At 38.9% G+C, this 71,003-nt stretch overlaps 4 protein-coding genes across 4 annotated transcripts in view; 3 read left to right on the top strand and 1 right to left on the bottom strand.

Annotated features, from left to right (window-relative positions):
- Window positions 1–11,834, top strand: part of LOC101156110 (sodium/hydrogen exchanger 6) — a 16,048-nt gene extending 4,214 nt beyond the window's left edge. Inside the window, exons 6-16 of the mRNA XM_004076239.4 lie at window positions 132–237; window positions 1,175–1,316; window positions 1,406–1,511; window positions 2,905–2,993; window positions 5,214–5,327; window positions 6,097–6,208; window positions 8,259–8,412; window positions 8,495–8,525; window positions 8,613–8,701; window positions 8,933–9,038; window positions 9,819–11,834. Of these exons, the coding sequence (XP_004076287.1) occupies window positions 132–237; window positions 1,175–1,316; window positions 1,406–1,511; window positions 2,905–2,993; window positions 5,214–5,327; window positions 6,097–6,208; window positions 8,259–8,412; window positions 8,495–8,525; window positions 8,613–8,701; window positions 8,933–9,038; window positions 9,819–10,136 (1,367 nt within the window). The 3' untranslated portion in view covers window positions 10,137–11,834. The remainder of the gene's footprint in view (window positions 1–131; window positions 238–1,174; window positions 1,317–1,405; window positions 1,512–2,904; window positions 2,994–5,213; window positions 5,328–6,096; window positions 6,209–8,258; window positions 8,413–8,494; window positions 8,526–8,612; window positions 8,702–8,932; window positions 9,039–9,818) is intronic.
- A 1,711-nt stretch (window positions 11,835–13,545) lies between these two features.
- Window positions 13,546–29,533, top strand: LOC101155872 (four and a half LIM domains protein 1). The gene is made up of 6 exons (XM_004076238.4): window positions 13,546–13,691; window positions 27,031–27,210; window positions 27,304–27,478; window positions 27,610–27,779; window positions 28,097–28,283; window positions 29,076–29,533. Exons 1-6 carry the CDS (start codon window positions 13,569–13,571, stop codon window positions 29,228–29,230), a joined length of 990 nt encoding a protein of 329 aa, XP_004076286.2. The 5' UTR covers window positions 13,546–13,568; the 3' UTR covers window positions 29,231–29,533.
- A 2,823-nt stretch (window positions 29,534–32,356) lies between these two features.
- adgrg4b (adhesion G protein-coupled receptor G4b) lies at window positions 32,357–49,353 on the top strand. Its single transcript, XM_011483205.4, has 32 exons — window positions 32,357–32,470; window positions 32,647–32,732; window positions 33,244–33,368; window positions 33,449–33,689; window positions 33,795–34,082; window positions 35,314–35,411; window positions 35,652–35,713; window positions 35,865–35,916; window positions 36,078–36,106; window positions 37,715–37,869; window positions 37,942–38,190; window positions 38,268–38,341; window positions 38,484–38,551; window positions 38,660–38,702; window positions 40,531–40,553; window positions 40,723–40,868; window positions 40,957–41,086; window positions 42,543–42,643; window positions 42,735–42,939; window positions 43,011–43,176; window positions 43,822–43,968; window positions 44,072–44,197; window positions 44,280–44,325; window positions 44,444–44,547; window positions 44,737–44,858; window positions 45,074–45,342; window positions 45,438–45,546; window positions 45,868–45,946; window positions 46,048–46,249; window positions 47,808–47,909; window positions 48,004–48,168; window positions 48,637–49,353. Exons 2-32 carry the CDS (start codon window positions 32,654–32,656, stop codon window positions 48,723–48,725), a joined length of 3,894 nt encoding a protein of 1,297 aa, XP_011481507.1. The 5' UTR covers window positions 32,357–32,470; window positions 32,647–32,653; the 3' UTR covers window positions 48,726–49,353.
- A 443-nt stretch (window positions 49,354–49,796) lies between these two features.
- adad2 (adenosine deaminase domain containing 2) lies at window positions 49,797–57,704 on the bottom strand. The gene is made up of 11 exons (XM_020708695.3): window positions 57,558–57,704; window positions 56,657–56,825; window positions 56,005–56,146; window positions 55,716–55,863; window positions 54,530–54,658; window positions 53,949–54,099; window positions 53,553–53,723; window positions 53,060–53,271; window positions 52,285–52,516; window positions 50,157–50,289; window positions 49,797–50,049 (listed from the first exon to the last, which is right to left on the bottom strand). Exons 1-11 carry the CDS (start codon window positions 57,697–57,699, stop codon window positions 49,939–49,941), a joined length of 1,740 nt encoding a protein of 579 aa, XP_020564354.2. The 5' UTR covers window positions 57,700–57,704; the 3' UTR covers window positions 49,797–49,938.
- Window positions 57,705–71,003: the final 13,299 nt, after the last annotated feature.

Raw genomic sequence — 71,003 nt, 5'->3', positions numbered from 1 at the left:
CCATAAATTTTGAACTGTTCTTCACAATCCACGGAAGCATTGTTTTCTGACATTTAGGAGCATAATTACCGATTTTCTTTCATTTTGGGCCTGTCTGTGACTTCTGATTTGCTTTTTCTTCCTTACCTCAGTGACGGTGTTGGCCATCTTCAATGATCTAAAGGTTGACGTGGACTTGTACGCCCTGTTGTTTGGGGAGAGTGTTCTCAATGATGCCGTGGCCATTGTCCTGTCCTCGTAAGTCTTCAGTTCTACATACATTAAAAACGAACAAAAAGAAATCAGATTATCAAATTTGCAACTAAAGCTTCACATACGCAAAATGTTCAGTCTGTGTTAAGTTGCTTACTTTTGCTTCAGATCGAGCCATTTTGCTAAAGTGCAATTATGAAGAAGCCGTTTGCTCCTCTAGGATTCAGTTATTGAATCAACATTTGAATTATTCATCACCTAATGGGTGTGACGAGCTAACTCATATCGGCTTGTTTTGTGTACTGCTCATGAATGCGTCTCACCGACATCCCTCCTTGTCATTTCACTGCTTGCCCTCCTTCACCCGTCTGTGTCATTCATGGCTCGCCTGTACGTACGTACGTATGTATGTGTGGATGCATGTATGTAGGGTTCTCCTTCGCTTGGAAAAGCAGGGCAGGCAGGGGGGTGGCGCTGGTCCCTCCTCTGGAGAGGAGAGCTCAGTTTGGCCTCAGGGGGTTGAGGAGTTGTCGGGAGAGAACCTGACATTCACTCCTCGGTGGGTGGGAGGAGAATCAGAACAGTCTGGATTTGTGCTAGAACCTCTCATCTGATCCAGACCTTTTCTATAGATCCCAGCTTTGGATGAGTTCTAGTTTCCTCTAAATCTCTTATCCTTCCCTGCATCATCTGTAGTGTTCATTTTTTACCTTTAGACCCTTAATAAGATTGAAAATCATCCCTTTATGAGAAGTTTACTAAATGTAAATGTAACAAAGTGCATGCATGACTTTCCCCCTCATAATGACCCTGTTATGTAGATCTCCAGCTCAGATGGTTTCAGTTCAGTTTTTGCCACTTTGAACTGACAAGTTTTCTTTTTTTTTTCTCTCTTGTGAGCATGAACCCTTTCTCCTCCTGAATTTGTATTTAAAGCCTTTCTGATCTTCACGTGTTTGCGTGTCCTCCACCTGCCCTCCAGATCCATTGTGGCGTATCAGCCTGCAGGAGACAACAGCCACAGCTTTGAGGCCATGGCCATGCTCAAGTCTTTCGGCGTCTTTCTCGGTGTCTTCAGTGGATCTTTTGCTCTTGGAGTGTCCACTGGAGTCATGACTGCATTCATATCCTTTCATTTTGCTGATTCAACAGGATTTTTAGAAAATACCAAAAAATGTTTTTTTTTTTTTTCCTTAACTTGATTCTTTCTCACGTGACGAAGTTCACCAAGCTGAGAGACTTCCCTTTGCTGGAGACGGCTCTCTTTTTCCTGATGTCCTGGAGTACGTTTCTGCTGGCTGAGGCCTGCGGTTTCACAGGTACTCCTTCACAAAACACGCATGCAGACCCATTATCTTCAGTCGTCTGTGGGATTACCAGACCTTGAATCAGTTTTCATTTCACAAAATGCTGACAAGTAATAGAAAGCAATTTGTGCAGAAGTGTAGAAAGTTGCACAGCTGCTTAGAAGATGAGTAGCACTGTTTGATCACTAGATGATCAGATTTTGGTTTGTCCTTGCTCACACTTCTAGGTATCCGTCTTTCTCTGATCATTTTGTGAGAATTTGTGTTTGTTTTCGATCCAAATCAGCACCAAAATAAGGAAACAAACATTGATAGACAGTCAATATGACATTTCTTTACACGCAGACAAAAAAGACAAAAACAGAAAGGGTGGTGCCAGTTGGAGAGCATCAACTTTATGGGTTTTATTAATTTTAAGGGCGCCTTACATTAAAGGCTCAAAGACAATAAAAACAATTAAAGATGAAGAGTAGTGACATAAAAATGTAAAAACACCAGATAAAAATGGACAGTGAAGATGGCTGCCGAATGCTCCAGAACATGAGCAGCGTTCTGGACCAGTTGGGAGACGTGAAAGGGAAGAGTTACAGTAAGATATAATAAAAGCATGGATTACTGTTTCAAAATGACTTTCAGATAACAATGGTTTCACCTTTACCAACTGCCTCATCTAAAATACGCTGGATTTTACCACTTAGCTAATTTGACCGTCAAGTTTAAAATCACTGTCCATCTTATAGACTGTTTTAAATGTGCAGCCAAGGGACCCAACTCCACAGAGGAGGGGTCACAGGAGCTACTTGGACTAAACACCATCACTTTAGTTTTTTTCTCAATAAAACTTAAATAGCTTAGGGCCATCCGGTCTTTGATGTCTTGTAAACAAGACAGTAGTGGTATAACAGAGCAACCTTTCTTTATCAGTAAATAAATCTGACTATCATTGACAGAAACTCAGGATCAGGACGGAGCTCAGAGGAAGGAGGTACAAAGAGAATAAAAGTGGTCCTACAATAGAGCCCTGTGGAACCTCAAGCAACATTGGTGCAGGATCCGGGATCCAGACATGCTCACACACATAGTCCTGTCAGCCAAATAGGATGAAAGCCAGTTGAGTGCAGCACCGGAAACCCCAAACAAACCTTCCAACCTGGGCAGTAAGAGATTGTGATCCATAGAATCAAATAAGTCTGACATTTGATGAAATGCACACTCAAATTAACAAAAACATAAGAGTGGTGTCAACTGGAGAGCATCAACGTGAGTGAGGGATTAACTCTGGTGTATCACAAGCTTCACATTTGTGCTGTTCCTCGAACAATTGATTCTATGAATTCCTGCTGGTGTCGTGCTCTCAGAGGCCAGTTTGGTTTCCAGAAGCTGAATGGACTTTGTGCTTTTCCAGGTGTTGTAGCGGTTCTGTTTTGTGGGATCACTCAGGCTCATTACACATATAACAATCTGTCACCGGAATCCCAAGAAAGAACTAAACAGGTAAGACTCAAAAACAAAGCTCTTAAAATGACTTCCATCGTTTCGAAGTCCCTGATAATGAATGGTTAGGTTTTATTTCTGTTGGTAGAGCAGTAGTAACTGAGAATATGAACTTTTCAAAAGTGCTTCTGCTGAAGAACCCCTAAAAAAGAGATTAGGTGGCTTTAAAAGCACTGCTCGAAAAAATAAAGGGAACACCTTGATAACTCAGTGTTACTCCAAGTCAGACACACTTCTGTGTAAACAAACTGTCAAATTAGGAAGGAACATTGACAAGTGGAATAGACAACAGGTGGAAATAAAAGGCGACCAAAAAGACACATCCAATGAAGGAGTGGTTCCGCAAGTGGTGAACGTAGACAACTTCTCCGTCTCTATGTTTTCTGGATGATGTTTTGGTGACTTTTGAATTCCTAAGTGTTGTCACTATGAGACAGCGTCTACAACCCACAAAGGTGGCCAGGTAGTGCGACTCATCCAGGACAGCACATCAATGCTAGCTGTGGCAAGAAGGTTTGTTGTGTGTTTCAGCGTAGTGTCCAGAGCATGAAGGTGCTACCAGGAGACAGGGCCAGTACATCAGGAGATGGTGGGCAACAACCTTGAGTTAGGACCACTACCTCCTTCTTTGTACAATGAGAAACAGTAGGACTGCCAGAGCCCTGCAAAATAACCTCCAGCAGGCCAGAAATGTTCCCATTTGCTCAAACTGTTAGAAACAGACTCCATGAGGGTGGTATGAGGGTCTGACGTCCACAGGTGGGGGTTGTGCTTAAAGCCCAACACAGTGCAAGACGACTGGCATTTGCTAGAGAACACCAAAATTGGTAAATTTGCCACTGGTGCACTATGCTCTTCACAGATGAAAGCAGGTTCACACGGAGCACGTGACAGAGTCTGGAGACGCTGTGGAGAAAGTTCTCCTGCCTGCAACATCGTCCAACATGACTGGTTTGTCAGTGTGTCAGTAATGGTTTGGGGTGGTATTTCTTTGTAGGGCGGCACAGCTCTCCACGTGCTCACCAGAGATAGCCTAACTGCCATTAGTTACCGAGATGAGATTCTCCGACCTCTTGCAAGACCGTATGCTGTTGCGATTGGCCCTGGATTTCTAATGTAAGACAATGCTAAACCTCATATGGCTGGAGAGTTTCAGCAGTTTCTGCTAGACAAAGGTATTGATCGGATGGACTGGCCCGCCCGTTCCCCAGACCTGAATTCAACTGAGCACATCTGGGACATCACGTCTCTGTCCTCGTCAGGCGTTGTAGGGAAGTGGTATCGGCGTGTGGGGGCCACACACACTACTCAGCCTCATTTTGACTTGTTTGAAAGACAGCAAATCCAAGTGGGATCAGCCTGTAGTGTGTTGTCCTCTTTAATTTTAAGTATGATTCCACATCTGGACCTCCATGGGCTAATCAATTATATTTTATTGATACATTTCGTGATGTGTTGTCAGCACAAACAACTATAGATAGATATAAACTTTATTAATTTTATTAATAAAGTAAAAATAATTAACTATGTAAAGATTGAAGTGTTTAAAAAGCAAATTTCATTGGTTCAGGTATAGGATGTGTTTTCGTAGTCTTCCCTTTTTTTCTTTGAGCACTTTTTCAATGAAAATACTCAGAAGACAGGATGTTTCAGTGACTTCTTAGAAATCCTCAAGTGAGCGACACTTGTGGTTTAAGAGCTGACGGATACTGCGAGTGTGTGGTGTACAAACATATCTGTCATCTGGATTCTGTGGAACCAGCTCTCCAGGATGCAAATCTGTCCATCAGCATGATTTTTTCCCCCCTCTATTTAACAAAAAGGTCAAATGGGAGAGTGGAGCCTTTAGTTCTGAACCATTGGACAGAATAAACCAAAAATGAAAAGTTTTTATAGACAAAACAAGGGTTACATGTCCCGTGTTCTTGAAGAGGTGCTTAAGTTATAAAAAAAAGGAATTCAGTTCAGTTTTATTGAAACAACACACGTATCAAAACTAGTAGTTTGTTCACTTTTGATTTGAAGCTAGAAGCAAAAAAGAATTTATTGCAGTCAACATTAACATGTTTGAAAAATTGTTTTTACAGTTCAAAAAGGAAGCATCCTCTCATATTGACTCTATATTCATTGTAATGTATTTACTGGGCTTGCTCAGAAACAGTATGTTTTTTTAAAATATTTAATTAAATTACACTCATGTTTTTGTTTCTTTTCCATCAGCTTTTTGAGCTGCTCAACTTCCTGGCAGAGAACTTCATCTTCTCCTACATGGGCCTGACTCTCTTTTCCTTCCAGTCACACGTCTTCAATCCGTTGTTCATCATCGGAGCTTTTGTATCCTTCCCTCTGTAGATGAACCAAACAAAACAGCCCTTTATTCCTCTTTGAGGCTCAGAAAACACAAAGCATTTACTTTTATGCACATGCACCGCTTAAATCTTTACTATAAATAGGGCTGCACGATATGAGGAAAACTCGCTATATGCGATATTGGTGTTTAATATTGCGATAACGATATAATTTGCGGTATATAAACAAATAGCAAAACAACCAAAAACAAAATTTCCATTTCACTGCAACAGTTTAAAAATTCTACTCCTAATGACCCTTGTCAAGGAGGCAAACACCAAACATAAAAGGGCTCATCTGATTAATCAACAACGTAAACGGGTCCTTTTGATTGTTTGAATGCATAAAAGAATTTATTTCATTTGTTCATATATGTCAAGCTGCCATGAGTTTGTTTTAGCACATTTAAGGAAACCATTTATTGCGATTTTCGCCGTCTTCTGCGGTATGCATATTGCACAGCTTGATGTCGCGATAACGATTAATTTGCGGTATATTGTGCAGGCCTAACTATAAACAACAATTAATATAAAATGCTTCTCATAAAATAGGATCTGAATGTCATTACCAGCACTATTGCCTGCTTGATTAAAGAAAAAGCAGATATAAATGTAGAGCTTGTTCAAAAGTAAGAAAGTGATCTTAGTCAGCTGTGACTTGGAGTTTCTGAACCATCATTTTTTCATTCCAGTCTTTGTGCACAGCCCTGACTGCTGCAGTTGTTGTGTCCTTGACCCGCATGCTGTGTTTGCAGGTGGCAGTGTTTGTGGGCAGAGCTGCAAACATCTACCCCTTGTCCTTACTCCTCAACCTGGGCCGCAGAAACAAGATAGGGTTGAACTTCCAGCATGTCATGATGTTTGCAGGTACGAAGTCTGTATATAAAGTTCTGTCTGACTGGGATTCAGATTTAGATGAAACTTTAGAACCATTTCAGGGGGAACTGGGAATTTAGTACAATAGAATCCCACCTGAAGGAAGTAGTCTTGTATTGGAGATGACTCTGCTCCAAATGATAAAAAAATGAGTATTTCCCATCGTAATAAACACAGGTTAGACTTATATATTTGTTTTGGAGAAAACCCAAAGTAAAGATAAGTGCAAGAGGGTAAATATTTTCCTGTTACACAAAAAGAAAAAACCCTGAAGAAAAGGATTTTTAAGTATGATTAGAAACAGAAATTTGTGTTGGTTTTGTCACTATCCAACATAAAGAGTTCTGATCAATAAAAAAACTACGGACTTGAGGATGTATAGCAGTCTTTTAACCTTTTTTGAGCTATGGTACACTTTTTCCTTGACAAAAATCCCACAGCACACCAGCATAAAAAAAACTAAGAAATTAGAGAGATAGAGAGAGGGATGAGAAACTCCGTAACCTTACAAAAAACAAATAAAAACAATAAATTATTCTTCCTAAACAATTATTGTTTTTTAAATGTATTTATATTTTTGTGTAAAATCTTTATTTTAGCCTTTCATACTGCCACATACTTAAAAAACTCACCAAAATTAGGGGTGAAAATAAATCAAAATCTCTTAGGGGGCTCAAAAATAAAATGTCTAAATCCACTAACAAAACTCAAAAAACGTGTCGGGGATATCTACGGAAGCCTTACTTTGAGACTTTTCTTGTGACATCGAGATAACGAAGAATATTCTATGCAGTGTCCCTCTCTCTTTCCCACACTGAGACGTAGGCTAATCTGTTACAAGTCCCTTTATTTGGTGGTTACTGTAGGCTCTAACCAACACTGAACAGGTTTCACCAGCAACTCTCAACAACAGAAACGTTCCTCAAAGTTTTTATTTTTTGATTTATAAGTAGGACTACACTCATCAAACGCCTTAATCATGTGCATTAGTCATGCACCAGCCCCCCTCCCTTTATTCCCCTAACCCCCCCACAACAGGTTGAATGACAGAACCCAGGGCTTCTAACGTCCCTGCGTTCACTGAGCTCCGGACATTACTGGTAGCCCAACTTAGTCCGCTGCAATGCGGGACTTGGGCTTTTACAATCATAAAAAACTTGTTTTCTCGTAACAATGAGATCATCTCGAGAAAGCAAGACAAAAAAAAAGTAGGGTAGGTCCTTTTCAGCTTCGGTAGATATCCAAAGAAAGTTTTTAAATTATTATGGGGTGGCCACAGGACCAGCTGGCCATCTTGTGACAAAGTAGGAAATTTGGCGATTTTCACATTTCCTCACAATATGGGAAATGAAAACTTTTGTCAGAGCGATCTTCATGAATTTTCCCACATGTGACCAGGTTGAGTCCCTAACCACAACTGAAGTTTCGTCGACCTTTGACTTTGAGAAAAAGTAGCTGTCTTAAATTAACCCTTGTGCAATCCTAGGCACTTTAACGTTGGGAGTTGGGTCATCTTGACCCACTAGACAGTGCTCTGAACCCTTTTTTCTTCAATGATTTGTGATCTTCACTGGTGTCCATGGATTACATGAAATCTTTCCACCTTTGTCATAGGGAGAACACGTCAATGTAAGGGTGGGGTCATAGGATAGCACAAGGGTTATAAAAAAAAAAAAAAACAACCCTAAATTTCCTGAAAATTGCTTAACCCCAGGCTATCAAAAAATACAATGGGTCCTATAGAGATAAAACCAACAGAAAAGCTGCCATTAAAAACAAGTCATTGAAGGCAGGTCAAAAGGGGGGGGGGGGGGGGGGGGGTAGCGCCAATCCCAGGTTAAATTTGCTTTAAAATGCAAAAACAATGAATTAACACAAACATAAAACATTGAAGACATCCTACTGATGTATGTCGTGTAAACGTACACTAAGTACAAATGAAGCTATGAATAACTGAACATTATTAGGTTTGCCTTCATTCGTTTGGTCCCACAGTGTGACTCTCCCCGACTTTTTATTTTATTTTCTTTCTTTTATGCAGGGCTACGCGGGGCCATGACGTTTGCTCTGTCCATCCGGGACACGGCCACCTACGCCCGTCAAATGATGTTTTCCACCACTCTGCTGATTGTTTTCTTCACTGTGTGGATCTGTGGAGGCGGCACCACGCCCATGCTGTCTTTTATGAGCATACGGTGAGTCTGAACAGCCGTGAGCATCTTCTGCATCTCGTTCCTCAAAACTAACTGGGATTTTCTGATCTTTTTTTAATTTAAGAGTGGGGGTGGACTCTGATCAAGAGCACACAGTAAGTTACTGTTGGAATTGAAATTGCTGACTTGAGTAGAATTGTACTTTGATTGGAAGGATTATCCTGACTCTCCCTGTTTGGCAGAGCTCAGCCGCCGAGGATGGGTCACTGAGGAGATGCACTAAACATGAGAGTGCCTGGCCCTTCAGGATCTGGTATAACTTTGACCACAAGTATCCTTTGAATCATGGATTAAACAAATTCTCTATGCTGAGGTTGTTTTACCACCAGAGGGCACTCTTCCCAAACTCCATCGCCTTCATGGTTTCTTCTATCTTAACAGATTTTTTCGTCTAAGTCACAAACTGTGCTGCTGTATTTATCCCAAAAATAAAATCCGGTTTCATTGTGTGTGTTTTTTTTAAATCGTACTCATATGACCTTGACAGAAGCTCGCTCTCTAGCTATCTGAAGCCCCTGCTGACCCACAGCGGCCCGCCGCTCACGGCCACACTGCCAGCGTGCTGTGGACCGCTGGCTCGATGCCTCACCAGCCCACAGGCCTACGAGGTTTGGGCGAAGAACAAAACCTACACATTTATAAAAATTCACTGGGCAAAAAATCCAGATGTTAAAGAACTGATGTTTGTGTAAAACTGCTGTTTAGTTTTAAAAGACCCACTCAGATGAAAATGGTGTTTTTGGTGCTTTTAGCGGGTAGCATTTTTCTGATGATGGAGGATAAAGACAATTGAGCCAAAAATTTGGGGCTTAATTTGCAAAGTATTTTTGAATTTAAATCCTTGCGAATCTGAAGCAGACGAAAAAAATCCATTTGAGAGAAGAAAAAAAAGATTATATTTGTTATGTAGAAAATACAATGGGCTGGCCACAAGCTCCGTTCTGATGCGTTCACTTGTCTAGATGCGTGTACGTCTTAATTTTTCCTGTCTGAGCTGGCATCTGACTCAAAATGTTCGGCTGGACAGCTCCAATATTTTCCCAGCATTTTTGTTGCACCACTAATGTTAGTTTAGGGTGTAAGCTAGTGGGAGAGCATGGAAACCAGACGACTCAGTTAGAGGCGATGGGAAGGGGGGTGGAGTGGGTTTGCATTGCGGCAACAGTCCTGCCCACAACTCAGAGATGAAATTCTAATCAACTAATGCTGCTCTGCAGAAACTATGTCCTAGAAATTGACCATTTATTTGATTGAATTTTGGTTAAAAAACAGCATAATCATAATTAAAGGACCACTGGGAACACTTTGAAAATAGATCAAACAATAATTGGAGTGCGTCTATAGCCCTCAACCTCTTTTAGGCTGATTATTCCCTCTTTATTTTCCAGAATGAAGGGCAGCTTCATGATGATGATTCAGACTTCATCATGAACGACGCCAGCGTAAGTTCCATGTACGCTGACGTCACCGTGAGCACAGACGCCTCCGGCTCTCACACCGTCAACCACAAGCACTCCTTCTCCTCCGGTGGAGGCCGGTTCAACGAAGGTATGGATCAGGAGCTGGCCCTGACGGATCAGGACGTGACGATCCGCGGCACGCGGCTCGTCCTGCCAGTGGAGGACTCGGCTGAGCCGCCAAGCACAGTCACTCTCCCGCCGCCACCCTCCCCGCCGCACTCCGAGCCCCGCCGACACAGACTGTAGGAAGGGTTGTGTCCGCCGCTTCAGAAATCCCAAACGATCAACTCTGATGGAAAAAGGTTTTGATCAAGGTTTCTATTTCATAATTTTAAGTCTGTTCTTTATGGGACCATTTTTATTTGTCACTTTAAGTCTCAGCACTGGTGTCGGGCATTGAGGGATCTGTCACAAGTGTCTGCTGAAGCTGTGGGGCCTAAACTTAGCACGTCTCTAGCTATAATGGAGGAAACTCAGTTTGGGATCATCAGAGGTGGGGTTGGGTGGATGAGGGGCGTGTCTTCAGCGGTGGAAGTAGCATGCACTTCAGCGTCCCGACAGGTCTGAGCGCCTCATCCACACGGCTGCAGCTCATGTTAACACTGAAATTATTTATTTTTAACGATTGATTAAGTTATTTATTTGTTGTGGTGAACAAAGGTACTACAACTTTTCTTTCGTGGTACTTTCACCGAATGAATGTTATGGAGGAGACAGCTGTTTGTTTCCTTCTGAAACTGTAGCAGACGCTTGGACTTTGTCCTGTAGACCAGAGCTTCCCTGTGAATGTGGGGGTTTTGTTTTATCGGATGTGAGAGGTCGACCTGGCCTGATTTAAATGGAGTTTATAGGGCTAAAGTTTGTTTTTACCATAGTTTGGTTCAACTTTCTTTAAAAACAACAACCAAACGAACAAAAAGGTGACTTTTTCTCTGTCTTTGTGATGTTGGGTCATCTAAAATAGCGGAGTGTTTGCTGAACTGTCTGGAATCCAAGTGCCTACTGAGGAACTCTGTTTAGTGTTAAAGAAGTGAACATCTGTCCTGTTTTCCTCTGCTTGGTTGTAGTAAAGGGAGTTGGGTTATTCCTTTTCATTGAAACCGCATATTTTCAGTCTGAATGGACAATCATTTACCCTCCTGTGGTTTAACAAGCAGTTCATTGATTTTTCTGATTAAAAATGTAAAAAAAAATTCTAGATAAATCCACTGAAAGACACCCAAAAGAAAATACAAAAACTAATGGATAATAAGCATTTTCTGAACACTACTACTTATTATTTTCAGTTTTGTATTTTTGAAGAAAAGATGCAGTATATGTAAATAAGTGAAGAATGGATTTGTGAAAGGTACCAGGACAGAGGAGGACGTTTCAGACTTTTTACCTGATGGTTTGTGCACTTTTACACTTCATTTTATCAGCTCTGACTGTTAAGTTTTTATGTAATGTCTCCTTTATTAACAACAACATCATTTCTTTCTGTATTTGCCTGAAGTGTAACACTACACTTTTAGGTTGTTCATATTGTTTTTTTTGAAAATAGTTGGTCATATTTGTTGTTCAAATGGAAATGTTTCCACAAATTGCTTCAGCAGGAAATCTTTTCTGTCCATTTTTAAACAAACTGGTCCAGCGATGCACATCTCTGTGTTCTGACGTCCAGTTCGAAGTTGAAGTGTACTTAAGAACATAAACACACTTATACAAACAGAAAAAAAATGATTACACACACACACACAGAAAAAGATGTGAAAATGTTTTGATCAACTGTTTAATGTTTCTGCCATTTTTTTGTGAGCTGTTCACCGTCGTAGTTCCAGGTTTATAATTTGGACAGAAATCAAGTCTCTTGTGGTTTTTCAAGTGTGTTACTGAAGTTGTGCCGTCAGTTTTAACCCTTTGGAAAATGTGATAAAAGGAAATAAACTACCGTTCAAAATTTTAGTTTGACTTTTCCATATTATATAAACAATTATGATGTGTGTGAGATAGAATTCTAGGTTAGTGAGGCTCTATAATCAGATTTTACTCAATCTTATATTGACCCTTGTGTTATCTTAGATGACCCCACCCTTACTTTGACGTGTTCTCCCTACCATGACAAAGGTGGATAAAGGTGGAAAGATTTTATGTAATCATGGACACCAGTGAAGATCACAAATCATTGAAGAAAATAAAGATGACCCCACCCCCAGCTTAACGTGCCTTGGATAGCACAAGGGTTCCACAAATACCAAAGCAGAAGCAGAGACCACACAAGGACAGAAGACAAACTCTTTAGAATTAAAGAATTGTCAGACGACAATAGAGCATAGAAGGATTAGTAATCCAGTGACCTGTCACACTCAGACCTGCTCTGTTGCTGTTTAAATCTGTATTTGTGCTCTTTGACTCCTTCGTCACAGAATTCCTGTTCTCCTGCTCAAATCTTTCCATTTTCAGTAACTTGCTTTCCAAACTTTCTTGCTGGGTGATTTAATTCAGTCAGAACTCACCAGCCAACAGGACGACAGACTTCTCTAAGCAATCAGTCTAACTTTTAGCCTGAGGTCAATCTGTGCATATTCTGCTTTCAGTTTCAGAGATGTGTGAACCCAAAAAGAGCTACAAGCATTGTTGACGTGGGTGAAGTAAACTCCTGTTCACAAGCCCTGGCTACGTCATTTTCCACATACCAATAAGGGACGGTAGGAGGTTACCAACCACTCATGTCTGTGGTTCTATGTTCCTAATGCATGAAATAATCTAACATTACTTGAGGTCTGTCAGAGCTGGGAAAAGTGTGAGAAATCCTACATGAAGTAGCCCAAACATAATATTCAGTTTAGTTTTACATCAGTTGACACAGAAAAACTCAAACTCAACATACCAAACAGTACGATCCCATTTAGCTATGCAGTTTCATGCAGGAAACTATTTTCATTTTTAGAAACAGACACACACAAACCTGGAAACTTCTATTTAAAGCAGAGCAAATAGAGGATGGCTATTTTGAGAAGAGTAAACTTTAAAGTGTTTGGATCAGATGAGCATAGTTTAGAGTAGTTATGCTGCACAACCAGATGTGCAAGTATGGAAAAATAACAAAACTTCCCAAATGACACACTCAAACGCTACAGCCTGTCAGACGAGAAAAGTCAGAAAATTGTAGGGCATGCAAGATCAGCAGTGGCAAAGAATTGTCTACTTAAAAATAAATAAAGTTATAAAAAATATTTATAACAAAATACACGTGATGCTTTTTGGTGGGACTAAAAAAAAAATCTTTATTTCTTGCCATAAAGTGTTCTACCAGTAGAGGGAGCTAGTGCACCCTGAAGTTCTACACAATTCATTTTTAATTAATTTCAACTTTTTGTGATAGGATTAAGTAAATCTTTATACTTATGCCACTAATGTCTTTTTAAATTTTAGTGGGGGGAATGGAGGGTTTACCATTACATTTTTCATATATATTTCTCAAACTAAATTTCTGTAGTTTCGGGATACATTGCTGTGTTGGATTAGATTAAAAAAATAAATGAAAAAGGGCATAAAGAACTGGAAACGCAGACTCAATTTATACCAGCATAAAGGCAGTGTAAGACTGATACGTTTAAGCCTCTTTGCTTTAATTTGAAATCTCTCTACACTCTGGAGGACGTCTCTTATTTTGAAGGAAAACCTGACTGTCCCAGAATGAGGGCCCGTCTGTCTGGCTTGGTTGAGCTCTTCAGATGGTTGTACTTTAAAGTTGTGTGGGTGAAGCTTCTGGCTCCACAGCGCCACAGGTTCAGCTGTGCAGACATCACTCTGACTGCGGTAAGCAGATTTCTTGAAAATTATCCGTGAAAGCTTTATTATTCAGACCTGGCAACTTGTTTTTAAAAAAGTTAACAAAGTAAAAAAAAATTATTATCCTTTACATTTTGAGAAAGATTTAGAAGAAAAGTTTTAGAAGAAAATGACTTTTTTTAGGTGGTACAACTAAATGCAGCAGTAAAAAAAATGCAGTTGCCTAATTTTAGTCTCGTTTTGCAGGTTTTGAGTTCATGTACTTCATTTTTAAATCTGGAAAGGACACTAAAGCATGAGGCTTTCTGGTGTGTGGGCGGCATACATACTGACTTGTGAAAGCTTGAGCTGCTGCTCAAATCTGGTTCCAGTTAGAGAGTTTCTTGTTTTTTTTCCCCATGTTCTGATTTAACTAACAAGGTAAAGAAATGCTTTACGGGGGGTTGTTTGAAATCCCTGTTCTATTATTTCTCTTTATCTTCCTATGTTTTATTTCCTGCTTTATTTGTGTGTGTTTTTTCCATTTCCTAAAAACTACACGTCTTCTCCAAAACTCATTAAAAAAGATCTGACTTACCACAGTAATTCTTACATGATAAAACATTTAAGGGAAAACTTCAAGGTAACTATTATACTCAGCCGCAAAGTCTGGCACTTCAGTGATGCTGCCTGCAGCTATAAGTTGAAGTGGATTTGTTAAAGCAATCACCATGATCTCAGTGCAATAAAATATAGAAAGTCTCAAACTTTTAAGCAGCTTGGCTGAAAGAAACTGCCTGTTATTTGACCAGAACAGAGCGCAGACACTGGCAGACACTCTGGCAGCTTCTGATGGAGGTTTTAGCGGACTTAAGGCGCAACTTTTCTGGCAACGTGAAAAGTTTATGGGGGAAAGCTTTGGCTTTTATCCTGCAGCTACAGTATTTATACCTCTTGGGATGTGTTGAAATACATCATTTCTTGATAAACAGATGGAAGAAAAAAAAAACGGTAGCTGTCAGACTCATTTAAAGGGTTTAAATAAAAGTAGCTCAGATTTTTTTGAGATTGTGAAAGTGATGAAAAAACTCTGGAAATAGAAAACTGTTGATCGGAAACAGGTTTTAAGATTTCTAGGTTTAATATTGATGGAAGAACTAACAGAGTTGCCATATGGGAATAAGAAAAGTCTAAAAATGTCGACTATAAAAGTTTGTTTTGCAAAATGTTTTGGGGAATTCAATTAGTTTAGACTGATCCAATCCACTATCCATAAGTGATAGTTATTAGAAATAATGCATATTTAATAAAGCATTTTCTTCAATATCAAACTTTTTTTTTAGATTTAGGCTTGTCTAAGAAATAAAAAATCTTCCCCCACTCTGATGAAAATTGAGTTTTGGTTGTTTTTACCATTGCGTATTTAATTTTATAGACACAATGAACCTCTTTGAATCATGTTTTTACCATGTTCTTCAATTTTCTGAGGATGGAGGAGATTGATAAAGAAAATTAAGCTTAAAATAGCACTTCTGAGTATTTCTTTCCTCAAATCGTTGTGAATCAGGAGCAGATGGAAAATAGTGTTTGAAAAAAAGTTTATTTGTGACGTAGACAATACGCAGGGCGGGCCAAAAGCTCCCTGCTACGAGCTCTCAGCTACGGAAAGGGGAAGGGGGGCCGGGGTTGCTTCATTTCAACAGTCCCACCAACAACTCAGAAGCAAATTTCTAATGAACTACTGCAGAAACTGTCTTGTTTTTTTTGCTTTCGCTAAATATTTTATAAAAATAATTAAAAGACTACTATGAAGACATTTAAAATAGATCAAAAGATGATCAGAGTGGGTCTTTAAAGAGAAAAGCCTGCAGCGGGTATTAAGGAGTCATTAGGACTTAACAAAAACCCCACTTAAGAAAAAGAAATGAATAAAAAAGAATCTATTTTAACAGCTTGCAAACCCTCATTAGTTCTTTCAGCAAAACCCCTGATTGCAGTTTGAAAATTGGAAAACATCCTTCCTGAAATTCCTTTGTCAGCTTTTTGCTGGAAAAACAGCTGAATAAGTGCATGAACAGATGAATGAAACACAAGATAAAACTAAAACGTGTCCAGTACAGAATCCATCCTTCTAAAGCAATCACATCTGCCCTGTTGCAGCAGAGCAGCTCAGGTTCTTTGACTTTGATTCGAATCTGCTGTCTCAGCTTTGCCTCGCTGTGTGGAACGTCCTCTAAAGCCAAAGCAAACATTTTTTGAATCTGCACAAAGATTTAGCTGAACTCTCGACCGCGTTTGAAACCCTTGCATGTTTGTTTCTTTGGAAAACACGGCTGGCTGTTGGCGCTCTCAGGGTGGGGCTGGTTGGAAAAGATGCTGATCTAAATCTGAAAGCTCTGCCCTAAAGGTTTGGAATAGAAGATCCAATTGCACTGCCAAAAACTGAGCGTTCTTTCTGTTTTGGCAGCTCAGTGCTCACATTGGCACATATTAACATTTTTCATTGTTTCCAAGAAAACAGAAGTCATGTGGCTCTATTCTTTTAGGAAAAGTTAAAACATAAATTTAGATCAGACATGTTTTAGCATGTAGTTACACATTTTAGGCTTTGAATTCTGAATTAAAAGCAACTCTGCTTTCTGAGGTGGATTTACATGTACTGAAGTAACAAGTTACATTTAGCTGTCTGGTTTCATGTTAGTCGTGTAAACAGGAAAACTAGTTTCTCTAATAATCCCAGAAGATTAGAAACCCGGTTTCTGAAGTAGATTGCCAGGAAAAACAGATTTCTCAGAGTACATTATTAAAGGATTCTGACTCTTAACTGTCAAAAAAGAGAAACTGGATTAACGGTGGGCAGTGGCGGTTCTACCCTGAATTACTCCCCGGGCGAGACCCTCCTCTGGCGCCCCCCCCCCCCAAATAAGGTCACTTTGTCCATTTATTGTAACTGAAAATACAGTGGGAAATATTTAATCAAACACAAATAAATAATCTAAAATAAATATTATAAACTACAAATCACACTAATAACACACTAGAATAAATGTAACTGCAGCACTAAGAACAGAAAACACTAACTAAACCTGATGCAAGCTTGTCAATAACGTCATCATATGAAATCTGCTCCCCCCCTGAATGATTGATACTAACAACAGCAGGTTAGTGAGTTGCTCCTGAGACATTGGTGATCTCAGGTATGACTTGATCAACTGGAGTTTAGAAAAGCTAACAGCAGCAGCAGCAGCAGCAGCAGCAGCAGCAGCAGCAGCAGCAGCAGCAGCAGCAGCAGCAGCAGCAGCAGCAGCAGCAGCAGCAGCAGCAGCAGCAGCAGCAGCAGCAGCAGCAGCAGCAGCAGCAGCAGCAGCATGCTACCATCACAGCTCATTTAACATTATGAACTAATATACAACAATAAAACACAACAAAAACTTTGTGTTACAGCAGAGCAGACAGACACACAAATCATAACTAATGTTACAAGTTAAGGCAGAGCAAACATTTAAGAATAAATATCTTAAAAATGACGTTATTTGCAATATTTGGGCCTACTTCAGTTTTGGTCATGATAGACCAAACAAGAGATTTTTCCTCTGCAACGTTGTTGTTGTTGTAGGGCAGGTAGCATTCGAATTTAGAAAACGTGCATCTAGCTATGCGATAATACCCTTTTCTTTGTCTCTTTTCTCCTCTTCTTCTCTTTTCTTTCTAAATTGGGCACCAGCTTTGACCTTTTTTCTCCATATTTCAGATGTTTTTTCATTTAGCATTAATGTCCTGACATAGGTATCAAGTCTGTCGACTAAACCAACTGTCATCTAAGTGAAGAATTTTTTTTGTTTTTCCATTTTTTATTTGGGCATTTCACACCAAAATAACCAAAAAAAGCATGATTTTTTTATACCTTTTTTATACCCGCAGCCCCCCCCCCCCCAATTCGCTACATGGCGGCGCAATTTTTATTTTTATTTTTTCATCAAGCACTGAGCCGCGGCCCGCGACCGTTGCCCCCCTGGAAGAAGATCCAGCAAGGTTTGCGCATGCGTTTTGCGCTCCGTGCTCACCTCTCAGCCTGCACCCTTCACCCCGCGCCCCCTCCCTTCTCCTTCTCACACACATTTGCGTCTACTTCTCAAAGACAGGAGGGAGCGCAGCTGCGGGGCGGGGGCGCCACCACGTTTCAGGCTGTTACAAACTCTGTGATATAAGTAAACCAATAGTGGTGCATAAAGTATTTTACAAGAGCTGAGCCGCTGGCGCCGCCCCTCCGTCATTTTTCCGCCCCGGGCGATCGCCCGTATGGCCCGTGCCTAAAACCGCTACTGACGGTGGGAGGCTTTTCCTGTCACACTGTGGAGTTGATGGTGTGATTCAGAAATGAGGTAACTCAAGGTCTATTCTCACCGCACAAGCTGGTTAGGAGAATTAGTGGACCAAACTCTCCTGTCCACTTTATAGTAAAGGTCTCGGTTCACTTTAGGGTCAAACAAAGCAGAAGTGGAGCAAAAGGAGTTTGGAAATAAACAGCTCACAGCACAAAACGGAAGAAGTAGACCTTCTGAAAAAGTTGTGAAATATCTAGTAGAATGCCTAACAGAGTGGAAGTATTGGTTACTTATTCACTATAGTGAGAGGATGAGTGGGATTGGCAGGTTTTTATTCTTTCCTGCTTTTTCCCCCGTCTTGGCCAGACGGTATTGCTCTTAAGTGCATAATCATTTAATCATTGCCTGCTTGGTCTTTGGTTTACTTCTGAAAGCACCGTGTATCACAACCAAACCAAACCAAACCAAACCAAACCAAAGGAAGGTGTGAAAGTTGGTGTCCTCTCGTTTGTCGTGGGAGTTACGTTCTAAAAATGACGTATAAAAAAATAATAGATGTTCTAAGGCTGTAAAACTTCTAACAACCATAGACTGTAAAAACATGGACGAGCCGAGGTGTGCTGTCACTCAAAGAAAATGTCTTGCCTCCGGCTTTCGCGAAATGAGGCCAAATCCCTCACCATTGCTTCCTGAGACGGGCGCTGCCACGCCTAAACCAGTGGACAGTGATTGGTCCGAGTCGCTTTGAGTCATCGTATCTATGGCAACTACTGTCGCCAAACAGGAGTGATCTTATTGTAATCCCCACCTCTTTGCACACCTTGCCCTCTCGAACGCTGCATTTGTATTGACTATGAAATTGCGCAAATTGGATTTGTCATAATAAATTTGCCTAATGGAAACGTGGATTTAGAAAAAAACAGCATTTAGCGCAAAAAAAAATATTGCTTGGAGAAGGGGATTTTTGAGGCATATTGAAATGGACATATTTCGCAAAACTGCATTGGAAAAACGTTTTTTTTTCTTCAACTTAAATGAGTCACGTGACCAATAACTCTGCATCCATTGTCTTAACCCGCTGGCGCCTCAGAGTTGCTGGAGCTCATCCCGGCTAGAGTTGGGCGAAGGAGGGGTACAGCCTGGACAGGTTGCCAGCCTGTGGTCGCTCCACTGAATCCCAGTGTTGCAGCTCGCTATGCCCAGCGGCGGAGCACGTTTGCTTGCTACGCTAGTACCCAGGCCGCTGGCCGGCTGCACCGAAATCTCATATTTTTCTCATTTTCATTAAAACAATTATAAAAAGATCCTGTAGTTTAATTCTTGTATTTATTTTTCCCCTCTTGAACTAATGTGGGTTACAGACACGGAAGTACCTGCAGAAAGATGTGTTTGCAGCGGGAGACTGAATGATCTCATGAACCAGACATGGAGACGTGATTTCTGATGCTTTTGTAGAACTTATAAAATGAATAAATCCAATCTCTAAAGATCCTCTGTGTCTTCCATGCATTGTAATGAGTTTTACTCAGACAGGAATGTAAATGTATCTGCTGTAAATCAAAGTGTTTTTCACCTCCGTGTTTTTGTATGACTTTGTATGACGTGAGTTGATTATTCGCATAATTATGATTTAATAGAATCAACGACGCTTAAGAATTGCAAAATAACAAGAAAAGGGCCTTCACAGTCTGCAGCCATTGGCTGCCCAAAATCTGTCCATCAAATGCCTCAGACATTCAACGTTAGACCCACATGCTTTTACTGAGGCATCTAATTAATCAGTTAGTAACTTGAATAACGTGGGATAAAGAAAAATATCTTTTAAAAAAATTAGGATTAGAAAGAAGATATTAAGAAAAAGGTATCAGAACAAGAATAGTTATTCTGACAAATAAATGACTGAGTAATAACTGTCTATTTCTCAATAGAAGTCTACGGGGCTTTGGCTTCTTGAGACCAGAGGGTACTTCCTATTTGGGAACACAAGACGGGAGGGGCTAAGCTGTCCATTGCTTTTACAGTCTACGCTAACAACACACTTAGAGAGACAAGAACATTTACACACTTTCTCTTAGTTTTAACTCTCAAAGTTCAAACCTTCACAAAGAAATAAGTCCAGTACCATGGAAGAAAAAAACAAAACAAAGATCTGCTTGCAATTTGGGAAAATGAATGCATTCTGTAGAGGAGTACATTCTGTCTCAGCAAACCAAGTCTGTGGGACTATGACACACTCATAATTATATATAATACAGTAGCATTTAAATACATTAGATGCCAACTTTCTCTGAGGGCCTACTTATAACTCACCATCTCTCCTGAATGCTGCCAGGGTCAAATGTTTTCCATCCCTGCCTGCTCTTCCCCATCTGTTCCCAGACATAGTTACTGTGTAGGCTTGTGCGGTAAATGAAGGTCTTTACTCCCTTTGTCAGCCACGAGACAAGTCAAACCTACATCACTCACATGCAAGTGCGCTGAGTCCAGCAGATACTAAAGTTCAGCTCCAGACACTATAGACCCCTTTGTTGACATGTTTTTTTAATCTAACTGTAACAAATGCCACTTTGTTACTTGTGTGTGTCGACATGTGTCCACCTGATTGTACCTGTTTTTCTGCTCACCTTGGACAAATGATTGTTAAGCTGCTTGGCAGCCATTTTGAATGTTTAGCTGAAACCATTTTGAAAGGGGTGTTAAGCTATTAACCCCGCATCCCTTCGGTAATGGTTTGAACCAATCGGGGCAAGGCTATATAAGCAGAGGTGTTTGCTCTGTAGAGGAGGGATTTGTTATTGAGAACACGTTGGACTTTGAAAAATAAAACTGTTGACTCCAAACTAACCAAGACCCAGACTGGTCACTTTAGCACAGCCGCTTCTGGTATTCTGCAACACTAACTGATCTCAGAGTTTTTGTTTTGCTCATCTATAGGCTCAATGAGTTGTAGATCACGGGATCCCATTTTGACACGATTGAAATGATTCTGTATTTTGTCACATTTCGTGCCCACCTCCCAACCGTACCGTTCTTGAGCCTTGGGAATTTATGTATTTCTGTACATTACACAATTTAAAACCAGAAAACTATTTTTTCCCCTCATTTTTGTAGAACATGCAGATATATTAACAAGTCATCTCTTATCAGTCAGCTTTTAGAAGGAAAATGGGGACATTTGTATTGTTTTCTATACCTTTATTAGAACATTAAGAGAAACACAATTGTGTATGGAGGACATGGGTATGCAGAACTGTTCAACTTAACCCAAAACAACAGCATTCCATCTTGTGAGTGGCCAGACGGTGCCAGCTTCACAGTTCTGACTGAGACTTCCTGTTTCTCAGTTTTCCTCTACATTCTTCAGCAATAAGCTCATGCCAGCAGACACACACACACACACACACAATCTAAACCAGTATTCTAGTTTGTCTGGTCATGTTTTCTCATTCTTGTGTTGCCTGTGCCTCATCTCGCCCCTCTGGTGTTTTACATGTGCGAGTGATTTGCCATCGCACGAGACTTCATCACCTCTTCACACTAAAAGCAAAGAAATCACACTATGTACTTAGTTTGATTAGAAAAACTATCTGGTAGAGAAACCAGAGATTGAAAAAGGAAATCTCCCTGGAATTCAAAAGAGTTCTAAAACCAAAACAGTCAACGTACGAAAGTAACTAAATCTTCTAAGGATTAAAGCATTTTTACAGAATAGGTAACGGGTAAAACCCTAGAATGACCAAAAATGCTTTTATTTGCAATATCCTTCAGTACTACAGTTAAAAACCAAATAAAACCCATTGATTAAAAGTGTTGCCCTTAAAAACACAACTTTTATTGTGTGTGATAAAGAGACAATATATTTCTCTCAATCTGTTTTTTTTAAACAAGCCACCAGTTTCCTCCTATTTTTTAATTCCCTTGTTGCCATGGGGATTGAGCATTGATTTGTGTGTTTGCGTCCCTCCTGGAGGGAACTAATGCAGATGTGAATGCTGACAATGATTTATTGACGTCAAATGAAGAGAAGACATGCACTGACATTGCCTTCGAACAGAGAGACCTCCTGTTTTGCTTCAACTTGTGTGTGGCCTTGTTTGCTTCATTTCTGCTGCCATCAGATAAGGTTTCTTTTTAAAAGCAATGCCTTTCGTTTAGACTTTGCCTAATGTCTTGGACTTATGCTAAAACGTGAGAACCTATTGAAAACCAATGATTTTACAAATGATACTTTGCTCATAAATGAGTGTGAGAAAACAAGCAAGGTAAATATAAACAAAAATAAAAAGGAAAGTTGGAGACGTTGCATAAATATCTGTGAAAAAGGCAGAGTTCATCGTCCTTTAGGGAACATGGATAAGTTACCTCACCAAGTTAGAGACTAAACCAGTTTTTGTTCCCAGTTAATGAGAAGTGAATTAACAAAAACGTTATAGGGAGTCCTGTCTGTTCATCTGTGATGTCATTTTCCAGTTTTCAGTTCTATTGTCTCTTGAGGAAACAATGACAAAAGACTGTTTGTTTTAGATGCAGATAAGATAAATGCAAAGTTTTTTCCCCCATTCATCTTTGACTCTTGGGAAAACTTTTTCTTCTAAGCCCTGATGTGATCTACAACATTAAATTTTTATTTATATGCGTCACTAAATGTTTTTAAAGCCTTTTATTAAATCAGAACTTTACCTATACTTCTACATTTTACATTAAATCAAAATGATATATTTGGCCTCACAGGTTCTTATGTCCTGCTGGAATTAAGACCCATTCCTCCTAAAAAACACCCATCCGGATTTTTGAGCTTGGTATCTTCTATAATTACTTGAAATGACCATTATTTGATAATCTCTTAACACATCAATTTTTCTCAGTGTTCTTTGCTATGTATAGGGAAAAAACACATGTTGGATCTACTTAAATGCTTATGAAAGGCTTTTTGGTTGTGAGATGTCAACATTTTTTTTGTAGATTTTCTAAGGTTATTCAAGTCAGGCTGCAGTGGATGCAGTTTATTTGTTACTGAAGTGACAGCCGGCAGCACTGCATAAAAGGTTAACGTTGTGAAAAAAAACTATAATTGAATGAAAGTGTTTTAAGATGGTCAGGAGTCTGCTGAAAAACAAACTTAAAGAGTTCTGGGTGTAACAAAAAATATGGCTTGGATAACTTGGACAACAGTCATGTCTCTCACCCACCCCCCAACTCTCCCAGAACCCCTGTTTTGTTTATTAAGCAACAAAACAAAAATGCGCAAAAAGGATCAAATTCAAGTGTAGTCCCGTTTTTGAACTAACATAAAATGTAAGGCTAATAAAAAAAAGGAATACCGGTATATGATTCAGGTTAGATATCCTAAAATAGCCAGATGTTGCCACTTTTAGCCACTTTGCAAATGGTATTGATTGTCAACTTTCACTGCTTGTACTTGAGTCTAAAAGCAAAGCCCTAAATCTATTTTATTCCTAGTTTGTCCACAGTTTAAATTTGATTTGATGTCCAAAAGAAAATTTACATGTGCAGACATACTGCTTGGTCCAAATAACACAAAAGCTTGTGGTTTTGCAAGAAGTGGTTCATTTTGGATCTAGTGGGTGTCATTGTTAAATGTCTTACTGCGGTTATTGTAACCGAGAATTCCTCCCTGGTGTGTCCAAAAGCTCTCCTGCAGCAGCCCAAATGCATTCCTTGTAGCCAGCCAGCATGAAGCCAAAGCAGAATAGAACAGTGATAGCAATGGAGCCAATGTTTGCTGCCATACCGTTGTTTGTAGAACCACAACTGAAAACCAGAATCTGTGTTATTTCTGGATCTAAGACTCTGTAATCACAGCTCTGAGATCAGAGTTAGTGTTTAAAACACACTGTGATTTGGGAAATATCTTTAGGCAGTTTAACTGGTGTGGTTTTTAAAAACAGAGATAATTTTTCTCTGTTTGATGAAGTTAATTTATCTTGAGAAGCATTTAAAAAAGGTTACTAAACAATCTAAAGGGAAGATGTAACTTCCAGAATATTCCCCACTTACAAACTGATAAGTATTCATTAAGACGGGGCCCTTGGCAACGGCGGCCGTGTCCCCTGGGGGCCGGTTTCCTGGGCGCGGCGGTGCTCTCTCCGCACAAGGGGGGGGGGGGTTCACATTACACCTGAGCCGGGGATGTCCGTGTCCCTGGGGGGTGGGTTCTGGTCCTTGCCCCTGGGTGCTGGGCCCCGCCAAATCTCCAACTGTGGCCGAGCCTGGTCAGGCCAAGTTTACAACACCACTGGTGGGCCCCCTTTCTCCCCGGGGCGCTCCCCTCCTGGGTGGGGGCGGCTGGCCCCTGCTTTGCTCCTCCCTGGACCAACCGTGGGCCGAGTGGGTGGTGGCCTGGAGTGCGGAGCGGGTCTCCCTTGGGGGGTCCTGGCTCGTACCTGGGGTTGGGGCGGGGGGATGCCCGGAACTCCTGGGGGGTGATGGGCTGCTCGTCTGGGGCTGTGGGCGCCCTTCTCGGGTGGGGCCCTGCTTTGGGCTCTCCCGGCGCGGCGGGGGGGCTGCTCTCCTGGTTGGGCTGGGGCGGCGCTCCCTTTCCCTCCGTGCCTCCCTGCTCTCTGGCTCTGGGGGCCTCGCGGCGGTCCTGCTGGCCCTGGCCTGGGTGGCGGTCTTGGTCGCCCGGGGGGCGGTCGTTCCCTGCCTGTTCCCGTGTGGCGTTGGGGGGATTCCGGCTGCCGCTGCTGCTGTGGCGGGGGTCTGGGTGTGGGGGTGGCTGGGCGCTCCTCCTCCTTTTCACATTCCACCATCCATTTTAGAAGAACATAAACACTCACCTGAGCACAGTGCTCACTTTGCACTTATAGTTTGCATGATTGAATGAATGAAAGATTTCACACTAGTTGGTTTAAAGGCATAAGTGAACACTATCTGTTTTGTGTACATGTCGACATGTGGACATTTTTTTCAGCCAGCAGGTGTGTTGATAACATTTGAGTGTGTGTGAGGACAGGCACCTCCCTTTTTGTACTACATTTGAACCTTACTGTATTGATAAACAACCAGTAAACTTGTTGCTTTATGCTGCTTCATGGTCCCCCCCCCCCCCCCCCCCCCCCCCCTCCTATTATCACCCTCTTACCCGCCCTCTCTCTAACATCCCTCTCTTCTTCCCTTCTTTCCTTTTCCGTCCGGTCCAACACCAAAGATTTTCAAACATGATTGAAATTAATAAAGTTTGGCCTCAATTACAAAAGGGGTTTATTCAGACATACCTTTGTTTTGTCTGAAGATTAATAACCCCTCCTGTTAAAGTAAAATATGTCCAACACAAGAAGCCGTCAGCTCTCATCTGCCTGCCCAGCTGTAGGACAGGACAAGTTAAAAAAAAACAAAAAAAAAAGTATTCATTAAGACGAGATAACAAAAATGGGATCAATAAAAGGAAATCACTACATGAAGACCATATAAAAACAAATAAAAAAAAGGGAATGGAAAACAAAGGGTTATGCCCACTCAGAGCCAATTACTACATGAAACCCAGTGACTCTTCAGGTTGATTAAAAGCTGAAAATGGACCAATAGCGGGTTGGAATTTCTGTCTGCAATAACTGCTGCATGTTTAGGTCACCATGAAGCAGGGGTCCCCAAACTTTTTCCAGTGAAGGCCACTTGATGTTTCCGTTCTCTGATTGGGGGCCAGGGTCAGTTTGAAACAGAAAAAGTGTGACGATCAAAGGGTTGCCTAAATGTAAACTGAAAGCCACACTTAACCAAAAATTAAACACCCAATATGAAATCAAGCAGTCCTCTCTGGGTTCTTCACACAAAAAAAAAAGTATGATAATCAGTAAATATATAGTAAGACTCTTATGAAATCAGTAAAAAACACATTACCCTCTCTGGGTTATTTACATAAAAAGTCAGGAAATGTATAGTAACAGTATATTAGATTTTAGAAAATCAATAATAACCAAATACATTTCTGTGGGTTGTTTACAGAAATAAAGCCGCTGTTGTCCATGCACAATCTTATGTGCATGTTCAGTTGTAAGAGCAGAATCTCTTTAAAGACTCAAAAGAGCAGTCTTTTAAAGTTTTTGTGTTCTTTTCCTTCTCTTTCCTTATTCTTTCCTTCCAAAAGGCTTGGTCAATTCTGAAATAGCTGGTAAAAAAGCTGTTTTTTATGTGCTCAAGGGGAGAAGTCAGCCCTGAAACTGCATCTACAGCAGTGTTGAAACCCAAACAAACCAAACCAGTTTCACCTAAGTCATTAACAGCTGAAAGAGATGACCAGGTTGGGGAGGGTAGACACTGTCTCCCCAACTCCAGCTGAGAACAAAGGACTAATAACGAGCCGAAGTCAATGTAGTCATCAATGTAAAAAATGTTACATCAATGTAACAATACTATCCAGTTTCAGGTCTGACTCCTGCTCTTTTACCAGCTATTTCAGAATTGACAAAGCCTTTTGGATAAGAGGTGAAATGTCTTCAACTTTAAAAACCAAGTCGAGATGACAGCCCCTAAACCTACTACTATGATCAAATAAGCTTTATTGACGTGAGATACCAGAGATACCGTTTTCCATGCTTCCATGAGGTCTTGATCACTTGGCCAGCCTAAAAAAATATGAATGCAAAAAACTTAAACAAAAAATAAAAGGCACTCTCTCTGGTATCGTTCAGGGGGCCAGGTCAAATGAGTGGGCGGGCCAGAGTTGGGGACCCTTGCTATAAAGTCTTAGGCTTCTTACTAAAGCTATGGCCTTTCTTGTAGCTACAAAAGAGTAAACACAGATTTTTAATATAGAACTAAATTTGATGTTTTTTGTCATCTACAATGGAGCATCAGTGGGTAAAGGGCTTACAATGTTGACCAGCTGGGCAACTCTTCCACGGTTCATAACATTTATTGACTTTTTAATGAGTGAGATAAGGTGACTCAGCAAAGCTTTAGCAGATTGAGAGGACCCCAGCTCACATCAAACCTCTTAATGCACACCAACAGTGCCCCTATGTGGAGGTTCTAAGCTAACAGTAGAGAAATCTTGGCATCTGGTCTGTTATTGAATGACCTAACTTGTTCTTCTCTTTGTGTAGACGAGGTTCTATCTGGATGTGACAATGGCAGACAGCTCATACTGCTTCTACTGTCGTGAGGATCTTGGGGGAAAGAAGTTTGTCCGTCATGAAGGAAAAATTGTCTGCGTTGACTGCCACTGCAAGTTTTGTGCCAACTCCTGTGCCCAGTGCTTTCGTCCGATCTCTGTGGATTCAAAGGTTTGTCTCTGGAGTGCATTTGGTGGTTTGTTCTAAGGGACCTGTCAGTATCTCTTTATAATACTTAAGGCAGCTTCTACCCTCATTTCTCAGGAGCTGAGCCACAAAGGCCGCTACTGGCATGAAGACTGTTTTCATTGTGCAAAGTGTTACAAGCCTCTGGCGAAGGAGCCTTTTGGTACAAAAGACGACGCCATCATGTGTTTGACGTGCTGCTCTAGAGAGGACGCCCCACGTTGCCACGGTTGCTACAACATTATTCCAGCTGGTATGACCGATCACCCGTTGAAACGCTAACACAGCAAACAGCTTTACAGAAGCTTTAGGAAAATAGGATCTACAGTTTACACGAACTAAGAATAATTTCACCTAAAAGACATCTTGTCTTGTCTCTTGCAGGCATAGAGAGTGTAAAGTACAAAGAAAACTTGTGGCATGAAGAGTGCTTCACCTGCTGCAGCTGTAGACGGCCTATTGGATCACAAAGTTTCATCTCCAAGGACAAAGACATTTACTGCAGCCCCTGCTATGACAAGAAATTTACAAAAGACTGCGTCAGCTGCAAAAAGGTTTGAATGAGTAACCACCCACTAATATGTAGGAACCGTCTGAACTGTTCTGAAAGAGATAAGCAAAAGCACCTAAGAATATATATATTTGTAAAATTATCTGAAATATACAAGAGCTGTTAAAAGAAGAATCAGATTTTAATTTCTACAAACTTCCACTTCTTTTTCGCAGTTTTCATTTTAGTGAAATATCATCTTTTTGCTTTGTTTTTCTGTTTTTGTATTTTCTACCAGTCCTTAAACTTCTATAGCACATTGAGCTGTATCTATTGGAAAGGGGTGATGAAAATACATTTGAAGCTGACCTGTGTGTCCAGGCGATTACATCTGGAGGAGTGAACTACCAGGACCAGCCGTGGCACAGCGACTGTTTTGTGTGCAGCGGCTGCTCTGAGCCTCTGGCAGGATCGAGCTTCACCAACCATGAGGATCAACTCTTTTGTGTCGACTGCTACAAGAACCGCGTGGCCAAGAAATGCAGTGGCTGTAACAATGCCATCACAGGTACCTTAAAGCCATTTCAAGCTTCGAGTATTTTATGCATTTTTCCAAAAAGGTTTGCGTAAAACAGCTACCTCAACTCAACGAGACTAAATGGTAGAAATCAAGTTAAGTAATCTAAATTCAGGAAGTTCATGGTGTTTTGAGCAAATGCTAAAATGTGGATTTTTACATTTTTCTCCTCATTTGACCAGCAGGATATCATCAGTTTTGCAAAATTAGCTCGTTGCCAGGCAACTGTACGAAGCTTGAAAGATAGTCCTTGGAGTTGAGCTTCTTAAAAGCAGATTATACAAATGACATCTCCACTAGTGACACATTGTATCTTTATTTTTTGCAGATACTATCTGCAATTTGAATAGTTCATTCTACTGCAAAAGGGGGAAAAAACTCATTACGTCTTTCACACAGAAAGTGAACTGAGATCTAGTACAATTTTTACTGTAATTTTACCTTTGCTTAGTTACTAATTACACAAATTATTGTGCTGCTGCACAGTGGAACATATGATCGGATTTTCAGTTAGGACTATAACCAATTGGTTAACTAATGTGCTTAGAGGTGACCACTTGAATGACAAAACTTCAAAAACGTCAAAAGGTTTTATTTTTTTCCCCTTTAACCAAGAAACAGTTTTCCCATATGAATTAGGGTAAATTCATAGGAAAAATAAACCCATAACAAATGCGAAGTGTTCAAAAATCAGTTGTTCTCCGACCAGCAGGTGGCGCCAATTGACCAACCCAGGCCACACATCAGGTCATTTTGCATCCCTTTTTTCTTCTCTCCTTGCAGGCTTTGGTAAAGGGGTGAATGTGGTGAAGTTTGAGGACAGGTCCTGGCACGAATACTGCTTCAAATGTAAGGCATGCTCAGCCAACCTGCCTCAAAAAGGCTTCATCATCAAAGGAAGAGACGTCTTCTGTACCGAATGCAGCAACAAGGAGTGACGGACAACCCAACTGCTGTTTTCTTTGTCTCTCAAAACCCATATATTTGATTCTTTCATGAGAGCCTTCATTTTAATAAACATGTTTATGCTTGTGTCGTTTACACAAAGGCCATTGTAACATTGAGGCCAGAGTGTGCAAGCTGTTGTTTGCTTTGATGCTGCATGATAACATTTACACACTGCTGAATATTGTAGTAACACACTACAACATTTAACACAAACCTCTCAGCTCATTTTGCTTAATTCAGCTATTTATGTAAAATACCCAATTTTTGAATAATAAAAAAAATATTATACCTTACCGTTTTTTGTGTGTGTAAAACTACAAGTCAATATTTTTACCATAACTTACCATAACTTAAAGACACACTCAAATAAAAACTGTGTTTTTGGTGTTTAACATGTTCTTTAAAGTTAGGATTAAAATTGCATTTCTGAGTATTTCTTTATTCAAATTGCGGTGTGTCCGGAGCAGACAAAGGCCTTTTAAAAAATAGAAAAAAAAACTTGTAGTTATTCTGTAAAAACTACAATCCGCAGGCCACAAGCTCCCAGCGCTGCTTCATTCTGATGCATCCACTAGTAGGGAAATAGAGCCATGTAAGTTTTCATTTTTCTCATCCGAGCTGACATCTGGCTCAGTACCACATGCCTGGATAGCTACAATATTGCTGGGCCTTTTTGTTTCATCACAAATGTCGTCCTGGGGGTGTAAGGGGCTGTATGCTGGTGGGATGATGAGAAATTAGTGCAAGTTTACTCCTCGCCAACAGTCCTGCTCACAATTCAGAGGCAACATTTTTATGAAGTCCTGCCACTCTGCAGAAACAATGTCCAAGAAAATTACAGGTTTTTAAATGTTATTTATTGGGGGTGATTCAACCGCTCCTCGTCTGGCTATTCACCTATAGGACCCTTCTATGGAGGTCTTATAGAGGCACTATCCCGAAGACACCAAGGCTCCCAAGATCAAGCACTCAGGTACCCACCCCCACCACAATGGCAGTTCATGGAGTGGAGTGTTAATACAACTTAGATACATTTAAATGATTATTTATAATGAGACTGTCAGAAGAATAAGTACCCACTGTCAAGTACTCTTCTATTTCCATTTAAGTCAATAGGATACAATTGAAATGTTCTGTCTTCATTGAAATTATCTGGACTGAACTGGAGTGTGACAATCCTAATTATTAGAGCTCTTTTTGATGCGTTTATTGTTTTCTTGTGTCGTGCTTTGATACAATTGCAGTTTTGAACTGGCAATGTATAATCAAACTGAATTGTACTGAAGTGTCTGGGACCAAAATCTTATTGATGATGCCTTTTTACTGTTGTTAGGGTTAATGGGAAGCTATTAGGGATATTCCGTTTATTTATTTTTCTAACTTGTCCTGTCCAACAGCTGAGCAAACAGATGAGAGCTGAAGGCCTCTTGTGGCCTCTCAGATTTTACTTTAACAACAGGAGTTATGAATCTTCAGACAAACCAGAGGTATGTCTGAATAAACCCCTTTTGTAATCTAGGCCAAACTTTATTCATCTTAATTATATTTGTAAAATTATGGTGTTGGACCTTACGGAAAAAGAAAGGAGGGAAAAGAGAGGGATGTTAGAGAGGGGGGGATTGAAGGGTGATGGGGGTAAAACCATTAACAGCATAAAGCAACAAGTTGCTGGATGTTTATAATTATTACTGTTAGATTCAGATGTAAAACAAATCTAAAAGGGGCGGGGCCTGTCCACACACACACTCAAATGTTATAAACACACCTGTTGGCTCCAAAAATGTTCACATGTAAACATGTACACAATACAAATACTGTTCACACATGTTTATTCAGTTTAATTAACAATCATTGAGAAGCATGGAGTTCCGTGCTATCAAATAAAAATGACATATTTTAAGATCTTTTTTTCAATCAAGTTCTAATAACGACCATGTGATTGGAAATCTGGCCCAATAATGTAGTTTTAGATCGATCAAAACTGCATGTTATACCATGATCAGGGATCGCATATTTGATTTATTCTTATTATGATCAGCGCTACATACTTCAAGCTTATTTCAGACAAATACTTGGTGACAAACACTCATAGTATATTGTTGCTGTTAAACCCAGCAGAATATTGCACTAGATTGATAAAAACAGTTTGGTAAATTTGGTAAAATTCACAGATTCTGACTCCTGGGATTAATAACTGTTTTGATAAATGTTTAAAACCGACAGCCACGCGACCGTCTAGCTTCGGGAAAAAGTTATTTTAAAAAATACAGAAATCCATGATATCTCAAAATCAGCCAAAACCTGTTACACTGATACGGGCTAGTCATACATACTCATCATATTCATGCCGCAATGATCATTTGTGAAGAAATACGTTTTAATTTAGGAATTCTTATGTGAATCACATGTAATGAAAAATGTTCAATGGTTCTGAAGATCCTAAAACTACAGTAACCAGCCTTTCATAAATGACTAATTATCACTTTGTTTTTTACTAGTTTATAGGAAATTGTTTTTCTAGTTGATTGTTGCACTATTTTTTCTTGATTGTTGAAGTTACTTCACAGAAGTGCTCTGTTTAACTGTTGAATGAGAAAAAAGGTTAATAAAATATGAATAGGGGTCAACCTGGATCTGCCAAATAAATGTATTCATCTTTCTAAGGCATTACAATAGTACTGAATGCAGACTCTATCGGCAGATTCTCAAAATCAAGTGACTTGGAACCAGATCTAGGCCAAAAGAATCTGATTGGGTAATCTCTAATAACCTTTTTTATGTGAGTAATAAATAAATAACTCTTGTATGAAACCTGGAGTTACTACTGTTAGTTATATACTTGTTAAGACAGGTTACCATAAATCAAATTGACTTGTATTAGTATGAGAAACAGTAGTACCAACCAAGTTCCTGAAATCTGAGATTTTCACCCCCAGTGTTGACAGTGTTTCTTTGTCGTAACAGTTAGATTTTATTGCCTTTTTGTGATCTTTAACCTAAAATTACCAGAAAAGATTGCAGCAGATATGCACACGATTTGCTTCCCAGCCTTTTCCGTCAGCTAAACACACAAATAAATGAACCAATCAAAGCCATGCACTTCCTGATTTGACTTCACAAACACACCTACCATCCTCATTTTGACTCCTTCTGGTCTTCGTCTCAGAACTCGTCATTTGGTCTGCCACTTGTTTGGAAAACGATTTTCCTTCTGATTATTGCACTAAAAGGTAGGTAATACTTCAGTTCTTGTCATGGGCACTTGAAGCCTTATTTTAACATCATTTTTATCAATTATTTAAATTTTGTAGGTATTTCTTACTGAAGTAAATACAAGATACTGACTTCTACAAGACTGGAGTGCCTTATAGAAAATCAAACTGAAAAAGCCTGTTTTTCTTTCCAGATTTGTGATGATTTTCCTGAAAATCTTCCCAGAAGTATTCATGATTCTGTCACTACAGAGTGGTTTTGCTTGTGTTCAGGAGACAGGTAGGAATCCTGAAAGCGCAGACAGCACAAAGATGTCTCCTTTCATAATAAAGACTGGTTATAGTTATCAAATTATTTGATGTGGAGAAAAAATGTGCACTATTACAAAATAACGGCTGCTTTCTCACAGTTCTGTAGGGGAAAGAGAAAAAAATGTAAGAAATTTCTATAACAAACATAACTGAAGCTTTGATAGCTGACGTTAACATCATTAAGGCATATGAAAGGTGATACCCAGTGCTGCCTGTGCACCCTTTAAAATATATTTTGAAATGTTTATATACCTGGACTCAAATGTAGGCACAATAAAACAAATGTGTGCATTTATTTAGCATGAAATGCTTGTTATAAATTATGAGTTTGCAGTCATGTGCTCCAACAATGTTCCAAAACTCTCAAATGCTTTTTCCCAGAGGGAGAACATTATTTGGGGGTAGAACTTTTCTAGAAAATCTTCAGATTCCTACTGTCAAAGTGTACTTGATCCAGACATCTTGTTTGCTTGTGTTAGTGCCTTGTAACAGTCTGTGGGGAAAGGTGGGGGACTTCTCTCGATGTAGCCACTGGAGACTGAATCCTCAAGTCTCCATCCCTGCTCTGCAAGAACTGACCGTCTGCCTTAATCTGAAAGTTAAGGTATTGATGAGAAACAAGATGAGGGAGAAACAATGCTGTTATGAAAGCTTAGTTTGGACTAAAGCTCATCTCACGTTTAGGCTGAACTTACTTCCCTACTACCAACAACAGTCTTCATGTACAGACATCCTGCTGCTCAGTATGCTGAGCTGGGCTTGGGCGTAAAAGGAAAGCTTTTGGTTGTCTGGTTGTTTGGGGAGGAGTGGAAAACCCTGCCAGTAAACCTCTACCTGTCCCAGTGGTACTCAGTGTGCATCACCTGGTCTCAAACAAACAACCTTACCCTGTTTGTTAATGGGGAGCGAATAAACATGACGGCAGGTGAGTTTCTCTTTAAATTTTCAGTTTAAGTCAGGATATCTATGCCATGTTATAGTTCAGCTGAAATGCAGCTGAGAATCAATTTCAACTTTGTTTTTCCTGCAGTTTCTTATCCAAGACCTTCCTCCTTCGCATCCCCCTCAAGCTGCAAGCTGTCCCCCAATGGGTCTCTCAGTTTGGGTGCAGGACACTATATTGATAAGGGAAATATTCAGGTGATTCCATACAGCAGTTTCCCAGGCAAATTATCCATGTTTCGGATGTGGGGGAAAGAGCGCAGCAAAGCAGAAGTGACGTCTTTGAAATGCACAGAGGGGGACATAGTGAAGTGGGAAGAGGATCACTGGGACACACTGTCCTGCGGAAGCAGCAAAGATTTAAGCCTCCTGTGCGGTGAGTTCAAGTTCACAGTTTTTGATTGCATGAACTCCAAGTAATGTTAATTTGAACATTTTTTCAGTTTTCTCCTTTTATTCTTGTTACACGGCGGACAGTGAATGCAGTAATGTTGTGGTGCCCCTCATTGTGCAGTCCCTGTACTGCTGCATTTGATTTACACTTGCAGCTTAATATTTTATATGGAACACCTGTGTTTTAGCTCGTTGAACAGGAAAAAAAAAGCTACTGTATGATTGAATGCAGGTACATCACAGACTAAAAAATTAATCATATACCTGTCAAAACCTTTCCTTTTCTACAGCCTGCAGTTTTAGTCTACTTTAAGAAATATGTGCCTAATCACCTTTTTCTGGTGATGCAACCTGATAGATTTCTAAAAATTAAATTTAAAATAGATTTAAAATGTTTTATTTACAACTGTTAAAACAAATAAAAAATTGGAATAGCATAGATGTACATTTACAGATGAATATGTAAATGTTAAACATGGTTATACCATGGTCCGGATGAATACTCAATTCTTATTGGCTGCTGGGTGTGCATTAAAAAGATATTCCACAGGATAACCGCTAGGTGAAAAAAGAAGTTCCGGTGGCCTAGCTTAAATGTTTTGTATCACTGCGCTGGCTTCTATAAAACAAACTTTTGCTTCATCATTTGGACAAAAACAAGCGGTAAGAGGTGAACTTTCTCTCTGAACTGATGCTTTATTTAGCCCATCGGAAAGATCCACATCTATCTATCTATCTATCGCTCGAATCTTGACTGCAGCAGTGGTGCGGCGTGACGCGGACTATTTGTTCCGTGGTGCGGAGCGACAAATAGTCCGCTTTTTGTGAGAAAAGCAATGCAAAGCGGAAATAAAAAACAAGAAGTAATGACTAAAAACTGGTTAATATTTATTGCTTTTGTAAGTGACCATGGTATAAGCGGGTTAATGGCCTTCGAAGTGTGCATTGTAACTTTTTAACGCACTTCCTGGAAGCAACCGTCCTCCGTCAGGCTTCCACGACGTGCGTTAAAAAGTGATAATCCACACTTCCTCTGGCATTAACCCTTACTGAACATGCAGTTTTTAACTTTCATCATGATTTATAATTCTCTTAAAAAATTAATAAAAAGATCATTTGTTTTTAACGATAAAAATTTGTTGTAGAATAGCAATTTTATGTTTGTCTGTCCTTAATAATTTTGGACTGAATTTATCTATTTATGTATTTTGTAGAATGGTCCTTTTATGAAGTGAGATTGCTCATTGAGATCATCCGCTACGACCAGAACAACACTGAGCTCTACAGAGCCAGAGACATCGCTCATCGCTGGGTAAAGCTCACAACTGTCTGTTTCCTTCCTAAGCTTATTAATCAAACCTAATTAAAAAATGTAGTCCAAGTTAAAAGTAGCTATTGCAATGACTATCAGTTTTGCAAAGAGAGAAAAATGTCACTACAGTTAAAAACACTATCATGTTATTATTTTTCATATTTGTCTTTTTTGAATCTTTTGTGTTGGACAGCATCATTTTTGACTCCAATCAGTTTTTTTTGTTGACCTCTGTTGCAGCTGCGAGTGGTTCTGCCAAAAAGCATCTATCTACACAGAGTGTCTGTGTTTGACATCATCAGGTTGGAGATCATTTAAATTTACAACACTGATATTACACGCTTTCTGTAATAAATTGCGTGAAGTCAATAAAACTTGTTTTTATGGTATGTGTCAGAGAAGCTGGAAGCAATGAACCCAAAGCCATGTGAACTTGTCTGATGTTTTATGCAGCTCTTCCAGTGAAGAACGTTTAGGAGGAGCGACACCAGCTGAAGACAAGCTGGTAAGCACACAGACTCGCAGGTTTATCAGATGGCTGTTAACCAAAAGCAAATACAAATGTCCAGGTGAACGTGTTGACACTTACGGAGTGGGACTGAAAGATTAAAATGTCTATAATTGCTCCGTTTAAACTGAAGCTATAATCCATTTTACATTTTTTAGAAGGAGTGGGCGGGGCCTAATATCAACAGGTAAGGTGATAATAATTCTTCATTTGAATTTTCTGATAGCCATCCACAAAAAAAAACAGTTAATTGCACTCATCTTGTTGTAAAGTATGAATTAATAACAAATGTGTAAAAATAATATGTTGCATTTGGAACTTACAGCTTGCAATTTGTAAAAACCTCTTAGAATATTTTCCACAATTAATTTGAATTAATGACTCAAGACAACTAGTAAAAATGATTTCAAACATTAAGACAAAATACGCTGAAGTTCAACCCCAAATTTTCTTTATATATGTCCTTCATCACTGGAAAAATGCAACAACACCTTAAAACACCAAAAACAATTTTTTGTTTTTTAATTGAGTGGGTCTTTAAGTCAAACTTGCTCCAAACGTTTTTCACGATAAAAATTCACCAAGATTTTAAGAGAACAGCATTATTTGTCTGAAATAAAACTGACGTTTTTGGAAGAAAGAGAAAAGCCAGAATGAGATGTCAGAACAAACATGAAGCTCAAAAAAATCCCAGTGCACATCTGTTACTTTTTTAAGGAGATAAGCTTGACTAGCCTTTGTTTTTAATTTGGTACAAGTTGAAAAAGCAGAAATATCAGTTCATCAAAAAAGATCTGGGGTGACTTATTAATCAAACAAATCAGTTCACAATCAATTAAATGTCAAATATTTTAATTCCTCCCCAAAAATAATTGTTAGTACAGTCTGGTTTTATTAAAATTGTTTCATCCTTCCACGCATCCATATTCATAACCTGCTGAATCCCTTTAGGGATCACAGGGTTGCTGGAGCCAATCCAGCTACGATTGGACAAAGACGGCATACACCCCCAACAGGTCGCCAGTCTGTTGCATGGCTTTATACCTTATGATATCACATTTAACATTCATAACAACTGAACATAGGGTACATTTTATAAGATACTTAATTTCGTTGTTAAAAAGAAAAATTCCAATCCAATTCCAACCTAAATGACGTTGCGTTCCAGCAACTGTCCGGTATGTTAATCTCCCCTATTTATCTATTTGCTGGATTACTGACTGATCGTTGACTAATCAATCCCAACTGGTTATGACCTAACATCAAAAGAACTAACAATGCAAACTAATGTGAGACACTACTACCTCCAACTGTCAATAGTGGCTACAACAGAGAAAGACAAAAATCAGCTTAAACTCTTTATAGTAGGAAAGGCCATATGGTGCAAAGTATGATATGTCACCAAGACTAGAAAAAAGATATTGGGGGGAAAAACCTCCCCAAAATAGTGATTTGGGATATAATTTACACAGCGGTGTCTCTCCTAAAATACCCCTTTATTCTGTTAATTTAGGATTTTTATCTGCTTTTTTTCATTTGTTACTAAGAAAAGATTGTTTGTTCTTGGGGTTTTATCTTATAACCCCATATTACTGCCTTCTTTGGGTTGTTTCCAAGACTGAGAAGACCCACATACAAGCAGATTAGAGGATAAATGGACCCCAAAATCCTGCAAAAAACGTTCTTGTCCACTCCAGAGTTTCCTTCCGAAGAAGATTAAATGCCAGCAAGTTTAAAAGATATTTCTGTAAGAGAAAGTAAAAGCCCACGAGTACACTCTCCCCTCATTCAACAGGTTTTACTGTCTGGTTCATGCCACAGTCTCCCCTCCCATGGATGTGGCGTATGTGCAGAATGAGATACACAATGACCTCATGGAAGCCTACCATGACCCTAGCGGTGTGCTGCAGCTGAGGGCGGATATCTATACCATACGGACCACTCCTGTTGGTATGTAGGGTTTCTCCAAGGTGATGCATCATTCAAACAGAAAAAAATCTGATACAATCATTTGTTTTCTAGATAGCTTCTCCATTGCCACCATCAGCCCTCCTCCAGTGGAGACAGACCCCACTCTTTCCACAACCACCAACCATATAGCTGGAATCTCTTCTTCTAGTCCCTCACCAACCACCACGCCTGAAGTCCCATACACTAGCATGACCACTAGCATGACCATGACCACTCCCACAACCATGACAACGACCAGGACCACTCCCACCAGAGAAACATCTACCACCATCTTCCCAACAGGCCTTACAAATGTCTCTGGTCAGACAGTCAAATCCATCAAAATTTACACTAGAAATAAAAGTAAAAGGCTCCAATTTGTCTATTTGTCCTTGCAGATCTGTATTTTGAGATTAAGATGAATGTGTCCATAACAGGAGATTATAACCCTCAAGAAGTCCTGCCTATCTGGGTGCGTCTATAAGGATAAAAAGCTCCCCGGTTTTACCCAAAAATATATAATTTAAGTTTTACACATCTAAATGTCACTAGTATAAAATATTCTGTAAATACTCAAACATATATTGTAAATGATAATGTTATCTTCGTCACAGCTCAACGTGAGTCTACCTGATGACCGGATGGTTGTGCTGGACATTCAGCTGATCACCAAAGCTGAAAGGTACATGTTGAAAACCAAAGCAACAATCAACTCATCTCTGTATACATAGAAGTATCTCTAGAAAATGAAAATTGAATGTGAATATTTTGAGTTTTTTCTTGTTTGCAGACAGTTGTCCTATCTGCAATCAAAAAACATTTCCTCTGATGCAGTAAGTAGAAAAATTATGATCCTACTAAATACTTTCACAGTGGTTTTATTCTTGTACTTGTGCCAATTCTGAGTATACACTCAACATTTTAGAGTTTTTTATTAGTGTGCTTTTAATTGGTGTTCTTAATTTGAATTTCTCTTTTTTTTCTTTTTTCTTTCATTTCCTGACCTTCAATTATCATTTTTCTGTTCTTCTTAGCAGTTCCAAGAGATTTTTTCTGTTTGTAATAATCTGATGTGAGGAACTTTAAGATGTATTTTTATATAACTTATGCTATATAAATCCCAATCATCAACATTATCGTCTTTGCAAATTAGGATATTTTTAATGCATCTTAAATTAAGATCTACGCAGTTTTTTAAAGCATATTTTAATGAAAGAGTTCCTCAGTGATCCAAACATTGACCTTGATAAAGGTTATCAGAGAGTAGCAGAGTCAAATCTGCAGGCAAACAGGAAGACATACAGAGTCAAATGAGTAAATTCATAAAAAAAATAAAAAAATAGTCCAAGGCCTCAGTTTTAGCAACAGACTTGTAAATCGTTCTTGGACCACTTTGGAACATTGACACTGAGCCTAAATCAATTGGTAAAGTTTGGTTCCTCGATTCTTAAAAAATTCACAATTCTAGATACCTCTTTACCTGCTCCCTTAAGGGGTCACCACAACAAATCTGACAAAATCTAATTCTATCATTTGCAACTTCCTTCCTTCCAACAAACACTCCAATGTTCTTCTTCCCTACATCCATCAGCCTCCTCTTTGGTCTTCCTCTAGGCCTACTTTCTACCTCAACGTCCATACAGATCCACATCTCTTCTTGTGCCCAACCTGTCATTCAAGTCCTCATACATCCTTTTGTTTGGCCTTTGCCCCCTATACATTCTCGTCCAGCTTTTCCCTGTACTCCTTGTTCTCTCAGTGTCTCACTTTTTTTCCTCTCCAGAACTTCTTCATTTTATCACCAAGTCCCCTTATTTGCCACATTCCAGATGGCACTCCTTCTTCCCAGTCTCCCCGATCACTTTAGCTTTAACTGTCCAGTTATTTAAATCAGTCTCCCAACCCTGGTCCAGAGGGAAAACTGTCCTGCATTTTTTTTAACCCTACCCTGCTCAAACACAACTATTTGATTTTGATGATTACCATTATCAGGCTTCTGTAGATCTTGAGGACGAGTTGAAACAGGTTGACATAGAAATCCTGCCGGACAGTGCTTCCTGAGGACCAGGGTTGGAAAACACTTATCTAAATTAACTTCCAGATCTCCTAAAGCTGACCTACCTAAAAGTCACAAAGTACTCTTCCTTTTTCAGCTTCCATCACTTGATCCTCCGCTTTGCCCTCATATTCATCATCTTCCTCACCCCCAGTAATCCTACACACCACCATCCCATGCTGTTTGGCTTCACTCCACCCAGCCTGTACACGTCACCCTATGATCCTCTTTTCTCTTTCAAAATTGTCTTCTCCACTGCCATGTCCATTCTTTGAGTAAAGTCCACCACCATCTGTCCTTCAGCATTCCTGTCATGAATACCAAACTCCACCATTACCCACATGTCCATCAAAATCTATCCCAACCTTCACTCGCATCCTTTTTTTTTTTGGATATCCTGGATCATGTCATCCATCTCTCTCCAGCATTTCTCATTGTCCTTTTACTTAGATCCCACTCAGGAGCATAACCACTGACCGCATTCAACATCACACCTCTCTGGTTTCTCAAGAGCAGAAATGATCTTAAATTAAAAAAGAAAAATCTCTTCTAAAAAAGTAATGATCTACCTTAACCTAAAAGCTGTGATTCTCATTGTTTCCCAGGTGTCCATACGCCAAGCATCAAGGTATGGGGAAGCTTTGATCAAGTGAAAGCTAAACATATTTTTTGTTCTTAGACCAGAATACTTTCAAATTTCTCAGTCGGAGTCATTTTTTTTCTTTGTATTGTTCTTTGCTGTATTTAAACCAATTATATTTGTGTCATTCATGATAAAACTGTTTCTCTGTTTGCAGAGAAAGATTGATTTTCCAGGTCCAAGTCTTGATGCTGTTTGCAGACACACAGGAAATAGTAAAGCAGATCCGGGATCTACTGTTGATCCCGTATAACAATGGCTCGATCACCATAGCAACAGAGGACATAGAGATAAGTCGCATTTGTGAGTAAGATTAGGACTCACTCATAGGCACAAACCTACAATTCAGTGACTGTGTTTCTAAAATTATGTTTTCTCTCTCATGCATCAGTGGTATATAAATGCAACATGGAAACCCAGCAGACGCTGAAAGGTCAGTTTACGTGGCTTGAAACTTCAGGAGGAAAAACTGCAGCACTGTCATGCCCAAAAAACCCTCTCCACTCTGCCACTCGACACTGGTGAGAGTTCTAACACACGGGTATCGTAGTGCAAACTCATAATGTTATGGCAAGAAATAGGTAGTTGTAAATCAATGTTTTGGTGATGGAAAATATAACTCAAATCATAGATGATTAAAAAAAAATCAGTCAGAACAGATCTATTTAATGAGGCATTTTTAGTTTTTTTGCTTGGTAATCCAGAATGTTAAACAATAATTACCGGTAGATTTCATTTGACAGACATGTAGGTAATAGTGGAAAAAAATATTTATTAAATATATAATTTTTAAGAATGCCAAACTACATTTATAAAAAAAGATAGGAAGGAGGAAAAACATTTTGTTTCTTTATTAATAGTAAAGGTTTTATGTAGGAATTACCAAAACTTTTTGCAGTTTTAAAGATTAATCTTTAGCCTGAAAATCTACCAATTTTTGTCTTTTGAGCTTCAACATCACCGCAAACAGAACTAATGTTGGGTGATCATTTCTACTATTAGTATGTGAAATCAGACAGAGGTTAATGTGTTTGGTTAAAAAACTATCAGCATAAATTTAATGCATCATTAGATAGGGCTCTGTCTGGTTATTGATTATTACCATTGATTTATATTTTTAAGGTTTGTCCCCGTTTTCTTTCAATTTGTTGACTCTGCTTCCCAGCGTTGAACAGCAACTATGCAGTAAAAACATCAGTTAGATTTTAGTACCTTTCAGGGATCATTAGCTAAATGATTTTTAGAATAACCTGCGTTGTGTAAAGTCATAAATGGTGTTGTTATCTAGTAATGAACTCGTTAAGATGTGTGTTAAGTCTGGAATATTTCATGGGCTGAACGGCGGTGTAATAGCTACAACTCTAACAGAAAGAAGGCCCTGGTTCAAATCCCAGCCGGGTGTTTTCTGTGTGGAGTTTCCAAAAACATGCATCTTAAGCCAATTAATGTTTCTAAAATTGTCCTAAGGTATGATTGAATGTGTAGTTGGCTCCAGCATCCAAATCCCATTACTATTCCATTACATAAAACTGTTTCCAGAAAAAGCCCTTAATTTTTTTTCTGCCTAAAGAAAAAATAAGAAACTATCTCACTTCCCCTTTTCATGAGTTTTTGATTTTCCTTTTTATTGTTGGACAGTGTTGGAGCGAATAAATATGGACCTTCAAATATAAATTGAAAATAATTTAGCTTTTATAATACTGGAGATCTGGTACCTAAAGGTTGGACAGAGATTCCTGTCCAGGTTTGTGCAAATTTTTGACTCCCCAACATCCATTCCTGTTCTTTAGGATTTCATGCTTATTGTACAATTACTGGTATGAAGCCCCATAAAATTGAGTTTAACTGAATTGAATCCACCATTCAAACGTTTAGACACAACCATACGGGCAGTTATCTCCAAACTCTTGACTTCCAATGTAAAAGATATTGAATACTTTTTTTTTTCTAAAATAAATGTTTTTCATGTGTTTGCAGCAAAGTTTGCATGCTGACCCACTGGCTGGATTCAAATTTGGAAGACTGCGACCGAATGGTGGAAACTATCCCCGATCTGGATGATATAATAGTTACTCCTGGTTGGTTGAGCTGCTCGTCTTGTTATTTGATTATTCATTCTTTAAAGTCTAAAATTACAGTAAACCTTCTGTTGCATGGTTGATTTGCCAGAAAATGCAATGGATGTGGTGGAGACAATTGAAGATTTATTAAGAGACAGCTCCACTCTGCTCTACGAGGACATGGTCACAGTCCTCAACAAGCTGAAGGTTATTCTAAACGTTAGTGTGGTCACACCCAACCTGGGCCAAGCTGTAATCAATGTCATTTCAAACATACTGGAATCAGACAGCAACTTGACACCTTTTACCAACACGTAAGGACGAAAACTTCAGATGAGATCAGAATCTGTGCACTTTCTAACGTTTTCTCTGTCTTCCCCCACAGTATTTTAAACATTACAGAGTCTGTGGGGGACAGGATTGTGGGATACGAAGGCTCCTTCACCCTGGTTGCTCCGGCGATGGCTCTCTCAGTGGTGGATGTATTTCCTGATCAGTTTGACAGCTTATACTTTGGAGTGACGTGTGACCTGACTGGTATAAACCCTGAGGTTAGACAAAATTCACATTTACTAAATATAAAATGCGCAGGTAAGTCACATGTCTCTACATGTAAAGATGATGATAAGTCTGAAACTTGGAGCAGATCTGTTTTCTAGATTTTTGGGGGGTTTCAAGAAAATACAGGCCTTTTTGTTTTTTGTTTTTAAAGAAACCCCAAATTCTTTCTGATTAATTGTTTTTATTAATTTATTCATCGGTCATTTAATTAAAACACGATGAAACCCGTCCGTATTGACTTGTGGGAAAATAAACATTTTGTTTATGGCTTATTTTTATTTATTTATTTATTTAAGAAATAAAGACAGAAATCGAAATCTGTGGGGTTTTTTTATGATCCGTAATAAAGTTAATTTTTTTTTTTTTAACATCTGATAAGAAACTAAACACCTTAAATAGATAAAACTGCAACAGGAGTTAGCATGAAAATTTTAACAAAAGAAATTACAGAAATATTTCATAAACTCGTATCAGATTTCTTGTGTTTCACTGAATCATAAAAACAGAAGCAACATTAATTGAAGATACTTATGTAGATACAGACACAATTATTCGAGATATTGGAACTTATTTCGTCCACAAATGAACATTAAAAGACATGAAAACCTTACTACACATTCCTCCTTCTGTTTCAGATTTGTATTGATGAATGTCCCCCCAATGGCACAGTGGCGTTTATCTCCCTTCCATCTATCCTGAAGGACAGCTTTCCAGAACACGACCTAAACCAGAACCCGATGAGAGTCCAGTTTCAGTTCTACGGCATCCCACTGCTCTTCCAGGTAAAAAAAGTTTTTTCATCTCGATAATCTAACAAACAGGCAAGAAAACAAATCCAGGGTGCTCCTCAGAATGATAAGTTACGCAACTGTCATGCTTCTTCAGCACAACCACAAGCAGCACATCCTGAACAGCTTCGTGGTGTCTGCCAGTGTGACCAACATCAGCGCACCAATCAGAGACCTGGCTGAAGACGTCACCGTCATGCTCCACCATATGAAGCCGAATGCAGTAATCCGTCACACAAATATAACTTTCATTTTAATCAATTACCTTTTATAACTAACCATTTTAACCTATGCTTCATATCAAGCTTCACAAAGACGTGCAGTGTGTGTACTGGAACTTTAATAAAAACAGTAGGTCCCAATTAAGTCAATACTCTAAATATAAATCAATTTCCTTTTGGACACAGAGAGGATGTCTGTTGAGAGACTTGGTGGATTTTTCTGGTCTTCTTCTTACGTTCACATACAGACGGACACGGAGGCTGGGATGACGAAGGCTGCCGTAAACACAACAGCAGCTCTGACTACACAACCTGCCTGTGCAATCACCTCACACACTTTGGAGTTCTTCTGGTATGAAGCATTTACTGGTGATTCACAGTTTCCTGGAAGAACAATTGGACTATAAAAAAAAACATTTAAACCGATAAACAAGTTATTTTTATGAAAATATCAAAGGAACAGAAGCGTTTAAGGACTCTGGAAAACAGGCAGCTGTTGACTCTTGTTGAGAAAGTCGTGTGTGTCTGTTTGTGTGCACAGGACGTCTCCCGGATTCAGCTGGACCCTGCTAATGACCAGATCCTCACCATCATAACCTATGTGGGCTGTGGACTCTCGTCTCTGTTTTTGGGAATCACTGTCCTCACTTACACAATTTTCGAGTAAGACTCAAACTGCACAGTTCTCCTTGTTTTTTTTTTGGATTTTGACAACACACGATCACATTTATCCCCACACAGTATCCAGTACGCAAAAATGGAATTATTCTGAAAATGGTGAAAGATTGTTGAATATCGTCTAATGAAAATAAAAAGTCTGCCCTGTCTCCTATTTCAAGTGGTTCACTTTCTCCCAATTATGCCGTTTTTCTGATCAGCAAGCTTCGCCGAGACTACCCGTCTCAGATCCTGATCAACCTGTCCTTGGCCCTGCTGGGCCTGAACCTGGTGTTTCTGGTCAACTCCTGGTTGTCCTCTTGGGGGGTGTACGGCCTCTGTGTGGCTGTTGCCTCCACCCTGCACTACTTCCTCCTGGCTTCCTTTAGCTGGATGGGCTTGGAGGCCGTTAACATGTACTTCGCCCTCGTCAAAGTTTTTAACGTCTACGTGCCCTCCTATATTCTCAAGTTCTGCGCTCTGGGATGGGGTGAGTCCACGGCACACTGTTGACTCACATAATCGAACTTAGAAAAAAGGAATTAGAAGAAAATCTAATCTTATTGTTTTTGAACTTTTCTTTAGGGATTCCACTGGTGGTGTGCGTCCTGGTGCTCATTATCAACAAAGAGGCTTATGGCGGTCACATGACAACCCACTCTGCCTTGCTAACGATGAACAATACTGACAACTTGTAAGTTCCGGTTTAACTTTTATTGAAGTTTCATTTTATTTTTGGATTACAGTAGATCTAAAATGTCCATGGACTGGCTCAAGTTACACAGAAAGAAAATTATTATTGTCACCACTTGAGGGAGCTAATGAGTAACAACTGATGGAGTTTTGCTATTATGTGAGGTTTTGCACATAATAGCACTACATACTACAATTCGAAGCACCTATGAGCTGATATATAGCATTTGATCCTATATCACTGATGGGAGATTATAAAGTGCAGAAACACTAAGATCAGAATATTTTATTCTTTACAAGCATTTCTGCTTTGTTCCCTCAGTTGCTGGATTCAGGACAACATAACATTTTATGTTTCCGTCGTTGCCTACGCAGCACTGCTCTTTCTCTTCAACATCGGGGTAAACAGTTCTACTAAAGTGTTCAGCCACGTCTCTGAAATATTGAATCTGGAGGATTTCGAGCCACATTTTTCTGAGGCTTACTTTTCACTTCCTTTCAGGTGTTTGTGGTGGTTTTGATTCAAATCCGCAGAATGCGTGTCAACAGTCCCGCGGGGACCCCAAGAGGACTTCTGCATGACCTGAAGGGAGTGGCCAGCCTCACCTTGTTACTTGGACTAACATGGACAGTTGGCTTCTTCACCTGGGGGCCAGCGAGGATTTTCATGCTGTACCTGTTCTCTGTGCTCAACACACTGCAAGGTTGCTTTTTCACTGGACTAACAAAGGAAACATGATGAAACCATAAGAACTAATCTCAACTGGAGTCTTTTTCCAGGACTTTTGTTGCTAAATTTGATAAAAACTACAGCGCTTTTGTTTCCTATTTAAGATGAGCGTCATTACAAACAGAAATGAGTATATGACCATGAAGGATTTCTTAAAAAATACTTTTAAAGAATAAATACTATTGGTTGATCTAAAGCAGAAATTCAACCATCCATCCAACCAGCTCCGTGGCCTTGTGGTAGAGTGTCCGCCCTGTGACTGGAAGGTCGGATGTGCAAATCCAGGCCGAGTCATACCAAAGACTCTAGAAATGGGAGCCAATGCCTCCCTGCTTGACACTCAGCACTAAGGGGTTGGATTGGGGGGTTAAGCCCCCAAATGGTTCCCAAGCGAGGCTGTGTCTGCAGCTCTCCGCTCCCCCAGGGGATGGGTCAAATGCAGAGAACAAATTTCACAGACCTAGGTGTGTGACAGATAATGGTACTTTAACTTCCAAACCTGTAAATCCCTTTTGGGTCACAGGGTTGCTGGAGCCTATCCCAGTTACTATTGGGTAAATTACAATTTCAATACTCATCTATAAATTACATAAATGTTTTGACTCGTGGACCAACTATTTGTAATGCTGAAATGTTATAAACACTGTCCTTAAAAAAAAAACAGTAAAAGCAGTAAAAATGCAAAACATGTTTGTGTGCTCCCAAAACGACAGTTTGTTTAATCTAACTTGTGATCATTTCTTTATTTCCTAAGGGTGATACAGTGGTGTTAAGGCCTAGTTTGTTTCTTTCAAAATCAGCAAAACCCTAAAAATTTGAATTTGTTTTGGCAAAAAGGGATACCAAAGGGATACCAGCCAAATAGTGTTAAAGGGGCTTTAAATTTTTTTTTGCTCCTTCAATTATACATGTTGCCTAGTTATACACCTATTTTTTTATGCAAATCATAAAATTATTTATTGGCAGAAACCCAGAGTCAATGTGACTATATGATAAAGAACTTTTATTTCTAAAGGTGAGCAGATAACCAGTAGATTTAAGTCTCTAGGCCTCTCAATTATAGTTACTGTTTTTGTGCAACAATAAAAAAAAATCATGTGGTTTTCTAGGACGTAGTTTCTGCAGAGCGGCAGTAGTTCATTAGAAATTTGCCTCTGAGTTGTGGCCGGGCCGACTGGCGTGGAGCAACCCCTCCATGTTAAAAAACAAAACAAAAACATGATTTTCATCAGAATGGGGGTTTAAGAGTTACTTGTCATTTCATTCTGCATGAAAGCAGTAAAGAGTCTTCTTACTTGGTTTGTCTTCCATGCAACCCAGTGACAAATTAACCATCATGAACATTTACTACAGCCTTTCTGCATTTGGCTATTTTATTCTAACATTAAACCAATTATTTGGCTTGTAAAGTGAATCTGTCCCTCATCTGAGCTTTATTTGATCACATGAGCTTGACATGACCAGATGTTAGATTTTATGTTTAAAACCTTCAAATTGGGAGCTTATCTGATCTTTTTTATGGTTCCATTCAGGTCTTTTCATCTTCATCTTTCACTGTCTGATGAAGGAGAACGTCAGGAAGCAGTTTAGAATTCACCTGTGCTTTGGACGTTTCCGACTGGATGAGTACTCTGGTACAGAACAATCACATTATGTTCTCATTTCAGCTGCTTTATAAACATCTTTTTAACAGCCTGGCAGTACCTTGACAGTGGCTATTCTTCGCAGAATGGAGCAACTCCGCGTCGGTTGGAGTCAAGGCCGAACCCAGAGAGAATCTCCCAAGAGCGGCGTCGCAGTCCTTCCAGTCAGTGAAGTCCAGCTCCACAGAGAGCACGTCCGCCTCTTCGGACTCCAGCCAGAGAGATTCGTCCTGCAAGAGACCCCACCTGGGTGAGAAAACTCAGCTCAACGCTGCACAGCTTAGAAAGAAGCTCTAAACAGGCAGGCAGTAATCACAGGCAAAACAGCCAACCCATTAAACGCATTTCATGAAAAAAAACAAATTACAGGTTTCGGTTTAATCTTGTAGAAGTGTAATGTTTTACAGGAAAGTTTCATCTTTTAGCAATTTAATCTGCTGAACGTTTAAACAGAAACTAGAAAATCAGCTGATCACAGCTGCTGGAATGAAGGTCACTGCTTAATGAATCCGCCCCGACATTCAATAATTACAACACGTTATAATTAGGTTTGTTTAAGCACAACTGAGATGACACCAGTGCAATTTCTTCAGAGGGTTCCTTCACAATCTGAGTTTAATTTAAGTTTGACCCAAAACATTTCAGACAGAATATCTCCGCCAACGTAATCAGTTCTTCACACCTCTCCACCTCACACAGATGTTTAATTATCTCGCAGGTCTGTTTGTGAACAGCCTGGCTCTGCCTCGAGTCCAGAGAGGCCCCCCAGATACCAAGACTCTGGCTTCCTACAGGGGGGTAAACTAAACAACAGACTGGAGAACTCACTTTCTGGTCGAGCGGGCACAGAAGACACATTTCCTCGTCTGCACAACTCCAAATTCAAAGTGGGTTATGCCGCCTTTAGCGACAGCGGGCGCACATATGTAATTAACACAGAGTGCAGCCACACGGATATCTACAAGGCAACAGCTTCATTAGGTGATTCTTTCAAGCAGTTCTTTTGTTGATTTTGTTTTTGCTAAATATTGTAAATGAGCCTACAATTATGGAGACATGAGCAGTTGCATCACTTCCAAGGAGGAGTTGGTTGCCAAGCAACTGGTGAACAGAGCTGTGGTGACAATGAACCGTGGCATAGTTTGAAGGGGGGAAAAAAGAAAAAACACACAAGTATGACAAAAGTGTCACCTTGCATACTCTTTCCAAAACATTTTATTCTGCTTCAATCAGCGGTAATGTGATTCTGAATGTCGCTTTGTTCTTGTGAAGTCAGACATCTTTGAAGTGATCATCAGGGCGACAAATCGGAGCCTTTTTCTGGTCATATTCAGCAGAGCTTTCCATTGATTTTAAACGAAACACAAACTCCAGATATGCCGAGGTGTGTATGTACAGATCAATCAATGAGAAATAAAAAATCCTTACAGTGTCATTCTTTTTGAGATTTCCTGTTGCTGCCATGTCGTTCATCAGTCATCTGCATTAAAAAGAGAACAGTGAGGCCACAAAGTCATGTTTCTGAAGCCGTTTCTGGGAAACACTTTGTACAAATAGATTATTGAAAGTTACTGACAATGTAATAGATTACTTGCCTTTTGCCAAGCAGGTAAATGAAACAGGAGACATTGTTAAAACAGCCAAATAAATAAATAAAAGTACAATGTTAGTTTAACATGTTATTTTCTTTAGCAGCGGTTTAACTAAAACAATGAAAAAAAAGTTATTTGACCTGAAGAGAAATGGATCATTACCTGCTTATTATCCCCCTCAGAGTTCCTGACTGGCTCCATCATTTTCCTCGGCACATTAGCAAAATTAACTTTAAAGCCGGCAAAGCCGATCCACCCACAAGCGCATTGGAATAAAAAGGCACAGTTCACAACAGCAGGGTCGTGTTTATTTTTCACAAACACCTACATAAACTCAAAACTGCGGCGTCCACCAAACAACAGAACTGGTCAAACTGACGAAGGAAATCAAGAGAACTTTTGAGAAAACTACTTTCTTCAACAACAGTTCAAGGGCTGAAGCGATCCACCAACTTTTTGGAATTCCAGGGTCCAGCTCCGATGCTCAGAAACTGCTGCTTGACAAGACCTTTAACCGCCTGATACTTGGTAGACTCAGCCTGGGGAAAGAATGAAGACATTTTAACACTCAATGACACTAATGGAAAGGAAAACCGCTAAAACACAAAGTCGACTAAGAGTGTGAACAAACAAAAGTGGATCCTACCTTGGCGCTGAGGTAGGTGGGAAGCTTAAGCAGGCGGGTGTGCCCAGCCAGCTGAGCAACCTGCCTGAAGTAACTGTAGAGGGCTCTTTTGCAAACTCTGCTCGACGAATCGGGTCCACTAACACACTGCGATCTAAGAAACAGAGAATTCAGCAATCAATGAAATATAAGGTGAACAGCTTTGACATAAAAACTCTTTAGTAAACACCTTTAAAACATTCATCTTCTTTTTGTTCATAAAAAAAACCCAAATTAAATACATGAAGAGGTCACATCTGTCTTTGTTTTTTTTGTGACAAACAACTAAAAAAAAAAAACTTACCAGTTAAAAATGTAAAAAAGAAGATTAAGTTATACAGTGTTAATTTGGAATATCACAGCTCCAACTGTCATAGTCTCGCTGTTTTTCAGATTTTTTTTCAGTGCAAATTTTTCACGTTTTTTTTTTTCTATTTTTCACAACGCTCGGTATTCTGCGTCTCGATTGGCTGTAGATCATTATCAATCAATCTCCACTGTGCCATGTCTCCTGATACAGGATTTTTGTTGTCATTCTACAATAAAGGACTTATTTTTCTATGAAAGGTCGGACTTATAATTTAATTTAAAAAGAAAAAAGTGAAAATATTCATGTTTGAAAAAAGTGTATAGCGTGTACACCCTTAAAACACCTACTGATGATTAATCCTACTTTGCAGATTTTTAGAAAGCAAATCCTTGGATAAAAGAGGGATAGATGTTTTCAATCTGAAGCATAGTTTGTTTTTGGTCAGAAAGAGGGTTCACCGTTTGAAGGCGGGACAGGTGTTTTGGTTGCAGGTGGGGATAGGAGTGCTGGGCATAACAGCATTAATAAAAACTGACATTAACAGATGGACAGTAAAACATGTGTCATGTCAAATCAAGGCCATGGCACTGAATCCAACCTGTAACAGAGGAGCTCCAACTCCAGACAGTCGGGGTGTAACAATTCGGCTCAGAATTTCAGAGGGCTCGGTTGCTGTTTAACAAATCTCCCTGATATGTACTGCTATTTTGTGAACTATTATTTTATCTTTATTTATTGTGTGTGTTTTGCTGCCGGACACCTGAATTTCTCCGTTGGGAGATTACCGTAATAAAGTTGTTATCTATCTATCCATTTTCTGTATTTTTTCAGTACGAAAAACTAAGGCAGAAAAAAATTACTTACAAAATGCATGTATTGGTTTTACATAATAAATAAAATTAACCTAAGTAGGTGATCTGCTTAATAAAATAATTCAACGATTAGCTGCCAAGAACCAAAAACTTTGGATACTTAACACTGACCTGAAAAAAAAAAACATTTTAACTTGCACATTTTTTTTTGTAAACCCGATTGTTACAGTCAGGTGATGCTGTTTTAAGTGCGTTGACAGATTGGATGCGTTACCTGTGGCGTACGCTATCTTTGTGTAACAATGTCAACAACCCCAAGCTAACATTAGCGGGGAAACAAAAATGGTGAGCCATATTGGAGTTGTGCAGTTTTGAGCCAGATGCCAGCTTAGACGAGGAAAATGAAAGCGTACATGGATCCATTTGTCTGCAAGTGGACGCATCGGAATGGAGCAGAGCAGGGAGCTTGTGGCCCGCCGTTGTAGGTCCTACGTTACACCGTGTGACATCACAAGAGACCTTTTTCAATCTACATTTTTCATCTGCTCCTCATTCTCACGATTTAAATAAAGACATTCTCAGAAATGCAGTTTTAATCTAAATTTCATTTATACCTTTCCTTCATCATGAGAAAAATGCAACGGGAACATATTTAAAACATTAAAAAACACAATTTTCATTGGAGTGGGTCTTTAAAGTATTGACACTAAAACTGCATCCTTCAGGTAAAAAGCTAAAACTGATTTTTTTCCTTCTTTCAATTGAGTGAGTCAAGTTGTCTGCAGCAGCTGGATTTGGACGGCTGCAAAGCCAAAGATGATGAAAGAGGCTCTGTTCTTCTCAGAGGCTGTCATACCAGCCTTCACTGCAGACTGACAGCGCCTCTACCTGATCACACGACCTGAGTTCAGGAGTGTAAACAGACGCAGCGACAGCGAGGTCAAAAGCCTCAGGCTTAAAGGACAGGGCTGGCGACATATTTCCTTACCCCTCAACCACAGTGCCTTTGCTGGCGTCCAGCACTTCAATGTCCGCGTCTCCGAGGCACCAGTTGATGCTGAGTTTGCCTTGGAGTGGAGACGTCCCCTTCGGTCCCGCCGGCTCAACACACAGAAAGAGGATGCTCTGTCTCTTGTAGGGCGAGGGCAAAAAGCTCTGCCAGCCATCACCCAGCTGGTTGTTGATATCAGACACGTCTGTTATCGAGATGTTTGAGACTCCTACCCAACAGAGAATTTCAGAATAAGGTGTAATAAAATGAAGCCAAGGAAATTAAGCAAGATAATCCAACAAACTTTAAACCATTTAAAGTACACCTAGTAAAATTAATACAATGTATTATAAAGCTTCTGGTTTTTCAGTTTTAAAAACACCAACATTTTTACAAGGTTACAAATACCAGTTTTTACCAACTTAGAATTGCAGACTTTGAAGTTCCTCTTCCTCATAACTCAAGGGTCTAATTTCTAAATATGAAGCTAGATTTATTCGATTTTGGCTAATAACTGAACTGACAAATATTAATGATCTAATATACTCTACATGCCTTTTTTTTTCTCTTTCCAGTTGAAGCCAAATTTTTCCTAATATATTTGAATAATTTTCAAATATTTCAGAATCTTCTAAACAATTTATAAAACTTAAAGAAGGGGCAAAAAACTTCTCCAAGAAATGCTAAAACTCAACATATTTTTTTTTTTTTACATTTCAAATGAAATAGGCTTTCCACAGTCTTATAAAATATCAGATTCATGGCACGTTACCTATCACCATGCTGGTGATGTAAAGAGGCTGGATGAAGTGGCTCAGTAAAGCCCCTTGAACCCCGGTCACAGTCCAGCGACACAACTTGTTACTTTCGGAGAGGCAGCACACTTTAGCACTCCATAAGCTGGGGTCGAGGTAGACTATGGGGACCAGAGCGCCATTGGTGTGATACTGAAGCTTCGTGGTGGTCTTCATGTTAAGGGAGCTTCTACACAGAAGAATCACATCGTATACTCAGTTTAGAAGCACTGCTTCGAAATAAATGAGTTATTATGTTGTCAAAGCAGAAAATATGTTGTTGATGTTCACAGATGTTGTGAGTTTGCTTCTATACCCATGAGATGAAAGGCAGTATTTACTTCATCCAAGAATTGGATTTTTCCACAGCTAACCATTTTGTATTCAAAATGTAGCTTCAAGCGAAACAGAAAACATGAAACAAGAAATAAAAATGGTTAAGAGCAAAAGAAGATAAGCAAACTGCTGTACTGGAAGCTGAAGTTCTTAGTGGTTCCCTCAGGAAAATGGCTGGTGTAGAGATGCAGGCCGATTTGGGGTTTGAGCTGCAGCTGGTGCTTGTCTGCACTTTCCTCAAAAATACTGCTCTCCCTGGCCTTTGGATCGGCATCGAAGAAAAGCAGAAGTTCTTTGTACAAAAACCTGAACACAAGAGAAGAAAAAACATTTGGCAATAGCTACGGAAATTTTGTTTTCCATAAAAAAAACTTCATTTTAAATGATAAAACAGGAAGACGATGTTCAGTAGCAACTGAGATTTAATTAAACAAACACCAGCTAGTTTTTGCTTTGACTAATAAAGAAAACAGTAGATCGGAACTTGAGATTACAATGATCCGGTTATATCAGCTAAGGACCATTTTGTACCTCAAAAGAGCCCTTCTGGCAATTATGATGGCGTGGCAATCATGGACCATCGTCCCGTTGTAACAGAGCCACTTGGCACAGATTGAACGGCCCGCTCCGAGGGCCACCACCCGGTACCGCCAACAGAGACGACCTGCTGTGTCTCGTACTTCTGTGGAAGAATCAAATTCATTTTGAACTTAAATTAAGCTTTGAAAATACTTAAAAGAATTAAATAACTGTGACAACCTGAGGGACATTTGAACTGAATCCAAATCAGGTTTTGAAGAACGTGACTGAACAGAGGATCTGGTCTAAATGTTGACAGTAACAGCAAACATCTGGTGAAGAACCTTTAATACTGAGTGCCAACAAGTGCCAAACATGTTCCCTTCATGTGTGCACCATATCAACCATCAGCAGGTTGTCACTTTAACTCAGAAGTTAACTTGAACAGTTTTCTGTTTACCTGTGATATTTTTCCAAATACACCGTAAAATAAGTTACTTCTTTTTTTAAATGACACTCATCAAATGCAAAAACAAATGTCGTTTTTTTCTTCTAACATATTTGAAAAACGAGTAAATGAAGAAACACTTTACCTCTTGTGAGAAGAAAAGCAGCCATGTGACTTTTACAGCCTTGAAAATCTGGACACCTTTCCAGAAGGTTGTCAAAATTCTCGTTACTCAAAGCAGCAATGTGATTGCTGTGCCAGTCTGTTTGCCACACTAAAAAAATAGAAGAGTTTAATCAAAGACAAAAGAAAAATCATGACAAATCTGTATGAATAGAGGAAATAGTAGGATTTTGGAAACACGGTACTCTTATTTATTCTGATTTTTGTTCATTAAAATACTGTTCAGCTGTTTGTTTAGCAAGACCAATAGTTGAAAGATCAAAATCCTTCATTGTTGTTTGAATGTTTTAGATGAGGAAGACAAATTAACAGTAAAGTATATCAAGGAAAAGAGTTCACAAATGTGCAGGCAGTCTGCCTTGAATCAATCCTGGATCTTTCAGAAGTACAGTAATCTCAAACAAACATGGATGTCGTTCACCTTTCAGCACATCCCATCAGGGGTCGTCTCAGGTGGTTTAGAAGATTTTTAAACCAGACGGCCTTCCTCACACAACCCTGCATTTTATCTGGGTTGGGGACCGGCGCGGGGGGGCCTGTGGCTACATGTTTAGGCGGTAGTCCTGCCCTACACACTGAATGAAGCTCATTCTATGGGAATTGAATGCCCATGGACTGTGCCAGTCCTGCACTTCACCAACTGAGCTACCCAGCCGCTCTCAAATAATCACGCATACTGCTTCAAAATCTTGAGAATTTTAAAATTATGTTTCTGAAGTGGCTCTATTTGAACCACTTGTGTTGGTATTCTGATTTAAAACTTTGTAAACGTGTCTCAAGGTTAATGTTTGGAACCTAAAAATTTTTTGTGTGATTTGGAAGACATTAAAGACGAGCAAATATCCCAGGAATAAGACAGAAAGGTCAGACTACTGACTACTTCCTGTTAGAAAGCATTCATATATTTTGTGCTGCATGTTTATTTGGTATCACTTCATTTTCCTCTACCAACAGCTGCCACGTCCATGTCAGTCCAGTGACAAAACAAAGATAGATATAAAGACAATGTTCTATTATTTTTACTGAACATAAACAGTAAAAAGGATAAAGCTGGTGTAAAAAAGAAAACGGATAGGACGAATTTTCAGTATGGCAATTGGATATTCTCCAAATCAGTCGGATTTTCTTCTTTTGAACCAGAACTGCACCTTTATCCTTTGTGATTTCATCTTGAGCGTTCAAGTGGTTCCTCTGGTCAAGTCGAAGCTCTTCATCTGAGAGAATGTCTTCAACCGGGGACATGCCAAAGTGAGACATGTCAGCTGGGTCGTCGTCATCATCATCAGAGTCTTCCTCCTAAGACAGTTTAGTAAAAACAAACCTTTAGTGTTTCAGATAGTTTTTTTATTTTATTTAAAAGTAAATACAATAAAAGGAGATTTAATACACCAGTATAGGTATAGAACTGTATCTTTGTTTTACTTCTCATTCACTCACCTTACTTCCCAAGAGGTTATCAGAAGTAAGTTTACTTTTGCACTCAAGTTCAGAAGTTCCAGATATTGTCTGCCTTTCACCTCCTTCATAAATTCCAGCTTCTTGTGAGCATTTATGGAATTCAGCATCATCTGTGATATTTCTAGATGGGCAAGAAAAAAAATCCCAAAATATTTATTACTCAAACTGTGTAAACATCCTGAAAACACAGATAAAAATTTACATCTTAAACTACAAGAATAGTTAATTGTTTCTTCAGTAAATGTAGGGAAGATGAGTTTGAAATTAAAAGCTTTGCTTCAGATTGGACAAAAAAAGTATTTTACTACAGTAAAACTTTAGCCTTAACATAGAAAATTATGATTATTTTGTTTAATCACAAACAACCGAAAGCGTGAAACATTAATTGTGATAAAAAATGAAAAGAAACTTCAGAGATTACGTCAGAGTCCAATTATGTATAAATATTGATGTATGTCAGTCAAAAATAAGAATTGTGGAATGCATTAGAGAGGGAAAAAGTGTTTGTTAGGATTATACAGTTGGATACATGACCCACGTCTTCACCCACCTCACACACACACACACACACTCACCAAAAAGACAACAAAAAATAAACCCTCAAACAAATGAAACCTTTTTTTTTAATTACCTCTGCCCATCAACATTGCCATTACTGGGTTTTTCATCTGCATCAGGGACTTTCGATCGGCAACAAACAAACGTTGGCTCGCAGTCATTCCTCTTGAGCCAAGATGCACTGATTCCTCCTCTTGGGTTATAATTAACTGCATTTAGATTTGCCATGCTCCCCAAGAAACCTATACTCAAGCAAAAAACAATCAATTGGGTAAATTGTGGATCCAAAACTAAGAAAACATTGAAATAACACAAACTATTAACTAGCTTTAGGTACAACGATAAACAATCTAAAACTATTAAATAAATATTAATTAATTTATCAAATATAAATTTGATAAAATATATCACGCATAAACTATTTCTAAAGTTAGATTTTAGGTGATTCAAAACAAAGAAACATGCAAATAAATTATTTTTTTTAAAATATGTTGGTTTAATATGTTTATTAAAATTGCCCTAAACTCAGTCAAACATAAAGATAAAATGAAACCAAAAAACGAAAATGTTTTTTAATGGGGTGGAGAGGCTCAATGATCACTTGTTTTCCTGAGCTGAAACTATTCATTGAACAGTCAAATCAATAAAGAATTTCCAAGTCAAAATAAAAACTCAATCAGTTAAAGATGCCTTGTTTGCTACACGCTGTCAACATGGTGACATCAAACGTTTCTACTAGGCTGCTTTAACGTGTTTAAAGTTAAGAGGAAAGGAGTATTTATTTATTAACTAATTTTCTCTGGTTAACTTTTGAAAAGTTTGAAGCTAGAAATTCTTCATGCTAGCTAAGCTAGCGTCACATGCTAACACATTTTGCGACGTTACGTAAACAGCTACGACGAATGCATCGGTATAAAAAGGTTGACATAAAAATAAAAAATATTAAAACGATAACAATTTCGCCGGAGGATTACCTGGTCCCTTGCCTAGACTGTAAAACACGAATGTTCTGCGCGATGAGAGAAGCGGTGAAGTTCCGACCCAACAGTCGGCTTTCAGGAAGGAGGGAGAAAAAGCATAGTCACGTGACTCTTTCAGCAAATACCTTTCTATCATTCATTATTAATATTATTTTATTATTTATGGTAGTGAACACATGAAAGTTTGACTATTTTGTAGATGAAAAATTAATTCCCTTTATGTTTATTACCTTCAAGGTGAGTTATGACGTCACACGTTTGCAATTCGATTCGATTTTCAAAATAAAAAATAAAACATGACTTCCTTATTTTATACAACCTGCTGCACAAACAGAAGAAATAAAATGAAATAAAAAAACATTGTTGTTTTTAACTTTTCAACTTTACTCTTTAGATGAAAATGTTTTTATTAATATTTGTAGGAGAACACATGAATGTATTCGTAGGAGAATGATGAATTTAAGCGGATACAGTTAGGCATGCTTACATGTTTAACCCTTGTGCTATCCTAGGCAATTTACCATTGGGAGTTGGGTCATCTTGACCCACTAGACAGTGCGCTGAACCTTTTTTCTTCAATGATTTGTGATCTTCACTTGTGTCCGTGGATTACATGAAATCTTTCCACCTTTATCCACCTTTGTCATGGTGGGGAGACCACGTCAATGTAAGGGTGGGGTCATCTAAGATAGCACAATGGTTAAAATATTTAGAAACCTACAAAACAATGTGAAAATGTGAAATGTAGAGATTTAAAGGGAGGAAGCATCCAAGGGTTGGTTTCAACTTTCTCATGTGTGAGCTTGTGATGCTTTGGAGGTTTTTCTTGTTATTATTGATCTTTTTTTAATTTCCAATGTGCTTGCTTATGCCTATGGTCAGGGTTCAACTAAAACTATACAATAAAATCTGAGATTTCGGCTCACACACGCCTCAGCTTCACATCTCTATTTACACTGAAATATTTGCATAGACGTCACCCATGTTGATAGAATTTAGATTGAAAGTGCAAAATAAATGAAAAGATCTGTCATGTTTTATGCATATACACATAGCAAATGGGTATGGGATGGCTTAGTAATATCCATGAATTTGAAATGTGTCACGTTGCTCACACATGAATCCACTCATTGACATCAACACTGAATATCCAATGATGAGATGAGTCAAATGGACCCCCCTCGCTTTCTTCAGCTCACGCACACCTCACTTAGGTGTCAGGCTTTATTTGCTGTTGCAAAACATCCCTGTGATCATTGTGAAATTCAAGAGTGAACTCTATTTCCCATCTTCTCACCTCCAGAGAAAGCCGCCATATGTGTTCCTAGCCAAACAAGGGCTTCTTACGAGAGGGTGTATGTGTGTGTTGTCATTTCTTGCTGTGACTGTGTTTTCACATGAGACTGAAATATCAAGCCAAGCCCATCTCAAGAGATCCCGCTGGAAAGAAACTCAAGTGTCGTCTTCATATTAAACACAGTCTTTTCCCTCCTGGGCTCTGCTCTCTTTTGTCTCTTCCCATTCCTCGTCTCTCTCCATCTATGCTTTCTTACTTTTTTTTTTCTTTTACACCCACACTTGCTCATAGGCTGGGAGATTGCGAGAATGCGAAGTGGCGTGGCACAGACAACCACAGAACCGCAGTCTTAGTCTTATTTATTATTCTTTTTTAGTATTTTGCTCAGACACAATCTTTTGAATACATTTGTCACCCTTTTTAGTGTTGGATTATGGACAAGCAAAACTGTGAAATATCAAGCTTGTTTGGAAATATCTTTAAGCATATGTTGCGTGTGTGTCTGCACGTGTGTGTATGAAAGTGTGATCAGAATGGTTGGCTTGTGCATGTGTTCTTGTAATGGAAATCACTGCTGATGGTTGGCTGACAGTGATGTGAATTGTGTTAATTAACAAAGTAACACTGACATAAGAGGAAAACATGTTCGGTTGTCTTTGAAGACAGAATCTCTCTGAACATTGGAGGTCATATTATATTTATTTGTTTGATTTATTATTATTTATATATATATATATAATAATAATTTATATATATATATATATATATATATATATATATATATATATATATATATATATATATATATATATATATATATATATATATATATATATATATATATACATACATATACATACAGAGTTACATCAAACTTAGGATAATTAGTCATGAATTGATTGTAAAATATTTATACATACATCCATGTACACATGTAAATAATTTAATTATAATTAATCTTAATCATAAATAGACCTATTAGCTCTACATAACATGACACATTGAAACCGTAAAACATCAAAAGGAGTTTATAATGAAATGTGGCCTTTTTGACCTTTTCTTTTTGCTCAAATTTTAGTGATATTTTTAGAGCTATGCCGAATACATTAGCCTAATTAAATAAATAGTGCCGAGTATTTTTATCTGTTTTCCTCGACAGTTGACCTTTGTGATCTCTGGTATCATATTTTGCCCAACACAGTTCAGTTCTTGATCAAAGAAAAATCCCTGTAAGTAGACTGTACATTTGAGCTCACCTGTTTACTGATTTTCTTTCCTTACTGTGAACAAACAGAGCTTTTCCTTTGGCTCACCACTAGAGGGTAAAAGACCTTTTCTCACATAATCTCGTGGTTTATTTCTGATGCTCACACATGACCTACAAACCATCCGTCAGCACAGTGCAGATGAAGAGAGGGCGAGGGTTTATAATCCAGCTCTGCTTTCCTCTAAATGTTCTCTGGCTAGGAATAAAAGGCTTTAGAACTCATCAACTCTCTTTTTTTCTCTTATAGTGTGAAAGTTATTTTAGAATTTTCAAACGGAGCCAGAATTTCCTCAAACGTTAAGCTTATAAAACTACGATATACTCAAAGCTTTCTTGATAATTTATCATGTCAAAAGGCAACATCCTGAAAACTACACAAAAGTACAATTTGCTCATATAGTTTCCATTATATGCATGAATTTCAAAACTATCTGAAAAAAATATACCTTTTGGAAAGTAAAAAAATATGAAGGAAGCTGATGAGTGAACATTCAAATCAGAGGAGTAAATCAAAACAAAAGACATTTGCACATGTAAAGACGCCAAATTAATTGAAATAACCACCCTATTTTTTCTGTCTCGGATGGATGATTGTGACATATTGCGTACGAAATACCCCCTACTTATGATTGAGTCCATTCATTTCTGTTTATCACTATACATAGAACACAATAAATCATACTAATCTTTAAAAAAAATGCTCTGTGTAAAGTTAGCATAGACATATTTTATATAAAACGACTAAGTCTTGTGAATCCAACCTACAGATGTGATGCATCTATGTCATAATGAACAATAGTGCGACTTTTACAATATTGTTTTACGTTTTCGATCTCTTTAGGAAGACAGACTATTGGGGACATATCCATAGTAACATGCTTTGTCAGGCAAGACCTGATTGATCTGTGGTGTCAGGATGTACGACAGGTTGCAGACACTGCAGACTATTTTGCAACGGATACAAACGATACTGTTAACTATGACGTTTGTGCATTTTTTAATGTCACACACGTTTGTTCTTATATAAGGTTGTGTACATTAGCTACGTGTCATTTAAGCAAGGGAAAGGAGCTCTGTGGTAATCCCAAAATGGATTATGCACTTATTTGCATTGAATCTCCTGAGGAAATGTGATAATAAAGGTGCTCTGAGGTTCTTTCTTCTTTACCCTATTTCCAGCGCAGCCTGCCACTCGCTCACTCTGGCTGCTGCTTCATGCATCTTTCAGAAGATGAGAGGTTGCCTCCACTTTCTCACGCCATGTGTGACAGGGAGAGAGAAAAACAAGAGACAGATGAGGGAGAAGCAGTAGGTTGCAGCTCACCCAGCCCACATAATTTGTACAGTCACAGTACTCCAGGGTATTTATATAAAAGTGAATCATCCTATGCTGTTCTTTTCTGCATCGTGAGGTCTTCCCCAAATCCTGCCTCCTCTGCCTCCGCGTTTCGTGACGCTCTTCATGATTCTCATCAGCACAGCTATCTTTTGAATAGGCATCTGAGGTACAAGCATCTGCCTCTCCTGCTTTTGACCTCTCCTAGCTGCCACCCCCTTCTTTTTTCTTTTAACTTCTGCCCCTCTCTTACATTAGTTTCGTCTTTTCCCAGCCTCATTGTCCCACTTTTTCTGTTTATTCCCCTTCTTCTCAGTTCCCTTTCATTTATTAAGGAGAGCAACGGTCCCCCCTGTCCAGAGTACAGAGAGATGAGAGAAATCACAGTCCACTAAAACTATTAAAGAGCACAGAAGTATTTTGTCAGTACTCATGATGTAGCAAAAGTATTCAAATACTCCTTAATATAGTTAATTATTAGTTTACATTCTTTAGCAAAGGTGGCTTAAAGACCCATAAAAACGGATTTTTCATAGGCTTGCACAATAAATTGCAAATGTATCATTATTGCGATATCAAACTGTGCATTAGACATATAGCAAAAGATGGCAAACATTGCAAATAAATGGTTACCTTAAATGTGCTAAAACCATCTAATGGCAGCTTGAAGAATTTAACTAATCAAATAAATCCATTTATGCATTTGACCAATCAGCTGGAGCATTTTCATGTAGACAAGAGTCATTTGGAGTATAATTTAAGGTATGTCTACTCATATTTAATTAAACTGTTGCAGTGAATGTCAGTGATGCTTTTGGTTGTTTTGCTATTTGTTCATGTAGCAAAAGTTATATTGTCAATATTGATCACTAATATCGCAATTTATGATTCCAGACAAAATAAATTTAATTTTTGGTGTTTTTAACATGTTCTTGTGGCATTTTTCTGATGATGGAGGACAAATGTAAGGAAAATTAAGCTTAAAACTGCATTTCTGAGTATTGTGTCATTCGAATCATTGTGAATAAGGCGCGGATGAAAAACTTTCGTTTGAAAAAGTTTGTATTTGTTCCATAAAAATGTGCTGGGCGGACCACTGGCTCCTTGCTCCGCTCCATTCTGATGCATCCACTTGTAGACAAATGGATCCAGGTAGAACTTCGTTGTTCTCTTTCGAGCTGGCATCTGGCTCAAAATAGAAAAACCAAATAGAAAATGACCCAGGTTTTTTATTTAAGCTTGATTTAAGCTAGATTGAATGACGATCAGATTGATACCTTAAGGATTGTTTGAGAAATTTGTATAATATTTTTTACTCGCATTTTAAAAAGTTCTTAAAAGTATTCTTTAGAATAATGTTTAATTGGTTAAGCTATTATCCTATAAAGAATATTTTAACTGTATAAATCTTAGTAGGACTGAAATTGTTTGTTCCTGAAAAGAAAAGTTGTAAAGGTTTTGTACGTTTACTTCCCCTACAGTTCCCCCCACCTTTATGTGGCTTTAAATGCTTCTAACAGAATCAAAACTCCAGCTGTGGTTCGAAGAAATAACTTTCACTGCATCCAACTGCTTCCCGCAAAGCATGCGGTCAACAGATGTTGCCCTTATGCGATCAAACTGAAGATGATAGATGTGTCTATAAAGGTAATGCATTACCAACCACAGGAGCTGCCAGGAATCCTGGAATTATATTAACCCAACTAACTCACTCCTATGAAACCACACATGCTCCATCTGGACTGAGATGAAACCATCCCATCTCTTTGCCTTCTTAAAGGTAAAGCTTAAAGATAATGGCTGTTTTTGCTTACAGTATAGGATCTCTTGTAGCTACATGTTGCCGGACGACTATTCAGGCAACAGTTTAGAGCTGAACTGTACATCGGACTCTGATAAGTGTAATTCTTGCTAAATATCATTGAAAACAAATGCACTTAAGTGCCTTTACCTTCAAAGCACCTGAGTCCAGCACAGCCTCACATGGTATAGTCTTCTGTTGATCGTTGTGTGCTTCAAAGCCATCAAAAAACAATAAAATTATGACAAGGCCAAGTATGTTTTTGACGTTCTTTTTGAAGAAGTGTGTAAATATACAGCGTTCGACTTGTAAACTAGAATTTTTTTTTATTTATTTCATGCAGTTCTTCTCCACTAAATGTGATCTTTAAGTAACAATGTTCCTACCTATATACTTGTTATAAACCTCTAACGGGTTTGCAGTTTAGGGCCACTTTAGAAAGGAAGAAACATCAACTAATTCACTTCACCAATAACTAGTTGGTGGCGCTTTAGAACAGTAAGTCAGGCTTCACTAACAGCCATATAAAAAAGTCCAACTTTGCAACAAAAACAGCATGTTCCAAATCCTTTTTTGTCTTTTATTTCATTTTTATAAAATATATTTATTATCCAAGCTGTTTTTTTTGTTAACCTCAGTATTTGTCTCAAGCCGCATCTTTGATTTCTTTCATTTTATTTCAAAAAGTTTAAAATAACAGCACAATCAGTTTCGCACAAAGAGTCAGACAATGACATCATTAAAAATAGCAACAATACAAAATGATTACGGATGAATTGGAGCAGGCAGAAGCCTTGTTCCCTGAGATATTAATTATGATTTTGTACTCAGATCATATAGTAATAACCATCATCCTCTATTATATACAATGTTAACTTGATAATTTTGCCAAAATTATGAAGTCAGTGAAATTATATATTCTTATAATTTGTCCATACCATTTGATCATTGCTTATTTAAATATATTTATATTTTGACTCTCCTTTATTCCAAATTATCCAAATTATTCCACAGTTTTACTCCAAAACACAGAGTCAATCCTCTATGTGTTGTTTGTACCATCGGAAGTTTGAATTTTTCCTTTCCTCCTACTTTGTGAGAATAGTCCCTTACTATGAATAATTTCTATATATTATTTGGTAATGAATTATATGCTTTGCATAGCGTACCTGCATCTAAATTGACCATACGGTTGACAGTCACCTGTTTTGTCATTTGGGTCTTTCAGAAGACAAACTTTAGTGATGTGGAGATAAAAAAAATAATAAAGGCTGTCAATAAATCTGTGCATTTCGTGTCTTTTTTTTTGTTTACACTCAATTGTGTCAAACAACAGAAGTTTTTGAGAATGACTCTTCATTAACAGGGTTCAGGGTTTTTGAGAAAACCCTGCTTTCCTTTTTGCAAACAATGTAAAAATTAAAGGTAATAGTAAGACCCCTGAGCACAAAAATATGCATTAGTTACAGTAATATTTTAATGTCCTTTCAAATAACACACAAAAGTACTGATATTAATGACAGAATTGTTTACTTATTTTGCATCATTTTCTTTTGTCTAAGACATCACGTTTGGAAAAAGAGAAGAAAAAGACAAATGACAAATGTAGTCAATTTAAGGCTCAGCTGATCAAATATCAAATCGGATCATAAAATAATTAGAAGAGGGAATATTTCTGACATAAGCAAAGCACATTTACACCATAGTCTAGGTCTAGGGGGATGCTGGGGGATGGGACTCACCCTGACAGTCACAGTAGGGAGGTTGTATGGATGTACACACAAAAAGGAAATCCTACAGAACAGAGACTTTTCAAGGGCAGGCACTGTACTTAGGTCTGCAGCGTAGAATCCACACACCCACAGCAACCGTTCAAATTTAATGTGGGCATGACCCATTTGAAAGTGGCTTTGCATGAGGCTTTGTTTCTTTTTGGGCATCGGAAAGCAGTTAAGGAGATGTGTTGGCAGATGTATTGGCATGACGTTGTGTGACCAGGACATTTCAGCCAAACGCCTGGGAAGCACAAGACTGCACTTAACTCAAAATACAACTTGTCACGTTTGGCAAAGGTTTCATGCCCCAAACATAGAGCCCTGATGATGAAACATGAATGAGTCTGTGATTGTTCGATGAGTTTTGTGTGTGTGCAACACTACGGGTCCTTCCCCAGAGTGGTTCTGTTCGAGGCGATGCTGGTTACCATGGCAGCAACACCCTGAATCTCTCCCTCATCATCCCCTTCGTTCCCCTGTCTTTTGCTATTTCTGTTCCCATCTCTTCTCTTCTCTTTCCATGCTCACATATTCCTCTTTCTTAGTGTGTGACCGTCTCTGCTGTTGTCGTCATGCAGCACAGTGGGCATGCAAGCAGGCCACCGGCCACCATGTGGATGGTACACTTGGTCGTGGTCCAGGCTCACTCATTCCTGCCAAAGATATGGTGCATGTGAAAAGTATCGTGGTGTTGCACATATCACCCATGTGCTGTCCAGCCATCTCTCCTATCCTGCAAGATGGGTTCTCAGATCTTCAGTATGCATGTGTTCGGTGTCAATGCTTTATGCAAAAGCTTAACTGTTATCCACGTCTTTGTTTTCCTTTGTGTAAACCACATGCTCAAGGTTTTTATAGAACAAAACCTGCAGTGCACACATGTTTAAGTTGCACTTTGTCTGTAGAAAAGGACATTATTCTCACACTCCTTCCGTTTGTGAATCCTTGCATTGGCGCCTGGATCGTGTACTTCATCAGACTAAATAGAGAGTGAGAGAAGGAACGGGAAAGATAAAGTGTAATGAAGAGGAGCAATTTCCATTCCTCATGGAAATCCGCAGACAGAGATTGAGCATCTTGGGGAAACGTGTTTGAGTGTGTAGTCAGTATGGGTGTGAATATATGTGCGCTTAGATGCCTATTCAATTATGAGTACATCACTAAATTTAATTCAGCTTTTTTTATTTGTGTGTGCACGTACCCCTAAATCTGAGAGCAATAGCCACAGGGTAATCAATACTGACTGCAAATGATGGCTATTACAGGACCTGGCCTGTGGTGGGACAATGCGGCACACTGGCCCGGACGGAGCTAGTGCGTCACGGTTTCTGGATTCAGTCTCTCTTTGTTCACACCCCTTCTTGTTGTGCTTGATAGCTGAAGCAGTTAGCTGTGTGTGCTGCTCATCAAAGCCTGCAGTTAATCAAATCAACTACCATTACATGGTATCAGGATTAGAAATACAAATACAGTGTATTTTTAACAAAACTGTTGCAAATTGGTCCAATTTAGAATCTGTGAGATCCAACCATGTGGCTTCTCACTTTAGAGAGGATTTTTATTAATCATCCATCTAGGCCAGAGGTCTGCAAAATTTAAAGTCACACTCCAATCATATTTTGATCTATTGTAGAAGTGTTCCCTGTGGTCTTTTAACTATGATTATGCAATTTTAAGTATAAAATCCAAAAACCTGTGTCCTTTTTAAGGACATAGTGGGCGAGACAGTTAAAGCAGAAGTAAGCCCCTCCTTCCAATCCACAATGATTTCCATAAAGAAATACTCAAAAATGCTATTTTAATCTTAATTTTCTTCATTCATGTCATCCATTATGACAAAAATGCAACAACAGCATGATAAAAACACCAAAAACGTGATTTTTATTGGATTTTTATCTTTGATTAACCCCACACAGCATTTAGATTCAATATATATATCTAACCCATGCATGCATGTGAAAAGACAAGCCAGTTTTCTATTATGTTTGCTTTATACATCACTGCTCTAGATAACCATTTTCCATGGGAAGTCATCCTAGCTTCACAAACTTCTTAATAAAATAATGTATTAGTATTGCTCTTAAATTATCCTGGGTAGAGTTCAGTTGTCTCAGAGTCTCCCTAACTGACCCTGAACCTCGGTATGCTGTTGAGGCTTTATGGAATTGACCAACCAAAAATTAAAACGTATGTATTTATCATTTAAACCTGTCTGTTGTAGATTTATTTGCTTGTTTGTCCAGATCTTTAGGTAATGATGCAACCTTTCCTCAGAAATATGGACATGCACGTTCATTTGTAAAACTATGCACGTAAACCCCTTTGAAGATGGTACAAAGGCAACAAAACAGAATATCTTTCAAAAAAAAATTTTTTTTGGATAAATAATGCGCTCTGCGAGCTTTCCACCAACAGGATGGCGAAAAAGCCTGTTTGCCGCTGTGTTTCATCACCTCTTCTTTAATAAAAAGTGGAACATTTTGGGACTGAAACTTCAAAAGTGAAACACCTTCACAGTACACGTGTAGTAATTACACTTCAAATAAAAGAGAAAGACGTGCATACTTGAAAAAATATTAAGGTAACATCTAGTTTCATATTTTTTTTGTTGTTGTTTTGGTTTGATTTATCTGTTTATTTATAAATATTTGAAATGCAAAACTGAAAAAGGCAACTTGCTGGCTTCATGATCCATTAAGCCAGGAGACCTGCAAAATGTTTGAAGTTTTAAAAAATCCTCACTATATTTGATGTCAGCCATCACCAATTTTTATTTATGCGCATATTTTTCAATTATGGCACCTCCAAAGAAAATTGGTCATATGAGGAGAGTCACTGCTTTCAGTGAAAAGACTGTTATTAAGCTGCAGAGAAACCTTTTTGGGTTTTAATTATTTCCTTAATTCCTCCAAGACTCTTTTCTCCCACACAGAAGAACCGATCTTTGGCAACTGGTCCTCTTCAGTCAGCCAAACAACAACAAATGGGAGTATTTGTCTGAAATGTCTTTGTCCATGTGTGAGCATGACTGTAGATGGGCTGATCTTTTGCTCATGGGCAGGGCAGGATGTTCTACGGAACTGTAAATTCCCCTGATCCCAAATATGGCTGAAAATTAAATGAATAATCATTATCTGACTGATGAACAGACACAGAAATACTGCTGTGACACATATGCATTCTCTGTTGTACAATTCTGTGGTGTGAGTAAGGTGTTACCTGTTTTTCATTTTATAAAGAGAAATCGAAAGCATTTTTGCCGTTGGACAAAATCCTTTAATTCAAGGAAATCCACAAGCACACATCCAAGATACAGGGAGGGAACAAAGTATTCTGCCAAACACATTCCCAGATTTGGCATTCATGGTGTGAGGGTAATGACTGGAGACCAATATGGTGCCGGCCTTCCTGCGTCCTTGTTATGTTCTGCTTCCCTGAATTTTGGATTTGTTTTCCCCCTCATTCCAAGACCTCGAAGCATCCAACACACCCCTGCTGTGCCCACTTATGGATCTCCCTCTTCTGCTACACAGCATCCATCTGACATCTCTTTAAAGTGTACTTATCCCAACAATCTAGTGCAGTGACAGCAGTGATGGGATGATCATGCTGTGTGTTTGCATTTTCCGTTAAGAGTTTAACCTTTAAAGTCCTGGTGGCACATCTGGGTTTGAGTTCTCTTGTAGAGGATGCCTCACGGCTGAAAGGAGTGACTAACGATCTGATTGGAACATGCAAAAGGATCACATCAGTTAACTGCAAATAATTTATCTGCACTCGGCATCAACAATCAATGGCTGAATTTTCATGCATTTTCTCTGTGCAGCACATCGGACAAGAAAAACGTAAAACAAAGTATCACAAATTTAGTCAATCTGGACAATATTCTTGCTAATTTGCAACATTTAACATTTGAAGCCAAGAAGAAGAGCTGCCAAGCCTAACTGTGTGCGAAAGTAAATTTAGAGGAAAGCTGGTTGCAAACAGCAATACCTTTGTTAGGATTCTTAGCTGTTTAGTAACTGGAATACAAATGCGCCTTGAGTCTTTGAGATCTACCACCCTGCCTGTTTGACAGTTCTCTCTGCACTGCTTTCTGCTGATTAGCTGACGCCGGTGTCTCCTTATTCTGATTAACAAAGCGCACCTGAGATAGGTAATCAGCAGCAAAACATGCTGGAAATCCGGCAGAGTGGTAGATCTCAGGAACCAGTATTGGAGGGTTGGGCAGCCAACCCTGTACTAGCTTTTGACTGACGTCACGCCCTTCACTGTGAAGTAAAGGACTTACCCCTGATGCCCTCTGCATGCCGATGTGATCCGGAAGTTTTCTAACTTTTAAGCATAAATATATTGTAAGAAATTGGGCTGGGATTTGTTTTAATCATTAATTACAATCGGAAATTACAGCGCATTTGATTCATCTCAATCTTTACAAAGGTTGTGTATTGGCAAGTTTGATGATATGAAAGGCCTATGTATACATGTATATATACACACGTCACGATACGACATGTGTAACAGACAATAAATCACAGTTTGCACAATGACTTTAAAAAACATTTAACAGTAACACACTTTTCACATCAACACAATCATACAAAATACATTTTATTTAACTATGACAACATTAAGCACTTAATTTTCATCCATTTTCAGCCCTCAACTGCTCTTTTTGACAGTGAAAAGAAAAAAAAAAGCATAACCAATTAGGTTCATGAGTGATGAAGAAAATAAGGTGCTATTTGTTTCCAACACTTCTTAAACATACTTTATGATGTAGCAAATGGCTGCTGGAACAATCAACAATCTCCAACACTGTAATGGTGTATAGGAGTCCGTGAGACAACATGCTAATGAGTGGACATCTACTGTCAGATGGTTCTCGCCGGTGCCACGCCTTGGTCTGCACACTGCAGCCAGGAGCAATTGAACCCTTCTGCTACCATTTGCCTGCAGCAACTGTAGTGTTTTCCTAGATTGCTGGAAGGTAGATTGTGAGGAAAAACAGAGTTTTCACAAGCAGCTTCATTGTTTTATAACATTCTTTGATGAATAAAAATGATTGAAAAAAAGAGAGTAAACTCTATTGACTGACGTTTAATTCAGTAAACAGAGACAGCCTAATTACATTTTGTTTACAGTGGGTTTCAGCTGCAACAGTTGTACATACAATCACAGTTACCCCCCCCCACCCCCACCCTTTAAACCATGCAATCAAAATAAAAGAAAACCACTGTCATAACGTTCACTAATAACAGGCAATTTCAAGTGTATGTCATATAGCCAATACACTGAAGCTGAAGTGGAAGGGTCTTTGTTGCTAATAGCGGGTCAAAATAATCACTATGAAGTGACTTTAGTGTGGGTCTTTGATGTTAAGCCTTTTTCCTACTAGTAACTTTGTGTGTGATTGCTGCAGAACTTCTAGCACACAGAACGCCTCGCTGCTGTTAAATTAATGGAAAAATGGACTTCCTGCAATGCAATAATACCAAGTTGCCTTTGTGCTTTCTGCCTTTTAATTTCACAAAGTCAACTTGGTATTGTTGCATTGCAGACATTTTTTCTTATTGGAAAAATGTGGTTTATTTTACAATCATCAGCTTTGTTTTATTTATATAATGCCCATGGACTGAACAATGTTTAAACCCTTGCACATGCAAAACATCCATATCTTTATTATATGTTCTTTGTGCAGCAAACTAAAGAGCTTGTTACTGCTACGAGATGGCTGTGGCTCCAAGAAATCCTCCATCTGCAGACAGCAATCCTTTAGGAATTGAAGGAGTTCCTCTTAAGATGTTAGAGTATGAAGAAAGAGACTGAAGGACCACATATTGTATTTCCACTTTTGTTCCTTTTTGAATGAACATCTATGGATATTTGTCATTGTCTTTTGACTGAAAGTCCATTTTAAAAAAAGTATTGGCATTACTTGACTTGGTTTTAGGAACTGCTGTC

This window comes from Oryzias latipes, chromosome 14 (assembly GCF_053564925.1).
Source record: "Oryzias latipes strain Hd-rR chromosome 14, Olatipes_Hd-rR_3.1".
NCBI classification, from domain to species: Eukaryota; Metazoa; Chordata; class Actinopteri; order Beloniformes; family Adrianichthyidae; genus Oryzias; species Oryzias latipes.
Note: the sequence above shows the minus strand (reverse complement) of the source record. Positions and strands in the feature narration are given on the sequence as shown.

Excerpts from the sequence above, each read along its gene's own strand:
- adad2 (XM_020708695.3), bottom strand. The coding sequence starts at position 57,699 with ATGATAGAAAGGTATTTGCTGAAAGAGTCACGTGACTATGCTTTTTCT. Across the intron at positions 53,272-53,552 it reads ACTAAGAACTTCAGCTTCCA|AAGCTCCCTTAACATGAAGA; the intron begins GTACAGCAGTTT and ends TCTTCTGTGTAG. Across the intron at positions 50,050-50,156 it reads CCACCTACCTCAGCGCCAAG|GCTGAGTCTACCAAGTATCA; the intron begins GTAGGATCCACT and ends TTCTTTCCCCAG.
- adgrg4b (XM_011483205.4), top strand. The coding sequence starts at position 32,654 with ATGATTTTCCTGAAAATCTTCCCAGAAGTATTCATGATTCTGTCACTA. Across the intron at positions 40,554-40,722 it reads TCCATACGCCAAGCATCAAG|AGAAAGATTGATTTTCCAGG; the intron begins GTATGGGGAAGC and ends CTCTGTTTGCAG. Across the intron at positions 44,198-44,279 it reads ACCATATGAAGCCGAATGCA|CTTCACAAAGACGTGCAGTG; the intron begins GTAATCCGTCAC and ends CTTCATATCAAG.
- LOC101155872 (XM_004076238.4), top strand. The coding sequence starts at position 13,569 with ATGAGGGCCCGTCTGTCTGGCTTGGTTGAGCTCTTCAGATGGTTGTAC. Across the intron at positions 27,479-27,609 it reads CTACAACATTATTCCAGCTG|GCATAGAGAGTGTAAAGTAC; the intron begins GTATGACCGATC and ends TGTCTCTTGCAG. Across the intron at positions 27,780-28,096 it reads ACTGCGTCAGCTGCAAAAAG|GCGATTACATCTGGAGGAGT; the intron begins GTTTGAATGAGT and ends CTGTGTGTCCAG.